At 44.2% G+C, this 72,089-nt stretch overlaps 1 long non-coding RNA gene across 1 annotated transcript; it reads left to right on the top strand.

The window, feature by feature from the left end:
• Positions 1–59,745: 59,745 nt before the first annotated feature.
• Positions 59,746–67,860, top strand: LOC123446192. Its single transcript, XR_006631264.1, has 3 exons — positions 59,746–59,814; positions 66,509–66,571; positions 67,779–67,860. It is a non-coding gene; the product is annotated as an uncharacterized LOC123446192 (long non-coding RNA).
• The last annotated feature ends 4,229 nt before the right edge of the window (positions 67,861–72,089 follow it).

Here is a 72,089-nt window from a genome sequence, read left to right as displayed (position 1 = left end):
TGTTATATTACTTGTGGTACCATATTTATGCCTTTTCTCTCTTATTTTGCAAGGTTTATTTGAAGAGGGAGAATTCAGGCACCTAGAATTCTGGACTGGAAAAGGAGCAAATCCTAGTCCACTATTCTGCACATCTCCAAATGCCCTGAAAATTTACGTGCATTTTTCTGGAACATATTAAAAATACTGGGCAAAAAAACTACCGGAGGGGGGGCCAACAGGGCCCCACAAGCCCCCACTCCGCCACCACCCCCTGGTGGCGGTGGGCAAGCTTGTGGGCTGCCTGAAGGCCCCCTAGCCCCCCCTCTTTTGCTATATGAAGCGTCCTGGTCTGGAAAAAAATCAATCGGGAGCTTTTTCGTGGTTTCGCTGCCGCCACGAGGCGGAACTTGAGCAGATCCAATCTAGGGTTCCGGCAGGACGATCCTGCCGGGGAAACTTCCCTCCCGGAGGTGGAAATCATCGCCATCGTCATCACCAACACTCCTCTCGTCGGAGGGGAGGCATCTTCATCAACATCTTCATCCGCACCATCTCCTCTCCAATCCCAAGTTCATCTCTTGTAACCAATCTTCGTCTCGCAACTCCGATTGGTACTTGTAAGGCTGCTAGTAGTGTTGATTATTCTTTGTAGTTGATGCTAGTTGGATTATTTGGTGGAAGAGTTTATGTTCAGATCCTTGATGCTATTCATTACACCTCTGGTCATGATTATGATTATGTCTTGTGAGTAGTTACTTTTGTTCCTGAGGACATGGGATAAGTCATGTTAATAATAGTCATGTGAATTTGATATTCGTTCGGTATTTTGATATGATGTATGTTGTCTTTTCCTCTAGTGGTGTTATGTGAACGTCGACTACATAACACTTCACCATATTTGGGCCTAGAGGAAGTCATTGGGGAGTAGTAAGTAGATGATGGGTTGCTGGAGTGACAGAAGCTTAAACCCCAGTCTATGCGTTGCTTCGTGAGGGGCTGATTTGGATCCACTAGTTTAATGCTATGGTTAGACTTTGTCTCAATTCTTCTTTTGTAGTTGCGGATGCTTGCGAGAGAGGTTAATCATAAGTGGGATGCTTGTCCAAGTAAGGGCAGTACCCAAGCGCCGGTCCACCCACATATCAAACTATCAAAGTAACGAACGCGAATCATATGAACATGATGAAACTAGCATGATAGAAATTCCCGTGTGTCCTCGGGAGCGCTTTTCCTCCTATAAGACTTTGTTCAGGCTTGTCCCTTGCTACAAAAGGGATTGGGCCACTTGCTACACCGTTGCTACTACTTGTTACTTGTTACTCTTTGCTTGCTACGTTTCACCTCGCTACACAATCACTTGTTACCGCTACTTTCAGTGCTTGCAGTTATTACCTTGCTGAAATCCGTTTATCAGAGCCTTCTGCTCCTCGTTGGGTTCGACACTCTTACTTATCGAAAGGACTACGATTGATCCCCTATACTTGTGGGTCATCAACACACACCTAAGGAAGTGTTGAATTGTTTCACAACTGACGCTGCCTGGCACACCGCAATGCAACGGAGTGTCTGAACATCGTAATCGCACTTTATTAGATATGGTACGATCTATGATCTCTCTTACCGACTTACCGCTGTCATTTTGGAGATACGCATTAGAAACAGCAGCATTCACTTTAAATAGGGAACCGTCTAAATCCGTTGAGATGACACCGTATGAACTATGGTTTGGCAAGAAACCTAAGTTGTCGTTTCTTAAAGTTTGGGGCTGTGATGCTTCAACCAGAAAAGCTCGAACCTAAAGCGAAGAAATGTGTATTCATAGGATACCCTAAGGAAACTATTGGGTATACCTTCTATCTTAGATCCGAAGGTAAAACCTTTGTTGCCAGCAACGGATCCTTTCTAGAGAAAGAGTTTCTCTCGAAAGAAGTAAGTGGGAGGAAAGTAGAACTTGATGACGTAATTACACCCCCTCTCGAACCAAGGAGTAGCGCATCGCGGCAAATTGTTCATGTGGCGCCTACGCCAACTGAATAGGAAGTTAATGATGATGATCATGAAGCTTCGGATCAAGTTACTACTGAACCACGAAGGTCCACAAGGGTACGATCCGCACCAGAGTGGTACGACAACCTTGTGATGGAAATCATGTTGTTAGACAACGGTGAACCTTCGAACTATGAAGAAGCAATGGCAGGCCCGGATTCCAACAAATGGCTTGAGGCTATGAAATCAGAGATAGGATCCATGTATGAGAACAAAGTATGGGCTTTGGTGGACTTGCCCGATGATCGGCAAGCCATAGAAAATAAATGGATCTTTAAGAAGAAGACTAATGCAAACGGTAATGTGATCGTTTACAAAGCTCGACTTGTCACAAAGGGTTTTCGACAAATTCAAGGAGTTGACTACGATGAGACTTTCTCTCCTGTACTGAAGTTGAAGTCAGTCCAAATCATGTTAGCAATTGTCGCTTTTCATGATTATGAAATTTGGCAAATGGACGTCAAAACAACATTCCTTAACGGGTATCTTAAGGAAGAGTTGTATATGATGCAACCAGAAGGTTTTGTCGACCCTAAGAGTGCTAACAAGGTATGCAAGCTCCAACGCTCCATCTATGGGCTGGTGCAAGCATCTCGGAGTTGGAACATTTGCTTTAATGAGGTGATTAAAGCGTTTGGGTTCATACAAGTTTATGGAAAAGCCTGTCTGTACAAGAAATGAGTGGGAGCTCTGTAGCTTTCCTCATACTATATGTGGATGACATATTATTGATGGGGAGTAATATAGAGGTGTTGGAGAGCATAAAGGCCTATTTGAACAAGAGTTTTTCAATGAAGGACCTTGGAGAAGCTGCATACATATTAGGCATCAAGATCTATAGAGATAGATCGAGACGCCTCATAGGTCTTTCGCAAAGTACATACCTTGCCAAGATATTGAAGAAGTTCACTATGGAAAACTCAAAGAAGGGGTTCATGCCAGTTTTGCAAGGTATGAGATTGAGTAAGACTCAGTCACCGACCACGGCAGCAGATAGAGAGAAGATGAGTATTGTCCCCTACGCTTCAGCCATAGGCTCTCTAATGTATGCCATGCTGTGTACCAGACCTGATATAAAACTTGCCATAAGTATGGTAGGGAGGTACCAAAGTGATCCCGGTATGGAACACTAGACAGCGGTCAAGAATATCCTTAAGTACCTGAAGAGGACTAAGGAGATGGTTCTCGTTGATGGAGGTGACAAAGAACTCGTCGTAAAGGGTTACATCGATGCTAGCTTCGACACAGATCCGGATGACTCTAAGTCACAGACTGGATACGTGCATGTTTTGAATGGTGGGGCAGTGAGCTGGTGCAGCAGCAAGCAAGAAGTCGTGGAAGCATCTACATGTGAAGCGGAGTACATAGCTGATTCAGAAGCGGCTCATGAAGGGATTTGGATGGAGGAGCTCATCACCGACCTTGGAGTGGTCCCAAGCGCGTCGGGTCCGATGACACTCTTCTGTGATAACACTGGGGCCATTGCCATAGCCAAGGAGCACAGGTTTCACCGGAAGACCAAGCACATCAAACGCCGCTACAACTCCATCCAGGACCATGTCCAGAGTGGAGTAATAGATATTTGTAAAGTGCACACGAATCTAAATATTGCAGACCCGTTGAGTAAACCTCTTCCTCGAGTAAAACATGATCAACACCACAATGCTATGGGTGTTCGATACATCACAATGTAACTAGATTATTGACTCTAGTGCAAGTGGGAGACTGTTGGAAATATGTCCTAGAGGCAATAATAAAATGGTTATTATCATATTCCCTTATTCATGATAAAACAGTAATACATGTGTGAATAAATAGATCACAATGTGTCCCTAGCAAGCCTCTAGATTTGCTAGCTCGTTGATCAATAGATGATCATGGTTTCCTGATCATGGATATTGGATGTCATTGATAACGGGATCACGTCATTAGGAGAATGATGTGATGGACAAGACCCATTCCTAAGCATAGCACTAGATCGTATTGTTCGTATGCTAAAGATTTTCTAATGTCAAGTGTCTTTTCCTTCGACTGTGAGATTGTGCAACTCCCGGATATCGTAGGAGTGCTTTGGGTGTATCAAACGTCACAACGTAACTGGGTGACTATAAAGGTGCACTACGGGTATCTCCAAAAGTGTCTGTTCGGTTGGTACAAATCGAGTTCGGGATTTGTCACTCCGTGTGACGGAGAGGTATCTCTGGGCCCACTCGGTAGAACATCATCATAACGAGCTCAGTGTGACTAAGGAGTTAGTCATGGGATGATGTGCTACGGAATGAGTAAAGAGACTTACCGGTAACGAGATTGAACAAGGTATAGGTATACCGACGATCGAATCTCAGGCAAGTTCTATACCGACACACAAAGGGAATTGTATACGGGATTGATTGAATCCTTGACATCGTGGTTCATCCGATGAGATCATCGTGGAACATGTGGGAGCCACCATGGGTATCCAGATCCCGCTGATGGTTATTGGCCGGAGAGTGTCTCGGTCATGTCTGCATGATTCCCGAACCCGTAGGGTCCACACACTTAAGGTTCGATGACGCTAGGGTTATAGGGAATTGTTATACGAGGTTACCAAAGGTTGTTCGGAGTCCCGGATGAGATCCCGGACGTCACGAGGAGCTCCGGAATGGTCTGGGGGTAAAGATTTATATATAGGATGGATGGGTTTGGACGCCGAAAATGTTTCAGGCACCACCGACAAAGTGTCGGGACCACGAGAAGGGTTCCGGAGGCCCACCGGGAGGGGCCACAAGCCCCGGAAGGCTACATGGGCCAAGTGCGGGAGGGAACCAGCCCCTAGGAGGGCTGGTGCCCCCCCCCCCCACACACTCAGCCCAGGCGCATCAGAGAGGGAGGGAGGGGAAACCCTAGGCGCTGGTGGGCCTAAGGCCCACCTAGGGGTGCGCCACCCCCCTCTCCCATCTAGGGCTGCCGCCCGGGAACCCTAAAGGGGGCGCCCCCCCCTCTCCCATATAGTGGGGTTTTTGGCCTTTAGAGATACGGTTTCCATCTCTCTCTCGGCGCAGCCCTGCTCTTCCGCTTCCTCCTCTCCCACGGTGCTTGGCGAAGCCCTGCCGAGAGACCTCGTCTCTCCATCGACACCACGCCGTCGTGCTGCCGGAGATCTTCCCCAACCTCTCCCTCCTCCTTGCTGGATCAAGGTGCAGGAGATGTCACCGGGCAGCACGTGTGTTGAACGCGTAGGTGCCGTGGTTCGGCACCAGATCGGAATCACACCGCGATCTGAATCGCCGCGAGTACGACTCCATCAACCGCGTTCTAGCAAGGATTTCGCTTAGCGATCTTCAAAGGTATGAAGATGCACTCGCCCCTCTCTCGTTGTGGGTCTCTCCATAGGAAGATCTGAATATGGCATAGGAAAATTTTGAATTTATGCTACGTTACCCAACAGTTGTCTCCTCGGTGTCCTCTCATATTCAACAACTGATAAGAATTAATGTAGGATAAGTTGTGAAAGATTACTTTATACCTTATATGCACACATGTGATTGGCATAGACATACCTATTTTTCGTTTATCATACACATTCCCGCTTTCCTGTGACATCTCTGGCTCCGATATGTTATTAAGAAAATGGCATTATTTTGAAATAAGAAAATGGTAAAACATGATCAATGATGAATGCACTCTTTTGCAATAAGAAAACTGCATTCTCCTATACTATGCAAACCTTCTTTTAGTTGAGATGATTTAAGAAGCATCATTGGGACCCCAAATTCTCTGGTTGTCACATATGGTGGTCAAATTGGCTCTATCCTTGCTTACCTTTCTTCTAGAAATATCCATTTCCTGCCTACCAGGAGGATTGATGTTGGATTATCTACTGTGGCAGTGACATCGATTTGCATATGGTTGCTCTTGCATTGGAGCTGTGTTGCACAATAATGGTTGACAGAAGATCCATTAAAAATGTCGGTTTAGCTGTGAGACGTACAGTTTTGCATCAGGCCCTTATTTTGATCAGGAGAGCTATGTTGCAAGGACAAGCACTACATGTATATATTTTCATATCTAAATGTAAATACTTGATTTCTTCTTATTCTCCTACTGACAGAGGACATTGTTTCTATTGCAAGCGCTACAATAGTAGAGATATTTCACCTAACAAATAAATCCCTGCTCTGAAGGTGCAGAGTGTGGACAATAAATTATTGGCGTAGATTACATCCGAGGAAAGAATGAGTTTGGCACGACCCACCCTTCCGGGCAGCTGTCGCTGCTGTTGTCAGGAACCCATCCGACACGACTGTGCCATGAACCACCTTTCCCCGGCCACACACTACTGCTCCACGCTCCCCCCGAACGAATAGTCGCCGCTAACCCTTCCATCCTCGCCGTCACTCATCCGTCGGCGATCCACCGCTTCATAGATGTGGATGCTGCCATGGCTGCGGTTATGCATCTCTACGAAGTATGTACTCGGGATTTATGCAGATATGGATGTGCTATCATGCTTAAACATACTTTCTTCTTCAGTTTATTGATGCAGAAAAATCAAATGATTTCATCTCTTCTCTCATAGGTATCTTGCTGCTTGATTTGACTTCATTGATTCATAGGTTTCTTGCTACCCACTTTGGTATGCTAGCTCTCCTCTCTTAAATTGATTATTTAGCATATGCACCTTTATTGTTTTCATGCCTATTGATCCCTTCATTTGGTTTCAATCCTGGCCCTCCTGGGTGGCCTTCTTAAGCCTTATGTAGGTCTATCCCCACATAGAACTTCTCTGGAATGATTCGTATTGAAGATTGAAGCAAATAATAATAACCCATAATTAAAGATTAATCTTATATACCATGATGAATTTCTTGAAACTTTAAGACGACATGATGAAATAGTATAAACTTGAGATGCCAGCATTTTAGGATTTGGACAGCTGAACTTTTCAGTTCAGTGAGGAGCTTATATACCATGATGAATTCCCTGAAACTTTAAGATGACATGATGAAATAGTATATCCTTGACATGCCATCATTTGAGGATTTGGACAGCTCAACTTTTCAGTTCAGTCATGAGTTTTTATTGTAGTAAAGAATGAAACATGTGACATCAGCTCAATTGGCTACCTTGATTAGGTTTGATGTTTTAACAAACAACCGGTGAGCGCTTCCACTCACGTGGACATAGAAGATCATGGAAATGGCACACAGAAGATGGAAATGGCACACAAAAGATGTTTTTCAGTGCACAGGTATGACACATCACCTTGCCATTCCCGCCCCCCTCCCCCACCCCTCCCGCGGCGAGATCTAATATTCTATTCTATTACTTTGTATTTGCAACTTGAATGAGAGAGATATAGAGCCAGGTGCACCTCGGAAGAGGCGGACACGAGGAGATGTGACCAACCCAGTTCGGGTTGTGGCTGCAACAATAACAGGTTGTTTGAAGTCCTCCGGTGATGGATGCGTCACAAATAGGTGGTTTGAAGGCCTCTGGCGATGGATTCCAGATGCCAGGTGGGTTGAACCGTTTAAGGCCTCTATCGATGGATGCAATAGTACCAGGTGGCGTTGGCGAGGGAGGCAGCACCAGGCAGGGCGAGGCGGTGCTCTGTAGCAGCGAGGAGGTGGTGCTCTGTAGCGGCGAAGGCGTGGCAAGTCGGTGCTCTGGCCAGCTAGCGGCGAGGGAGGCAGCACAAGTCCATCCGTAGCTGCATTAAGGGTTTGGCTTGGAAGGAATTGCTAGGTCGTGCGTGCGTGCGTTAGTAGGTTTTAGTGGGTTTGTTTTGAACCATTTTGTTTGGCTGCCCTGTTGATCGTACGAGGTGGGATGTACTAAGGGTTTTTTATTGAACTAATCACCTGGTTTATCGCGTGTTTATGGAGGGATTGAAAAAAATCGGTGAAACGGTGAAAAGGCTAGCGGTAGGAGGGGGATCGCTGGAGGTCGAACCATCACGACGACAGCAGATCCCCTTTATTTAATACTAGTTAAATGTCTGTGTGTTGCCACGGCATATGAAATATGATATGAAAAGATTACTTGAATAAATGATAGCATGGAATTTGGATATCTTAGACGCTCGTTCTTTTATTGAATATATTTCAGAAATAGAACAATTTTAAAGGTAATTAAAAATCTATGAGCATGGATAAACTTGTTTTGAAATGTAGATAATAACTAAAACATCCATAAAATTAGCACATGTGTTTCAATTGGCTCTTCAATTAGCCCATTTGTGCATACGCAAAGTCGTAAATTTTAACATCGTCGATTGCTCTTCAATTGGCTCTTCTGTCACCCTAGCCTTAAGTTTTATCATCGTCGATGGCTCTTCTATCTTCTGTTTATTTGCTTGATATTCTTCTGTCAGTTCGATGCGCTCGCGTAGCTTGTCATTGACATCTTTATACTGCTCCCATAGATGCAACACCAGCCTTTTAACCCTGTCCCCAAGAGAGGTGTCACGACGCGCGTCCTTCCTAACATATGAGACAAACATAAATAGATATATCGGGACACAATAAAACAGTTCGCTCGTAAAAAAATATGTACTCGCTAAAGAGTTACCTTCTAAATCATCGCCCGCGCCATCGAAGAATGTCAGACGGTGTTCAAATGTGAGCTGGGATGTTTCTGTTTTAATAAGGGACCCTGACATACATTCATATATAGTTAATATAGTGGCATGAAGAATCAAATGCATTATAAATCAAAGTAACCAGCCTTACTGGATGCATGGTCAACCTCCATGTTGAAGGCTTCAAGAATAGAAGTGGTGTACTCCGCTTGTTTCAGATCTTCCTCGTGTAAATCTAGTTTTTTGCCAAAAAGTCGTAGAAAAAGTATTTCATAATTGCGCGCAACTATTGCTCTTTCTCACATGCCATTGAGTGCATAATAATCTGTTTGAAGTGGCCCAACGTACATTACTACGCCAGAAACATCTAAAGAAATGAAAGTTAGTTTGATAATGATCGTTAGCCAGAGGTAGTGTTTAGACCAAGAGAAACTTAAAATAGAAATAATACCAATGATCGAGCCATTGTTTAGATCAAAAACATTCATCTGCATTAACAATGTTAACAAAAGAATTATCGAGCTGATTGCAATTATGATATATACACGTACAACTATATATCTACACTTTTCCCCTGAATAAGATGATCGTACTTCCAGTGCAACATACCTTTGAACCGTAGGCGATGTCAGCTAATCGTAGCGAAGAAGGACCCTAATGCTTGTGGTGTGTAGTATGCAAATCACCCTACCGTGGTTCATTTTATAGGCGAATACATGCTACAATGCTTGGAGCGACGTTACTTGTGCTAAAAAAAATTAAGATGGACTAAAACTACACTCCCTAACCGTGCATGTCGTCAATAGAAGATGATGACGTCCTATTTGCTAGCTAGTGTCGTAGGTGATGCATGCATGCTTAACAATTTTATTTTTTGGTTTTGTGGACCGTGTCGTAGCTGATGCATGCATGCATGAGCATCTTGCGGCAGAGCGGCCTCATAATCACACAATTACTAACTAAGGGTTATGATCAACATGCAGTCGCCAATTAAGCTGCTGGCCAAGCCAATAATCATGGGACTCCTAGAGCACGACTTCTTCATATTCCCAAAGCGAAATTCCATTGGCAATCATACCCGTGCGTTCGATCGAGTGAAATTTTTAGATTAGAAAATTAGATCAAAGGGAAAATATAAATATTATACGTGATTTAAGGAGACAAAAAGCCTAAAGTACTTCCTGAAGTCAATGATGAGATTTTATTGGCACTTCCACATCTATATAAGGAATACCATGGTATAGTCAAAAACCTCATAGTATTCAATTTTACCCGTTGCAACGCACGAGTTTACATATAATAGAGATTAATTTTTTCCCTCGTCAAAACATATTGCATCATAAACTTCATGTTATAAATATATAGCCACAACATATGACAAAATACAATAAAAATCCATGAAGATGAACAAAAACAAATCAATAAAAAATACAGTTTGAGTACAGGTGTGTAGAGATGAGTCCACTTTTATTTTCTACATTACTAACTCCCTACTTGAGGCACTTGAGAATTTGTCGTACATCATACGGGATGTTATCTTCAGCTTCATTCGCATGATAGTCGAGCAAGTATATCAAAAAATTCTTTCTCAGCTCATAACCATCCTGCATGAGCAATGTATCTCATTAACATGCGATTATGCTTCTTTTTTAATTAAATGCTCGTGCGTTGCCACGACATACGAAATATTATATGAAAAAATTACTTGATAAAATTATAGCATAAAATTTGGATATTTTAGACCCTTGTTTTTTATATTGAATATATTTCAGGAAGAGAACGATGTTAAAGGTAATTGAAAATATATGAGCATGGACAAACTTGTTTTGAAATGTAGATAATAACTAAAACATTGATAAAATTATCACGTCCGTTAAAATGCCATAGACACAAACAAACATGACGAAACAGTCATGTACATAGTGGATACAAACCAAGTTCATGATAACTAAACTTACAAATTAAAACACATAATCATATGTATAATAGACATAACCAATGTCTACTATTTGTACTACATGCGCCAAGCTTTCTTTGTATACGTCGTGGTGCGTCGGAGAACAAATAAATTCCCGTGCGTTGGCATGTTGTCTAAATACCTTGCTTAATATGCTCTAATATATACTTCAGCGTTGCAACAAAAAATAATTTTACAATCCGAAGTACTGCACTTATGACATGCCCCTTTCTGTTTTCAGAATATGAATTCGCAAGCTGAATTTTTATGATTCAGTGTCACGTAGAGACGTACAGTTAAGTGCTATAGGCAAAAACTCAGCTAAAGTAATACAAACTTGTCTTATTTTTTAGGCAAAAAAATCACCCTAGCTAAGTCTGTGTCCGACCTCACTCTATCTTCACTCACCGGTCACCACCTCATCTCGTTCCCCATCCCCTCACACTCCCGTGCTATCCACTCATCCCTCACACTCCCACCTCTATCCACTCTGAAGCTCACTTGTGCTGCCGCCGCCGCCCCTCCTCTCTGACGCGGCCGTCACCGGAGCCGCCCTCCTCACCCGCTCACGCACGCCTCCTGCTCCCATGGTTCGCAGCTCCCTCCCTGCTCCAAATCCTAAGCCCCCGTCCCCTCGCGCCACCTGCTCACCTCTCCCCCTCCATATCCTGCAGGACTCCTCCCCGGCCGCCACTACGCCGGCCGTGCCGACCGCGGCCTCCGCCCCGCCGCTCGAAGACTGTCTCCGCCTCCTGCGCGGCGAGCGCGACGAGCAGAAGCTGGCGGGCCTCTTCAGAGTCAACCTCTTCACCTCACCCAGAGTGGATGAAGCTACGTCAAGTTCAACAAAAGATGCATGGTGAGTCTTTTGAATAGTAGGCTCTACCCCATCCTTGACTGCATGTTGTGTGTTGTCCGGATTTTTATCGTGGTTAACTGTGCTAGCTCTAGCATCAGAAGCACAAGTCAGCATCTCCCTTGTTTTACAATGTTTAATTAGCATGTTCTCCCCACCTATTATTTATTTTTATTTTGAAAATATAGTAGATCCAATCAGAACAAGAATATTGCCGACAGAAACTCATCACGAATCACGAACATCTGCAGCTAAGCATAGTATCAGCAGCTGCAAGGCCATTAGAGCACACGAGAGAGAAGACGTGGTAATTAAGATTTAAGGGCCTCTTTGGAACGCAATTGTAGTTTCATATGTATTACCTCCACATTCAGTAAGAGCTCAACTGGAGGGGGATTCAGAGTTCCCAGCCACAGCAGCTCAGGTCCAGCGGAACTGGATCGTGAAAAATCCATCAAAGTAGCTGAGATCTCGCTGAGTACACCCAACTCCCCACGATCTATACCGCAAACCGCCAGCCCGTGATGTTTCAGCTGCGGCGGCTGCCCGAGGTGGCCTCCCAAGCCAATGCGTTAGCACACTGGGCACGACTGAGGGGTGACCCCATGAAGCGAAGGTCCGAAGCCAGGGGAGACGGCACGCATCACCACCAGCATCCTTCCTCATCGATGCCTCTCCCTCACAGATGAAGCTTTATAAGGACGTAGGGATGGCAAGCATCGACGGTGGAAGTTAAGTAGGACTACAATGGCAAATATGAACAGAAAATTGATAATGGATGAAAAAATAGGACCAAAAAACAAAAAAAAATGGCATCAACAAGAATCTTCTTTTAAATTGGTTCAATAAAAAGAATTCACGCCATCTCACCTTCCTAGAAGGTCCACACAAAGAACCAGAGCCGTAAGAAAGAACCAAAGCCATAGGTAACGTCAGGTTTCTTTTTCAAGCCACAGGCCCACAATGTACAAAATATATATAACTTAATTTTCACAATGAGCCCATGACCATTCGCAGTTGCCAAACGGGTATTCTTCAAATAAAGAAGAAACAAATAAAAGTTAGTAGGCAAATCAAGCTGTTTTCTGGAGTATATTCCAGGAGTACTCGCTGATCAAATTACTATAATTAAGCACTAGTTAATTGCCCGTACGTTACAGCGGGACCATACTATTTTAGATCTTCATCTCTGCCAGTGGCGCATCTGACACGCAATCCCGTCGTAACTTATCCACCAACTCTTTTCTATAGGTTGCAAATTTCTATAACACGTCACAGTCTTTATCTTCATGCTCTACAACGTTTGTAAATAGGAACAAAAGACATCACGTAGGCCACCCATACCATTAAAGAAAAATCAAAGACTGTGTACATGGCTAAGTTTCATCGTCTATAATTCAAACAAATTAAAGTAACAAGTTTAAGAGGAAATGATATAGCTATCAAGTATACTTATATTGTGATACAGTTCTTGTGCAAATGATATCACAATTGCAGTAGCGGTTAGGAATTACGAGTTACATGAAGCCCATCTCAACCTAAGTAGATTATGAGTCAACTTATTCTTCCTGAGATGGCACCTTTCTCCTCGTGCCCTCTGCTCCCTTGACCTCCTCCGTATGAATTTAATGACGTAGAGAACAACAGCGAGGGGAAGAAGGCATGGCCTACATGATCTAAGTGGTACGACGATCATATCGTCCGCATAAAGATTGATCTCGAATGTCTTTTAGAAACTGAAATCGAACAACCCTTGGCATCTTGGGACTGCAGAAGCAGAAAGTCATACCTTTAGTGCCCAGTTTCTTCAGTCATCCACCCTTTGTACAAACCATCCTATCCCTGACTGTGTAAAAATCAAGACCCGGTTCGATCTCTTCCATAGGGGCATGAAGAAATCCCCATAGCGGAGGTGCCAGCGCGATGGGTCCCTACCGAGGCCAACGTGAGAGGGGGCATGGCGGCTGGGCAAGGGAGTTGGGCGAGATGGGGACGTGGGAGGTTCGTGAGTGGGTCATGGTTGTTCGATTTTTAGTAGAAGAATTCCTTTGTAGATACATTTAGGACTGTGAGAAGATAAGATCAATTGCCAGGGAGAAAGGGTATTGCCTTTTTACTCTCTCATACAAATCTCACTAACATATTTATTTCTCAAACTTGGATGAATTCAAAATTAGCACACTTGCTGCAAGACTCACTGAGTATTCTGTTGGAAATATGCCCTAGAGGCAATGATAAATAGTTATTGTTATATTTCTTGTTTAAAGATAATCATTTATTATCCATGCTATAATTGTATTGAATGAAAACATAGATACATGTGTGGATACATGGACACAACAATGTCCTTAGTAAGCCTCTAGTTGGCTAGCCAGTTGATCAAGGATAGTCAAGGTTTTCTAGCTATGTGCAAAGTATTGTTGCTTGAAAAATGGATCACATCATTAGGAGAATCATGTGATGGACTAGACCCAAACTATGAACGTAGCATATTGATCGTGTCGTTTTATCGTATAGTTTTGTGCGTGTCAAGTATTTGTTCCTATGACCATGAGATCATATAACTCACTGGCACCAGAGGAATGCCTTGTGTGTATCAAACGTCACAACGTAACTGGGTGACTATAAAGGTGCTCCACAGGTATCTCCGAAGGTGTCCCTTGAGTTAGTATGGATCAAGACTGGGATTTGTCACTCCATGTGACGGAGAATTATCTCGGGGCCCACTCGGTAATACAACATCACACACAAAAGCAATGTGACTAAGTGTAAGTCACGGGATCTTGTATTACGGAACGAGAAAAGAAACTTGCTGGTAACGAGATTGAAATAGGTATGCGGATACCGACGATCGAATCTCGGGCAAGTAACATACCGAAGGACAAAGGGAATGACATACGGGATTATATGAATCCTTGACACTGAGGTTCAACCGATAAGATCTTCGGAGAATATGTAGGATCCAATATGCGCATTCAGGTCCCGCTATTGGATATTGACCGAGGAGTACCTCGGGGCATGTCTACATAATTCTCGAACCCGCAGGGTCTGCACACTTAAGGTTTGGCGATGTTTTAGTATAGATGAGTTATATGCGTGGTTACCGAATGTTGTTTGGAATCCAGGATGAGATCACAGAAGTCACAAGGGTTTCCGAAATGGTCCGGAGACGAAGATTGATATATAGGATGACTTCATTTGGTTACCGAAAAGTTTTTGGGCTTTACCGGGAATGTACCGGGAGTGACGAATGTATTCCGGAAGTTCACCGGGAGGGGGGCAACCCTCCCGGGGGAAGCCCAAAGGACTTATGGGTGGCGCACCAGCCCTTAGTGGGCTGGTGGGACAACCCAATAAGGTCTATGCGCCATAAGAGAAAAACCAAAGAAAAAAAAAAGGTGGGAAGGAAGAGAAGGACTCCACTTTTCAATCCTATTTTGAGTAGGAGTCCTGCTCCTCCTGTTGGCCGGCGCACCTTGGGGGCTAGGCCCTCAAGGCAAGACCCTCCCCCTCCCTCCTATATATAATTGTGATTTAGGGCTGATTTGAGACAACTTTTTCCACGTGCAACTCAGATCTAGACACCATAGTTTTACCTCTAGATCGTATTTCTACGGAGCTCGGGCGGAGCCCTGCAGGAGTACATCTGTAACGACTAAGATGCGGTCCTTTGCTATTTAGGGGCGATGCCCTCGAAGGGAAAGAAGCGCATCTAAGCATTTCGCAAGCGAGATAAACATAGCACATACATAATTTAAGATTGACAAATAGGGCATTCATTTGCCATCTCACATAGATAATATCAGAGTTACATCCACACATTTATTCAGACAAGGTAGTTCCGCTACCGACTACATAAAGCAAGGAAAAGTCTATGATATCCCGCATGCTCGCCCACGATCACGACCACGCCTCAGTCTTCTGGATAGTTCACGTACAGACGGTCGTTCTCCTCATCGCACGGCTTCTCGAAAGATTAAACCCTACAGGGGTGCTCCAAATAGTCCATCACAAACGGTCACGGGCTGCAAAGTAATCCTCTATCACGAATCTCGTGATCTCGTCAGATTCCTTAGAGGAAAACCTCAACTCTGGGGAGAACCAAAGTTTCACCGGGATTCCTATACGCAAGATATATCGCTAAGGTAAGATAAGACTAGTAGGACCTACCGTCGTGTCGATGACCCCGAGAAGAGTCGCGTATCTCAGTCTCAGGACAGGACAGATGAGCGATCGTTACCACGCCAAACACCGAGTTGCCCCGGGGAGCGTAATAAGCTGCTCTGGGTTGAACCAACACTCATGAGGAGCATTGGCCCGGGTTGTTGATTAAATCCTCGGGGTAGCTATTCCATATGCAAATTATTATTAGGTGATTAGGAAATTAAAACCAATGTTGGGTCCTGCTGGACGAGCCTTAACACTATACGATTTATCAAGGGGGTCTCCATAACAACCCCGAACGTGTTAGGAGCGATCAGTTATGGAATCAAACACCGGTAGTTGATTCCGTGACACCATACCTTCCCCTGCAACAGCACCAGAAGAATGCTGCTAGCACTCTCCGGCAATCAAAACTAGAAGAATGTTGTTGACGGCCCACCGGCGCGTGGGATAGCAATAGTTTTCGAGGGTAGAGTATTCGACCCAAATTTGTTGGTAGGCCTATAGGAGGTGAGAGGATACTCTCAAGTATTAGCAACTGAATGTGTCAGATTCAACCACACTTGAAAGATTAGTATCTGCAAGCAAAGTAGTAACAGCAAAGTAGTATGATAACAATGGTGTCAGAAACGATCTGTTGACGACATACTATTCCTAACGATTATATCAATGGCGCCAAGTTGCCTCGTTGACGGAAATTGTCTGTTCCCATCAACGAACAGCGAATCAAGATTGTAGCAGGTAGCAGCAGTGTAACGAGTAATAGCAGCGGCAAGGAACAACAGTAGTGACAGCAGTAGCAAGCGACGGTAGTAGCAACAGTAGCAGCAGAGCAATACAAGTAACAGCAGCAGAGCAAGACAAGTAACAGCAGCAGAGCAAGACAAGTAACAGCAGTAGAGCAAGACAAGTAACAACGGCAGTAGGACAAACTCGCAGGCAATGGGTCGGTGATTTGTTTGGATGACATTCATCATGCAACAGCTATAACACGGAGAGATATGTGGCAAGCTCCCGTTCGTCAATGTGATGTAGGCATGCATTCCGTGTGTCGCCATACGTGCTTAGGGAAAAAAAACTTGCATGACATCTATTGTCCATCCCTCCCGTGGCAGCGGGGTCCAAAAGGAAACTACGGGATATTAAGGTTCTCCATTTAATAAAGAACCGGACCCATGCATTAGCACTTGGTGAACACATGAACTCCTCAAACTATGGTCATCATCGGGAGTGGTTCCGGTTATTGTCACTTCGGGGTTGCCGAATCATAAAACATAGTAGGTAACTACAACTTGCAAGATCGGATCTAAAACACACATATATTGGTGACAACTTAATAATTTCTGATCTGAAATCATGGGACTCGGGCCGTAGTGACAAGCATTAAGCATGGCAAAGTAGTAGCAACATCAATCTCAGAACATAGTGGATACTAGGGATCAATCCCCGTCAAAACTAACTCGATTACATGATAGATATCATCCTACTCATCACCGCCCAGCGAGCCTACGAATAGATTACTCACGAACGACGAAGAGCTTCATGGAATTGGAGAGGGGAGAAGGTTGATGATGACGATGGCGACGATTTTCCCTCTCCGGAGCCCAAAACAGACTCCAGATCTGCCCTCCAGATGAAGAACAGGTTGTGGTGGCTCCTCCGTATCGCAAACGCGATGAAATCTTCTCTCTTGATTTTTTCTGGGACGAAAGTGAACTTATAGAGCTGAGATTGGGGGCGGCAGAGCCATGTGGGCCCCACAAGCTTGCCCACCGCCACCAGGGGGTGGTGGCGACTACAGGGCTTGTGGCCCACTGTCCCACCCCCTCAGGTGGATCTTTTCACACGTATTTTTCATATTTTCCAAACATATTCCCCATAAATTTTCAGGACGTTCTGAGAACTTTGATTTCTGCACAAAAATAAAACCAAGGCAATTCTGCTGAAAACAACGTCAGTCCAGGTTAGTTCCACTCAAATCATGCAAATTAGAGTCCAAAACAAGGGCAAAAGAGTTTGCAAAAGTAGATACGATGGAGACGTATCAACTCCCCCAAGCTTAAAACCTTGCTTGTCCTCAAGCAACTCAGTTGACAAACTGAGGGAGAAAAAAAACTTTGACAAACTCTATTTGATCTTGTTGTTGCAACTATGTCTAACTCATAACCAGAATTTCAGCGAGATCACAAGTTAACCACATAAGCAAGTCACACAAAGGTCTCACGGTAAACTAATATCAATGTCATAATCAGCTAACGAGCAAATAATAATGAGTTTCGAATACCAACACTTCAATCAAAACAAGCATGAAGCAATATGAATAGGTGGTATCTCACTAGCTCTTTCTGAGACTGCAAAACATAAATGCAGAGCACTTTCAAAGATCAAGGGCTGACTAAACATTGTAATTCATAGCAACGAAGATCCAGTCATAGTCATACTCAATATCAATTAAAAGCAAAGCATAAAAATGACAGAGGTGCTCTCTAATTGGTGCTTATATAAGAGGAGGATGACTCGGCAGGAAAATAAATAGACAGGCCCTTCACAGAGGGAAGCATTGATTTGCAGAGGTGCCAGAGCTCAAGCTTTGAAAACAGAGATAATAATTTTGGGTGGCATGCTTTCATTGTCAATGCAATGACCAAGAGTTCTCAATATCTTCCATGCTACTCATGCTATAGGTGGTTCCCAAACAGAAAAGTAAAGTTTTAACTCCCCCACCACCAATCAATCACACTCCACGGCTAGCCGAATCCTCGGGTACCGTCCATACTAACATCAAACCGGGGGGAGTCTTGTTTTACAGTTATGTTTTCGATTTAAGCGTGGAACTGGGCATTCCAATTACCGACCCCTTTCTCGTGAATGACAGTGAATAAACACATGTCGAGGATAACACTCCTAGCATGGAAGATACCAATAGCCCCCTGTCACCACATGAGCGGTTCGGGCATGCAAAACAGATTATTTCTTGAAGGTTTAGAGAGTGGCACATGCAAATTTACTTGGAACGGCAGGTAGATACCGCAAATAGGTAGGTATGGTGGACTCTCATGGAAAAACTTTTGGGTTTATGGAAGTGGATGCACAAGCAGTATTCCGCTTAGTACAAGTGAAGGCTAGCAAAAGACTGGGAAGCGACCAACTAGAGAGCGACAACAGTCATCAAGATGTAATGAGTTTGACTAACAATTAATGCAAGCATGAACAGGATATAAATCACCATGAACACGATCATCATAGAGGCTATGTTGATTTTGTTTCAACTACATGCATGAACATGCGCCAAGTCAAGCCACTTGAATCATTCAAAGGAGAATACCATCCTATCATACTACATCATAGTCATCTCAAAATCTATGTTGGCACATTATAAACTCTCAGCTAGTTAAGCATGTCATCAGAAACTATGATCTCTAAGTTGTCATTGCAAACATGGTTCTCTCACAACAAAGCTGAATGTGGGTCGACAAGCTAGTCATATTTACAAAAACAAAATAGATAGAGTTCATACCAGCTTTTCAGTCTCAGTCACTTCATCATATATCATGATTATTGCCTTTCACTTGCACGATCGAACGATGTGAACAATAATAAGAGTGCTCGTGCATTGGACTAAGCTGAATTTGCAGGAAAACACAAAGGAGAAGACAAAGTAATATGGCTCTTTGAAAGCTAAACAGGTATGCATGCAAGAACCACTAAACATTGTAACCAATATTTTCTACCTTGACCCAAAGAAAAAGAAAACTATTTACACTGGAAAGCTCCCAACAAGCAAAAGAAGAAAGAAAAATATTTTTGGGTTTTCTCAAAAGGACACAAAACAAGAAAACAAGAAAACGAAAATAAACAAGCATGGATAATACAGTGGCAAAGTGTGAACACCGGCTAACAAAGTGAAAGCATAAGCATGAATGTAAAGTCAGTGAGAACACGTACTCCCCCAAGCTTAGGCTGTTGGCCTAGCTTGGTCTACTCCCATGGATGGTCCTGGCGAAATCCAAAATCATAATGGGTGTTATACGGGAGTGCTGCAGCCACTGCCTGAATAGCTGCCTCACGAAGTCGAGCAGCCGTCGCCTCCCTCTCATACTCCTCTGCCTCTCCTATGGTTATGTAGTATCTTCGTTTTACCTAAAAGTCAAAGAAAGCAGGAGCAGGAAGGGTAATATGGAAAACACGTTGCCGGTTAAATATCAAGCGGTATAGGAGGGATCCATCATTCCTCTTAAGGAACTGGTAGCGTGTTAGAGCGACACGATCAAGGTAGGTTGTACGGAGAGGGGGGGGGGTCTTCTGAACGGATGGATACTCCAAGAAAATTTGCTAAACGTGTAGCATAAACTCCACCAAAGAAATCCCCCTCACTGGCATTATTATTCAGACTCCTTGCTATTATAGCTCCCATATTGAAGCTCATGTCACCTGTTACTGCGCTCTTAAGGATACTAAGGTCAGAAGCGCATAGGTGACAATGTGCGCCCTTGCCGTTAATGCACCTACCTATGAAGAGGGTAAAGTAGTGCAAGGCAGGGAAATTGATGCTTCCTATGGTGGCTTGCGTGATATCTCTGGTTTCTCCAACAGTTATACTGGAGACAAAGTCTCTGGCCGAAGACTTAGAAGGATCATTAATACTACCCCCATCGGGTATCTTGCAAATCCTATTGAAATCCTCCAAATCCATGGCATAAGATTTATCGTACAAATCAAATGGTATGGATGAGTCACGGCCAACTGGAAATTTAAATCTACGCACGAAAGAGGCAGTGAGCATAGCATATTGTTCACATTATCTGAGAGGAATTCTTCTAACCCGGTATTGCGGACAAGTGTATCAAACTCATCCTTAAAGCCTGCTTCGATCATGAACTCATCGGAAGGCCATTCACATGGTTGTACCGGTGCGTCCCTTAGTTGAAAAGGTTCGGGCTCCCGAAAAGAAGTCGGGGACCCTTCTTACTTGAGGAACCACCATGAAACTTCCTCCTGAACATAATTTCCTTTTGCTGAAAATTTTGAAGTTCAAGAGAAAAGTGAATGAAGACCAACCACACCTTGTAGCAACTACTCCTACTAGTGCCTAGAGACCGTATCACGCGCTAAAACTACTTGGGACCAGCTAAAATCAACATTTCTAGCTCAAGAACAGGGTCACCAAGGTAGCAAGAATACACGAAGGATAAAGCACTAGAGCAAAAACTAATTGGACCAATGGAAGAGTCACTTACCAAGGAGTAATTTCCCAAAACAGTTCGGAGAATGGTCCTTTGAGCAAGGAGATCGAAAATCACAGCCAAATGAACAAGAACACGAGTTTGAGCTGCGAAACAATTTTTTCTAGAGGTGGAAGAAGAGGATGGGAGCTGGAATGAGTGGAGGGGGTCCCTGTGGGCCCCACAAGCTTGCTAGCCGCCACCAGGGGTGGCGGTGGCAGGGCTTGTGGCGCACTGGTATGGCCCCCAGGCCAGCTCTCAGGCCCAATATTTTTCAAATATTCCAGAAAAAATCATACTAAATTTTCAGGACCATCGGAGAACTTTTATTTTCGAGGTATTTTTCTCCGGGACGCTAAAACAAAAAACAGGAAAAACTAAATTAAATCTATCATTTTTCTTCTAAGCAACAGAAAATGAAAGCTCAAAATAGAGGTATGTGACTCTTTGATTCATCCATTTCATGGTCATCGAAAGAAATCCGTCAATGGGGTTGATCAAGTCCTCATGACAAAACCTTGTCGAATCGCAAGAGAGAGAATTTTTGAGTAGCCCCTAAGTCACCTCAATGGGGATATGTATCTCCCCAACAAGAAATTCATACTTCATCTTGACACGTGGAATCGGGCATTCAAAGCTCCCAATAAGAATCGATGAAGTTTTTTCGATAGCATAGATGTAATGTACTTGATATCGTTTCTTCGGAAAGTGCAATGTGTGCTCCTTACCGTTGACATGGAAAGTGACATTGCCTTTGTTGTAATCTATAACAGCCCCTGCAGTGTTTAAAAAGGGTCTTCCGAGGATGTCAACCATGGCATCGTCCTCGGGAATATCCAAGATAACAAAGTCTGTTAAGATAGTGGTGTTAGAAACCACAACAGGCACATCCTTGCAAATGTCGATAGGGCAAGCAGTTGATTTGTCGGCCATTTGCACAGAAATTTTAGCGGGTGTCAACTTATCCAACTCAAGTCTACGATAAAGAGAGAGCGGCATAACACAAACACCGACTCCAAGGTCACATAAGGCAGTTCTTACGTAGTTTCCTTTAATGGAGCAAGGTATAGTGGGCACTCCGGGATTGATACGTCTCAAATATATCTATAATTTTTGATGGTTTCACGCTGTTATCTTGTCTTCTTTGTATGTTTTATGTACCTTTTTATATATTTTTTGGGGACTAACTTATTGATTCAGTGCCAAGTGCCAGTTCCTGTTTTTTCGTGTTTTTGACTCTTTTCAGATCTGATTTTGGAACGGAGTCCAAACAGAATAAAATCCCTGAAATGATTTTTTCCCGAACGAAAGAAGACCAGGGAGCCTTTGGGCCAAGCCAGGTGGGCCCTAGGGAGCCCACAAGCTTGCACCACGCCACGAGAGGGGAGGCGGCGGTGGGCAAGCTTGTGGCTTCCCTGGCCGCCTCCTAACCTCGGTTTTGCGCCTATATATTCCCAAATATTCCGCAAAAAATCAGGGGAGCCTCAAAAATACTTTTCCGCCGCCGCAAGCTTCCGTTTCCGCGAGATCTCATCTAGAGACCCTTCCCGGTGCCCTGTCGGAGGGGACTTTGGAGCTGGAGGGCTTCTTCATCATCATCATCGCCCCTCCAATGACTCATGAGTAGTTCACTTCAGACCTACGGGTCCGTAGTTAGTAGCTAGATGGCTTCTTCTCTCTCTTGGATCTTCAATACAAAGTTCTCCATGATCTTCATGGAGATCTATCCGATGTAATCTTCTTTGGCGGTGTGTTTGTCGAGATCCAATGAATTGTGGACTTGTGATCAGATTATCTATGATATATATTTGAGTCTTTGCTGATTTCTTATATGCATGATTTGATATCCTTGTAAGTATCTCCGAGTCTTGAGTTTTGTTTGGCCAACTAGATCTATGATTCTTGCAATGGGAGAAGTGCTTGGTTTTGGGTTCTGCCATGTGGTGACCTTTCCAAGTGACAGTAGGGGCAGCAAGGCACACATCAAGCAGTTGCCATCAAGGGTAAAAAGATGGGGTTTTATCATTGGTTTGATATTATCCCTCTACATCATGTCATCTTTCTTAAGGCATTACTCTGTTCTTATGGACTTAATACACTAGATGCATGCTGGATAGCGGTCGATGTGTGGAGTAATAGTAGTAGATGCAGAAAGTATCGGTCTACTTGTTTCGGACGTGATGCCTATAGAAATAATCATTGCATAGATATCGTCACGACTCTGCACAGTTCTATCAATTGCTCGACAGTAATTCGTTCACCCACCGTCTACTTGCTTTCATGAGAGAAGCCACTAGTAAACACTACGGCCCCGGGGTCTATTCACATCCATTCATTTTTTACACCTCCGCTTTTACTTTGCTTTGTTACTTTGTTGCTTTCAGGTCTCACTTGGCAAACAATCTATAAGGGATTGACAACCCCTTCATAGCATTAGGTGCAAGCTTTTTTGTTTGTGCAGGATCTTGAGATACTCTTCCGCCGGATTGATACCTTGGTTCTCAAACTGAGGGAAATACTTACCACCGCTACGCTACATCACCCTTTCCGCTTCGAGGGAACACCAACGCAACGCTCCAAGGCCATGGGGGAAATCCTTTGCATACTTGCCTAGGAAGTCCCTTATGGCGTAGTCGCAGCTGAAGGATTCCTCGTGCCGTTGCTGAGGAGTATCAAGCCACACTCCTATTTCTGGCGCCGTTGGAAGGTCTTTTGTTGCAGTAGCAAAAGAATTTCTGGCGCCGTTGCTGGGGAGGAGGATCACTTGCCAAGGAGATCAAGACAAGAATAATCTCCCGTCAACACGCCAATTTCTGGCGCCGTTGCCGGGGAGGAGAAATCAAGATCTAGCCAAGTAGGTCTCACAAACTCTTCTCTTGCATTTACTTTTGTTGCGAGTTGACTCTCGTTTTCCTCTCCCCCACTTCACTTTTGCCGTTTTCGTTTACCTTTTTCCATTCGCCCTTTTTCTCTCGCTTGCTTTCTGTTTGCTTGTGTGCCATGTGCCCTCAATATGCTTGCATCTTCGCTTGCTGAAAATCTAGTGATATGGATCCTCATCCACTTGCTAGTCTCTTTAAGTGACCCACTCGTGTGGAACAAATTGCTATTGAGTTGAGGGAAATTGTCTATTCCTTTGGAGTTTTGCGTAAGATGCGTGAATCTGAAAATTGTGAGGAAGAAATTCATTAAGTGATTCACGAGGGCTCCTTGGATGAAAAGCATGATTGCAATGATTTCACTACAAATCCTATTAGTGACAATCATGCAAAAAATATGCAAAACCCTAAGCTTGGGGATGCTAGTTTTGCTTTGTCCACTACTTGTTGCAATAATCATGATTGGGGTGATGATCTTTCTTATGATCTTGAAAATTTGTTCAAACCTCATGATGAATATGATATTTGCAACAATACTGAAAGTGGGATTGGAGAAATCATGACTTTATTTGATGATAATCCCACTATTTTTGAAGAGCGTCAACTTTATATGCATGTGGATAATGAAAAGAATATCCTATGGGATAGCTATATTGTTGAATTTGAATATGATCCCACATGTAATTTCTATGAGAGAGGAAAATATTGTGGTATAAACTTTCATGTTACCCAATTACCTCTCGTCATGTTGAGATTGATATTGTCTCTTTCTTCTTCCTTGCATATGGCAACTATTGGTTGTCTTGACAATTTGTTTTCCTATAAAATGCCTATGCATAGGAAGTATGTTAGACTTAGATGTGATTTTCACATGCTTTAGGATGCTCTCATTGTGCTTCAATTCTTGTCTTTTGTGTGAGCATCATTGATGCCTAGCTGAGGGCGTTAAACAAAAGCGCTTGTTGGGAGGCAACCCAACGAATCTATCCTTTTTATTTCTGTTTTGTGTTTTCCACACTTTTATAATTCTGTTATGATTGTGTTTTTTGTGTTTCTTTTTGCGTTTGTGCCAAGCAAAACCGTTATGATTAGTCTTGAGGATGATCGTTTGGTCATGCTAGGAACGACAGAAACTTTCTGCTCAAGAAAAGAATTTTCATTTTTTTTCTGTAAGAGCTTTTGAGTTGATTCTTTTTTCTGCTGATTTCTACGCAGATGCTTCAGACAGTCGCAATTGTTCAGAATTGTTTATGTACCAGAGGTGTACGAAACATACAGATTGCTACAGACTGGTCTGCTGTTAACAGATTCTGTTTTTGTTGTGTTGGTGGCTTATTTTGATGAAACTATGGATAGTATCAGGGGGTATTAGCCATGGAAGATTGAATGTACAGTAACCCAACATCAGCACAAGTAGAATTTAAGTTTGCTACAGTACCTAAGGAAGTGGTGGTTTGCTTTCTTGTACTAATGTTATCACGAGTTTCTGTTTAAGTTTCGTGTTGTGAAGTTTTCAAGTTTTGGGTGAAGTTCTTATGGACAAAGAGATAAACAGTGGCAAGAGATCAAGCTTGGGGATGCCCAAGTCACTCCAAGATATTCAAGAATGTCGTAAAAGCCTAAGCTTGGGGGTGCCCCGGGAAGGCATCCCCACTCTCGTCTTCAATCCATCGGTAACGTTACTTGGGGCTATATTTTTATTCAACACATGTTATGTTTTTTTTGCTTGGATCGTCTTGTATTGTAGGAGTCTTTTATTTTTGTTGTGACACAATCATCCTTGCTGCACACCTAGAGAGAGAGACATGCACACACCGTGATTTTGTCGAGCTTCACTTATATCTTTTGGTAGACAATTCAGCTCACATGTGCTTCACTTATATCTTTTGAGCTAGATACTTTTGCTCTATGTGCTTCACTTATATCTTTTAGAGCACAGCGGTGCGTGGCTTGGTAGTTGATATATGCTTTGAAAGTAGTCTCAAAAAGGGGTAGTTATCCAAAGGGATACTAAAACTTCCTCCTTCATGTGCATTGAATAGTTAGAGAAGTTTGATTCATCTCAATTAGTTTTGAGTTGTGGTTATGGTAATATTGAAATCATGCTAGTATGGTGTTGTGGATCTAGAAATACTTGTGTTGAAGTTAGTGATTCCCGTAGCATGCACGTATGGTGAACCGCTATGTGATGAAATCTGAGCATGATTAGTATATTGATTGTCATCCTTTGCGTGGCGGTCGAGATCGCGCGATGGTTTATACCTACCAACCCTTCCCCTAGGAGTATGCGTTGAATGCTTTGTTTCGATTACTAATAAAACTTTTGCAACAAGTATATGAGTTCTTCATGACTAATGTTGAGTCCATGGTTTAGATGCACTTTCACCTTGCACCATCACTATCTTCTTAGTGCCGTGCAACTTTCGCCGGTGCACAAAACCCACCATTAGCCTCCCTCAAAACAGCCACCATACCTACCTACTATAGCTTTTTCAAAGTCATTCCGAGATATATTGCCATGCAACTACCACCATGATATGTGCCACCACGTCTCCATTGCCTTTGCATGATCGTAAGATAGCTAGCATGATGTTTCCATTGATGTCTATGCCATGCTAGATCGTTGCCACGATACACTACCGAAGGCATTCCATATAGAGTCATAATAGATCTAAGTTTTGAGTTGAAACTGTGATGATCATCATTATTGGATCATTGTCCCATGTGAGGAAATAAAAGAGGCCAAAGAATCCCATAAAAAGAGGCCAAAGAGCCCATCAAATAAAAAAATGAGAGAAAAAGAGAGAAGGGACAATGCTACCACTTTTTCCACACTTGTACATTTTGAGCACCATGATCTTCATGATTGAGAGTCTCTCGTTTTGTCACCACCATATAGCTAGTGGGAAATTCTCATTATATAACTTGGCTTGTATATTCCAATGATAGGCTTCCTCAAAATTGCCTTAGGTCTTCGTGAACAAGCAAGTTGGATGCACACCCACTAGTTTTCTTTAAGAGCTTTCACATACTTGTAGCTCTAGTGCATCATTTGTATGGCAATCCCTACTCATTCACATTGATATCTATTCATGAGCATCTCCACAACTCATTGATATGCCTAGTTAATGTGACTATCTTCTCCTTTTTGTCTTGCAACCTCCACCACATTCCACACCATCTATAGTGTTATAACCATGGCTCACGCTCATGTATTGCGTGGGAGTTGAAAATGTTTGAGAAGGTAAAGGTGTGAAACAATTACTTGGCCAATACCGGGGTTGTGCATGATTTAAATTCGTTGTGCAATGATGATAGAGCATAGCCAGACTATATGCTTTTGTAGGGATAACTTTCTTTTGGCCTTGTTATTTTGAAAGTTCATGATTACTTTGCTAGTTTGCTTGAATTATTATTGTTTCCACGTCAATAGCAAACTATTGTTTTGAATCTAATGGATCTGAACATTCACGTCACATAAGAGGAATTACAAAGGACACCTATGTTAGGTAGCATGAAAACATCAAAAATTCATTCTTATCACTTCCCTACTCGAGGACGAACATGAGTTAAGCTTGAGGACGTCTCAAACATATCTATTATTTTTGATGGTTTCACGTTGTTATCTTGTCTTCTTTGTGTGTTTTATGTACCTTTTTATATATTTTTTGGGGACTAACTTATTGATTCAGTGACAAGTGCCAGTTCCCGTTTTTCCGTGTTTTTGACTCTTTTCAGATCTGATTTTGGAACGGAGTCCAAATGGAATAAAATTCCCAAAATGATTTTTTCGCGAACGAAAGAATACCAGGGAGCCTTTGGGCCAAGCCAGGTGGGCCCCAGGGAGCCCACAAGCTTGCACCACGCCACGACGGGGAGGCGGCGGTGGGCAAGCTTGTGGCTTCCCTGGCAGCCTCCTGACCTAGGTTTTGCGCCTATATATTCCCAAATATTCCGCAAAAAATCAGGGGAGCCTCGAAAATACTTTTCCGTCGCCGCAAGCTTCCGTTTCCGCGAGATCTCATCTGGAGACCCTTCCTGGCGCCTGATACGTCTCCAACGTATCTACTTTTCCAAACTATTTTGCCCTTGTTTTGGACTATAATTTGCATGATTTGAATGGAACTAACCTGGACTGGCGCTGTTTTCAGCAGAATTGCCTTGGTGTTATTTTTGTGCAGAAATCAAAGTTCTCCAAACATCCTGAAAATTTACGGGGAGCAGTTTTGGAAAATATCAAAAATACCTGCGCTAGAATCCACCTGCGGGGTGGGCCAGTGGGCCACAAGCCCCTGCTCCGCCACCACCCCCTGGTGGCGGAGGGCAGGCTTGTGGTACCCACATGCCTCTACCGCCCCCAACTCCAGCTCTATAAGTTGTCTTTCATCCCAGAAAAAATAAAAAGAGAAGTTTTCGTCGCGTTTTCGATATGGAGGCGCCGCCACCACCTGCTCTTCATCTGGAGGGCAGATTTGGAGTCCGTCTTGGGCTCCGGAGAGGGGAAATCGTCGCCATCGTCATCATCAACCTTCTTCCCTCTCCAATTCCATGAAGCTCTTCATCGTTCGTGAGTAATCTATTCGTTGGCTCGTTGGACGGTGATGAGTAGGATAAGATCTATCATGTAATCGAGTTATTTTTAATGGGGATTGATCCCTAGTATCCATTATGTTCTGATATTTGATGTTGCTACTACTTTGTCATGCTTAATGCTTGTCACTAGGGCCCGAGTGCCATGATTTCAGATCTGAAATTATTATGTTGTCACCAATATATGTGTGTTTTAGATCCGATCTTGCAAGTTGTAGTTACCTACTATGTGTTATGATCCGGCAACCCCGGAGTGACAATAACCGGAACCACTCCCGGTGATGAACATAGTTTGAGGAGTTCATGTGTTCACCAAGTGCTAATGCGTTGGTCCGGTTCTTTATTAAAGGAGAACCTTAATATCCCGTAGTTTCCTTTTGGACCCCGCTGCCACGGGAGGGATGGACAATAGATGTCATGCAAGTTCTTTTCCCTAAGCACGTATGACGACACACGGAATGCATGCCTACATCACATTGACGAACGGGAGCTAGCCACATATCTCCCCGTGTTATAGCTATTGCATGATGAATATCATCCAAAGAAATCACCGACACAATGCCTACGAGTTCGTCCTACTGTTGCTACTACCGTTACTTGTCTTGCTCTGTTGCTACTGCCGTTACTTGTCTTGCTCTGCTGCTACTACTGCTGCTACTGCTTGAGGACGTCTGGTTTTGGGTTCTGCCATGTGGTGACCTTTCCCAGTGACAGTAGGGCAGAAAGGCACACATCAAGCAGTTGCCATCAAGGGTAAAAAGATGGGGGTTTTATCATTGGTTTGAGATTATCCCTCTACATCATGTCATCTTGCTTAAGGCGTTACTCTGTTCTTATGGACTTAATACACTAGATGCATGCTGGATAGCGGTCGATGTGTGGAGTAATAGTAGTAGATGTAGAAAGTATCAGTCTACTTGTTTCGGACGTGATGCCTATAGAAATAATCATTGCATAGATATCGTCACGACTCTGCACAGTTCTATCAATTGCTCGACAGTAATTCATTGACCCACTGTCTACTTGCTTTCATGAGAGAAGCCACTAGTAAACACTACGGCCCCCGGGTCTATTCACATCCATTCATTTTTTACACCTCCGCTTTTACTTTGCTTTGTTACTTTGGTGCTTTCAGTTCTCACTTGGCAAACAATCTATAAGGGATTGACAACCCCTTCATAGCGTTGGGTGCAAGCTTTTGTGTTTGTGCACGATCTTGAGATACTCTTCCGCCGGATTGATACCTTGGTTCTCAAACTGAGGGAAATACTTACCACCGCTACGCTACATCACCGTTTCCGCTTTGAGGGAACACCAACGCAAAGCTCCAAGGCCACGGGGGAAATCCTTTGCATACTTGCCTAGGAAGTCCCTTAAGGCGTAGCCGCAGGTGAATGATTCCTGGTGTCGTTGCTGAGGAGTATCAAGCAACACTCCTATTTCTGGCGCCGTTGGAAGGTCTTTTGTTGCAGTAGCAGGGATCCCCAAGTTTCTTAGGAGTTCCACCTTTGAAATTGTAATTGGCAAGCATGGTGGAGATCTCAAGATCTGGTATCTTCCGTTTATTAGTCACGATATCTTTCATGTACTTGGCATACAGAGACATCTTGAGCATATCAGTTAACCGCATCTGCAGAAAGATGGGTCTTATCATCTCAACGAAGCGCTCAAAATCCTCATCATCCTTTTTCTTGGATGGTTTAGGAGGAAACGGCATAGATCTCTGAACCCAGGGCTCCCTTTCTTTACCATGCTTCCTAGAAGTGAAGTCATTCTTATCGTATCTCTTAGGTTGTGGGTTATCAGGATTAACCGTAGGTTCAATCTCCACATCCTCATCATTGCTAGGTTGAGCATTATTATGAACATCACTGTCCATAGTGTCACCAGGTTCATGTTCATCACCAGATTGTGTTTCTGCATCAGACGCAGAAATATCATTAGGTTCTTCAGGTGAGATAGTATTTGGCGAACTGGCATGTAGGTTTCTATCATCCTTCTTCTTCTCCTTAGGATGACTGGGTGTATGAGCATTGATTCCTTGAGAATCTTGATCAATTCTCTTAGGATGACCTTCAGGATACAAAGGTTCCTAAGTCATTTTGCCTCCTCTAGTGATGACTCTGACAGAGTTGTCATTTAATTCATTGAGCAGGTCATTCTGAGCTTTAAGTACTTGTTCTACCTGAGTAGTAATCATAGAGGCATGTTTACTGAAAAGCTTCAGATCATTGACATTTGTGTCTACACAAGCACTTAAATGGCTACGCATACGAGTACTTTGTTCCAAATGTCTGCTAACATAATCATTGAAACTCTGTTGTTTGGCAACAAAGTTGTCAAATTCATCAAAGCATAGGCTAGCGGGTTTATCAAAAGGAATATCACTCTCATCAAACCTACGCAGAGAATTTACTTCCACTACCTGTATCGGGTTATCGAGACCATGGATCTCTTCGATAAGTGGTAGATTTTTGACATCTTCAGATCTAATGCCTTCCTCTTGCATAGATTTCTTGGCTTCTTGCATATCTTCAGGACTGAGGAATAGAATACCTCTTTTCTTTGGAGTTGTCTTAGGAGGTGGTTCGGGAATAGTCCAAGCATTAGCGTTGATCAAGATGTTATTTAGTAGGGTCTCAGCTTGTTCTACAGTTCGTTCCCTAAAAACACAACCGGCACAACTATCTAGGTGGTCTCTAGAGGCATATGTAAGTCCGTTATAGAGGATATCAAGTGTCTCGTTCTTCTTAAGAGGGTGATCAGGCAAAGCATTATGTAGGTGGACGAGCCTCCCCCAAGCTTGTGGGAGACTCTCTTCTTAGAGTTGAGCAAAGTTGTATATTTCCTGCAAGGCAGCTTGCTTCTTATGGGCAGGGAAATATTTCTCACAGAAGTAATAGACCATATCCTGGGGACTACTCACACATCCACGAGCAAGAGAGGTGAACCAGGCTTTAGCGTCATCCTTTAGAGAGAATGGAAACAACTTAAGGATATAGTAGTGGCGGATCTTCTCCTCATTAGTGAAAAGGGTGGCTATATCGTGTAGTTTGGCAAGATGGGCTACGACCGTCTCAGACTCATAACCGTGAAAAGGATCAGATTTGACTAGAGAGATTATCTCAGGATCGACCGAGAATTCATAATCCTTATCGGTGATAAAGATAGGTGAAGTGGCAAACTTCAGGTCGTATTTCATCCTAGCTTTCAGAGATTTTTCCTTCCACTTGAGAAGTAATTTCTCAGCGTCATAGGCATCCTTACACGCAAGAAAATCCTCAGCTACCTCTCCCTCCATAACGTAATCCTGAGGTATATCAGGCAATTCATATCTAGGAGAGCTAGATCTAGCAGGAGCAAAAGCAGGTTCTATCTCAATAGTATCGGCAGTTTTAGAAGCATCACGAGCATTGTCAGTAACTCTAGCAATATGAGCATCAAGGAATACCCCTAGTGGCATATCAGGCAAACTAGCATCTCTAGCAGTATCAAGCATAGCATTATCAGGCAAAATAGCATTTCTAGCATCATCAGGCAAAGCAGTATCAAGCATAGCATCTCTAGCAGTATCAAGCATAGCATCTCTGGCAGTATCAAGCATAGTATCATCAGTCATAGCATCTCTAGCAGTATCAGGCATAGTATCAAGCATAGCATCTCTAGCAGTAGCATCATAAGCATCATCAAGCACATGCGACATATCAAGATTTCTAGCAGGAGATGATGTCGCAAACTTACTCATAACTGAAGGTGAATCGAGTGCAGAGCTAGATGGCAGTTCCTTACCTCCCCTCGTAGTTGAGGGCAATACTTTGGTTTTTGGATCCTTCGGATTCTTCATAGTGATCAGCAGATATAAATCCCAAGTGACTCAGAGAATATAGCAATACCTCCCCGGCAACGGCGCCAGAAAAATGTTGATTCCGTGACAGCAGACCTTCCCCTACAACGGCACCAGAAGAATGCTGCTAGCACTCTCCAGTAATCGAAACTAGAAGAATGTTGTTGACGACCACCAGCGCGTGGGATCGCAGCAGTTTTCGAGGGTAGAGTATTCGACCCAAATTTGTTGGTACGCCTATACAAGGTGAGAGGATACTCTCAAGTATTAGCAGTTGAATGTGTCAGATTCAACCACACTTGAAAGATTAGTATCTGCAAGCAAAGTAGTAACAGCAAAGTAGTATGATAACAACGGTGTCAGAAACGATCTGTTGACGGCAGACTATTCCTAACGATTGTATCAATGGCTCCAAGTTGCCTCGTTGACGGAAAATGTCTGTTCCCATCAACGACCAGCGAATCAAGATTGTAGCAGGTAGCAGCAGTGTAACGAGTAATAGCAGTGGCAAGGAACAGCAGTAGTGACAGCAGTAGCAAGCGACAGTAGTAGCAATAGTAGCAGCAGAGAAAGACAAGTAACAGCAGTAGAGCAAGACAAGTAACAGCAGCAGAGCAAGACAAGTAACAGCAGCAGTAGGACAAACTCGTAGGCAATGGGTCGGTGATTTGTTTGGATGATATTCGTCATGCAACAGCTATAACACGGAGAGATATGTGGCAAGCTCCCGTTCGTCAATGTGATGTAGGCATGCATTCCGTGTGTCGTCATACGTGGCTAGGGAAAAGAACTTGCATGACATCTATTGTCCATCCCTCCCGTGGCAGCGGGGTCCAAAAGGAAACTACGGGATATTAAGGTTCTCCTTTTAATAAAGAACCGGACCAACGCATTAGCACTTGGTGAACACATGAACTCCTCAAACTATGGTCATCACCGGGAGTGGTTCCGGTTATTGTCACTCCGGGGTTGCCGGATCATAACACATAGTAGGTAACTACAACTTGCAAGATCATATCTAAAACACATATATATTGGTGACAACATAATAATTTCAGATCTGAAATCATGGCACTCAGGCCCTAGTGACAAGCATTAAGCATGGCAAAGTAGTAGCAACATCAATCTCGGAACATAGTGGATACTAGGGATCAATCCCCGTCAAAACTAACTCAATTACATGATAGATCTCATCCTACTCATCACCGCCCAGCGAGCCTACGAATAGATTACTCACGAACAACGAAGAGCTTCATGGAATTGGAGAGGGAAGAAAGTTGATGATGACGATGGCGACGATTTCCCCTCCCCGGAGCCAAAACGGACTCCAGATCTGCCCTCCAGATGAACAATAGGTTGTGGCAGCGCCACCGTATCGCAAACGCGACAAAATCTTCTCTCTAGATTTTTTCTGGGACGAAAATGAACTTATAGAGCTGAGATTGGGGGCGGCAGAGCCATGTGGGCCCCACAAGCTTGCCCACCGTCACCACGGGGGTGGTGGCGGCTATAGGGCTTGTGGCCCACTGGCCCACCCCCTTAGGTGGATCTTTGCGCACGTATTTTTCATATTTTCCAAAAATATTCCCCGTAAATTTTCAGGACGTTCTGAGCACTTTGATTTCTGCACAAAAATAACACCAAGGCAATTCTGCTGAAAACAGCGTTAGTCCAGGTTAGTTCCATTCAAATCATGCAAATTAGAGTCCAAAACAAGGGCAAAAGACTTTGGAAAAGTAGATACGATGGAGACGTATCAGTAGCCGAAACTAACGCGGCAATAATGGAACAAATCACCTGGCAAAAGGCTAGGCCTTCCGTCATTTACCAAGTATGTAGGTGCATTATTTAAATAGCAGTTTTAAACATACTGATATCAAATTCTCATGTTACCACATGAGACAGCCGGCACCTGCAACTAGCAAAGCTATCGTTAGAAGCTGAGCAAGCCTATTTAGCCATACAACATTAGCTAGGAGGGGAAGGTGTTTGGGTTTCATGGCAATATCAGGAGGCAATTATATCAAGTGGTAGGTAGCGAGCATATATCGAAGGAAACGTGATTCTAAGCATAACAAAGCTAGATACGGTATCAAGGTCACGGTCATCTTGCCTGTGTTGTCTTCAGCTTGGAACTGCTCTTGTTCGTCCTGCACGTACGCTCCCGAATCCACGTACTCGCTCTCCGATCCTGGTGCTACCCAAGATAAAAATAACAGCCAATGAACACCAACACAACATGACGCAACAAACACATGATGCATGAGATGAGAATGAAGCATGCATCTCCATTCTAGTCACTTGAATAAGCATGAGAAGAGAAGATAAACTTCTAGATAGAACTTCAGACTAAGCTATCTTTACATGCATGAAGATGACATGAACAGGTGCATCATGAGAAAACGATGCAAAAGCATATAAAGAATGTTGAGAACAGAGCTACGGATCACCCGGAAACTACGAAACAAGATATGGAGTCCTACAGTTCAAATCAACCACAACCACACTCCAATGGCACTATGAAACAGACTCTGAAGCATTTTGACAGCCTCCAAAATGATTTCTACAGGAAGTGAAAATGCATGAAATTTAACAGAGAGCTAGACAAACACAAAAGCTCCAACTCTCTAGTTGATTGCAAGGGCTGATTCCCAACACATGAGCTTTTGCATCCACAACAACAAGGGAAGAAAATAAGAGCAGTTTCTCAGACTTGGTGAAAATCACAAATTTTCACCAAGGTGATAATTTCAGCCACATGTCAACTTTGACAAGGCACAACTTGCACATACAAACTCCTAAGCATAAAAAAACTACCATGCTGTAGAGGGGTTCACCCACTATTGCCACATCAAGGAATCATCCTCATAGGTCAACACACCACTTAATATAGGGACCTAAACATGGCATCAAATCAGAAAATGACATTTCCAGAAAGTGCCCCAAAGTGAAATCTGATTCCACCAATGGATTCGTTGGAAGATTCTACCCCAAAAACATATATAATATCTAGGTACTTGCATACCACATGTAGGCACAAAGTTGAAAGGAAAAACAACATAGAATCATATAGTCTCAAATAGTGCCATATCACATATGGTACTCACTATTTCATCATACACACATGCACAAGCTCACACCCACAACTCCAATGGTGACATGAAGGGTTAGCCTCATGCACATGAGCCTTAGCACATCACCACACACACACACATGCTTGACCACACACAATTGCATACACTCTCAAGCTACCAGTAACACACACTCACACATGCTAGGGGTTCAAAGGAAATCCCCATGTTCACTAAGGCTAAACTCATGCCTTGTTCATGTGTGTGTCATAGACACACATGCACCTTGCTACACTCACACACATGCACATGTGCACCTACACCCTAGGCACATAACCAAAACCACATAGAAATTATACCCATAACAAGTGACTACTTGCTGCAAAGTAAAGGGTATTAAGAGGAAAGAAAAAGAAAAATAAAAGAAAATAAAAAAACAAGTGGGGAGTCCCTGGTTCGAACCCAGGATCACCCCTGGATCGACAGGCAGCCACACCACTACGCTACAGCACTGGACTCGACAGAACAGAGGGACCTACCACGGTAAGTTTCCCTATTCGCTAATGTGCCAGAAAAACAAACAAAAAGGGGTGCGCTTGCGGGGGCTCGAACCCACGACCTGCGCGAAGCAAAATCACCCTACTGCCACTCCTCTATTCGATCGATTGTTACTACACAGGGGGAGGTAACTCTCTTAGGAACACCCCTCCTTCTCCTACCATGTGACGGCGACCGAAACAGGGGAGGGTCACCGTCGGCGCTACGCTACAAATTGGGCTACAAACACTCGCGGGGAGGAAGAGGGACTCACGGCGGATCCATTTCACCCCTAAACACGACGAGAGGCGCACTGCAGCTACGACTCCACGATCACGGCGGCGCCGGCGACAGAGAGGAACTACGGCGCGCAACTACGGCTCTAGGAGAGATCCTACTAGCAGGGGAACGGGGAGGAGATCGGCTGCTCACCCACGCGTCGAGGAGGACGGGCTGACGGAGAGGAAGAAGGCATCGAAGAGGAAGAAGCTGTTGCGGAAGAAGTCGTCAGAGCAGAGGAGGAAGGGGGTCGTCGTCGACGTCGTGGAAGCAGAGGCGATCGACGTCTCCTTGCTGCGGGAATGGACTCCCTTGGATCTCCGCTTGCTCCTGGAACGCTTGGAGAGCAATAAGGGGAACGACTTCGACGGTGGCGACCTCAACAGGGGCCGGCCAGGGCGGAGGAGGATCTCGGGTCGCCTCCTGGTGGCGCCCGGGAGAGAGAGGAGGGAGGAGAAGTTCTTAGGGCTTCGAGGGGGAGGCTCTACTGCTTATATTGACCTCGGGAGGCAAGCTAGACACCGCTGGATCGAGGAGAAGGAAGATCTATGGTGGGAGGAGTGTTCGTACACAGTGACGCTAGCGGGAGGAAGGAGACGGTCGCGGTGGTGGGCTGACTAGCAAGAGAAGGGAGGAGATGGGCCAGCGAGAGGGAGGGAGCCCACTCGGGTGGCGCCAGTTAGAAGAGAAGAAAACCCTCTGGGTTTTCTATTAAAACAAATTCACAACAGAAAATAAACTCCTGATTAAATCTAGGCTTGCAAAAAAAATGTCCCTGGTCATAAGGGGAATAAGACCTATTTAAATAAAATGAAAATAGGATTTTTGGAGCAAAGAAATATTTACAAAATATAATTATATAATCTGTTTTGTGAATAAATACCCCTCTCAAGCATAGTTTTAAAACACCTTAGACCTAGCACCACAACCACGAGAAAACACTCTAAATGATCTACATTTTTCAAACAGGGGTCAAGCAAGTAAAACTGAACTTAAGAAAAAATAAGAAGGAGAGGTTTAGTTGACACCTAGCTTTTGGCTAAATGAGCAAAGTTGGAACCCAAGCTTTTCTCATCACTTCACACACCACATACTCATCACAAACACACATAAGATCAACACCACAACAACAAACATAGTATGTATGCTATGGATGCATGAATGCAAAGGGGAAGACAAGGCATGAGCACATGAAATAACACATGAAATGATAACACCATAGAATGACATCATGGACCCACACATGGCAAGGTTCCAAATATGGCAATGTTACACTTGGGCCATTACAAACTCTCCCACACTACAAGAAGATCTCGTCCCGAGATCTAGGACTGAAAGAACTTTGGGAATTCGGAACGGAGGTGATCCTCGCGTTCCCAAGTGGCCTCTTTTTCGGAATGATGTGACCACTTCACCTTGAGAAACTTGATTGACTTGTTGCGGGTCTTGCGCTCAGTCTTCTCGAGAACTGCAACTGGATGCTCACGATAGGATAGGTCGGGTTGAAGGTCGATATCTTGAAGATCAGCTGTGCGCTCGAGAGTCTTGAAGCATCTCCGGAGCTGAGATACATGGAACACGTCATGCACATTTGCGAAGTTTGAAGGGAGCTCAAGTTGATACGCCAGGTCGCCTCTCTTGCCAACAACTCTGAAAGGACCAAAGAAACGAGGAGCAAGCTTGCCTTTGATGCCAAAACGTTGTGTGCCCTTCATAGCAGACACTTTGAGATAGACGAAGTCATCGAGCTCATAAGACATGTCATGATGCTTGCTATCATAGTATCTCTTCTGACGGGACTGTGCTGCTCTGAGATTATCCCGAATGACCCGACACATTTCTTTAGCTTCTTCGATCAAGTCATTCCCAAGAATCTGACGCTCTCCAATCTCGGACCAGTTGAGCGGGGTACGACACTTCCTGCCATAGAGAATCTCAAACGGAGCTTTGCCTGAACTAGCTTGACAACTGTTGTTATATGAGAACTCAGCGAAAGGTAGGGAGTCTTCCCACTTCATGCCAAAAGAAATGACACGGGCTCTCAGCATATCCTCAAGGACCTGATTAACTCTCTCCACTTGCCCACTAGTCTGAGGATGAAAAGTTGTGCTGAATCTTATCTTCGTACCCATCGCAGACTGAAAAGAGTCCCAGAACTTGGAAGTGAAGATACTCCCGCGATCCGAAGAAATCAACATAGGCACACTGTGCAAAGACACTATCCTGGAAATGTACAACTCTGCAAGCTAAGATGCCGAGATGCATTCCTTGACTGGAAGAAAATGAGCTACTTTGCTCAACTTGTCAATGACGACGAAGATGGCATCGTTACCCTTCTTGGACTTCGGAAACCCGGTGACGAAATCCATCTCAATATGGTCGAACTTCCACTCGGGAATGGGCAATGGATGCAAAAGACCAGTTGGACGTTGATGCTCTGCTTTCACCCTTCGACATACATCACATTCATTTAGGAACTGAGCAATCTCACGCTTCATGTGAGTCCACCAGAAGGTCTACTTTAAGTCCTGATACATCTTGGAACTTCCTGGATGTATTGAGAGCAGAGAGTTATGAGCTTCTTCCATGATAACCTTTCTGAGATCACCTTTCGGAATGACAAGACGATCCTCAAAGAATAATGTGTCTCTGGCATCAACACTGAAGCACTTATATTTAGGAACTCCCTTTGACAAGCCAATCTTAACTTTCTTCACCATTGCATCAAGAAGTTGTGTTGCTCGGACCTAGTCTTCCAAGGTAGGAGAGATCTGAAGATTTGCAAGAAATCCCTGAGGTACTAACTGAAGGTTGAGCTTTCTGAAAGATTCAGAAAGGTCAGGCTGGAGAGGCTTTAGAATGAGACTGTTGCAGTAAGCCTTCCTGCTCAAAGCATCTGCCACGACATTAGCTTTGCGTGGAATGTACTCAACGCTCGGATTAAAATCTTGGAGCATTTCCACCCAACGAGTTTGCCGAAGTTTGAGGTTAGGCTGGGTGAAGATGTACTTGAGAGTCTTGTGATCGGTGAACACTTCAACCTTTCGTTCCAACAAGAGGTGTCTCCAAGTCATCATAGCATGTACCATTGCCGCCAATTCAAGATCATAAGTGGGGTAATTCTTCTCACTTGGCTTCAACTGCCTCGAGGTATAAGCTACCACTTTCTTGTCTTGCATCAACACAGCACCAAGACCTTGAAGAGAGGCGTCGCAGAACACTTGGTAAGGCTTGGAGTCATCAGGAGGAACCAAGACTGGAGTAGAGGTGATCTTCTCTTTGAGTGTGTCGAAAGCCAACTGACACTCTGGAGACCAGACATACTTCACACCCTTCTGAAGGAGACTTGAGAGAGGCTTAGCAATCTTGGAGAAGTTCTCAACGAATCTTCTGCAATAGCTTGCAAGCCCGAGAAAGCTTTGAAGTTGCTTCATATTTTGCGGAGGCTCCCACTCAACAATGGCATGCACCTTCGATGGATCAACTTTGATGCCCTCGGCAGAGATGATGTGCCCAAGGTAGACAACTTCTTTCAACTAGAACTCACATTTCGAAAACTTAGCATAGAACCTATACTCTCTCAGCTTATCAAGCAACAGCCTGAGATGTCCTTCATGCTCTTCCTCAATTTCTGAAAAGACCAGAATATCATCAAGATATAGCAAGACGAATTAATTCTTGAATGGGGAGAACATATAATTCATCGTTCGACAGAAGGTCGGTGGAGCATTTGCCAGACCGAAAGACATCACTGTATACTCATATGAGCCAAAGCTTGTCCTGAAAGCAGTCTTTGGAATATCCTCTTCGCGAATGCGAATCTGATGATAACCCATCCTGAGATCGAGCTTGGAGAAGACTTTAGCCCCTTTCAATTGCTCGAACAACTCATTGATGTTAGGAAGTGGATACTTGTTTCTGATTGTCTTCTTGTTCAATGGACGGTAATCGACACACAATCGGTCGGTGCCATCCTTATTCTTGACAAAAAGCACTCCACAGCCCCATGGAGATGAGCTTGGTCTGATCAGACCCAGACGCTCCTGCTCATCGAGTTGTCTCTTTAGCTCCTTCAGCTCTTCTGGACCCAATTTGTATGGCCGTTTGCATACAGGCTCAGTACCCGGTTCAAACTCAACTGCAAACTCAACTTCTCGGTGCGGGGGCATTCCTGGCAGTTCTTCTGGAAAAACATCTTCATATTCACAGACCATTGGGACTTGCGAAATTGGAGAAATCTCACCCATATCATTCAAGGAAAATAGACGAATTGTGTCATCGCGCGCTGCGAAGATAATCACGTCCTCCGAAGAGTGAGTTAGCTTCACTTCTTTAGCTTCACAATCAATAGATGCCTTGTTCATGGCCAACCAGTCCATACCAAGGATCAAATCAATATCAAAATTGCCAAGGACAATAGGAGATGCCAGAAAAGCATAATTACCCATCTTGACAGAAACATCCGGAACCAACATGTGAGAACTCATACGCATTCCCAGAGAAACCACGCGGAAAGGACTCTCCAAGTGAATTGCGGGAATGTCATGCTTAGCAATGAAAGGCTTTGAGATGAATGAATGCGATGCACCAGAATAAATAAAACCTTTGCAGGAATATCATTAACGAGGAGATTACCCATAATCATGTCTGAGGAGTTCTCTGCTTTTGCTGCATTCACCATATTGACTCTAGCAGACCTGGGGTTGAACTTCACTATAGCATTGCTTGGAGGTTTGCGTGGAGCAGGAGGCGGAAGACGCAGCTGAGAGGTGCACTTGTTGGCATAGTGACCCTTCTGCCCACACTTGTGACAAGTAACATCTGTCGGCTGATGGTACTGTGTCTAAGGAGTCCCTTGCTTCTGCTGCTGAAACCTCTGCTGGAAAGCTGGGTTGGGTGGGTGGGAAGAACCACGACCACCTGATTGCTTGAACTGTTGCGTGTGCCGAGGAGGAGGAGGAGACACCCAATATTTCTGTTGCTTCTAAACCACCTGAGTTGAGGAAGACGAGCTGGAATCTCTGAAACGCTTCTTCGAATTCTCCACCCTGAGCAAAGCTACCTCAGCCCTGAGAGCCAAGTTGTAGAACTTATCAAACTCCTCAGGATCGTGCAAAGCGAGGGCTAGCTGCAAATCCTCTTTCAGACCACCTGTGAACTGATAGATCTTGCTCTTCTGATCTAGAATGTCCTGCAAGGCATATCGGGCTAGCTCGTGGAACTCGGCGTTGTACTTGTACACGGAGTTACCACCTTGCTTCAAGCGCCTGAACTTCTCACGCATTTCCTCCACAAAGCTAGACGAGATATAGTGGGACCTGAAGTCTCTGCATAACTCATCCCAAGTGATCACTCTCGCACCCCTGGAATCCTTCAACTGCTGCCACCAGATCGATGCTTGCCCCTTCAGCTGGAATGTAGCAAACTTGACGAAATCCTATGGGCGGACATTGCTGCACTCAAAGTGCTTGTTCATGTCCCAAATCCAATCCTCAGCATCAAACGGCTGATCACACGACGTGAAGGTCTTCGGCTGATTTGCCAGGAATTGACTCAGATTAGCAAACTGATTACCACCATGGTTGAAGTTGCCTTGCTGCTGATTAGTCCTTTCTTGCAACAGCTAGATTAGCATGTGAGTGTTTGCATTTGTAGCAGCCATCACCGCTTGCCAAGCCTCTGCAGGAGGAGGCGGCGGCGGAGGAGGTGGCCGAGGGGGTGGTGGCGGCATCTCAACACCCTCATGACCTGGATTCTGACGAGTTGGTGGAGCCATCCTGAAGACGGACAACACATTAGCCCACAGAATAATATTGAAGATAAAGTTGAATCAAAAAGGCAGGAATATCTGAACAGGAATATTAGCAATTGCACTCGAACAAAATAGTAAGAATGCTTCCTCAAAGTGAATGTCGACAAAATTCTGATTAAGACCACTTGCAAACAAGTATGAGCTAGAACTGCTCGGAACAAATGTATGATCGAGATTTCATCTGATATCTTCGTGGATAAGATCGCACGGGCTCGAATTTACAGTAGCCATCCTGTGCAAGGTAGTGCACACGACTTACGAAGAATCCCCGAGTCGTAGCAAGATACAAGGACTCTTTAAGACACAACGAGAACCACTGTAAGACGACCGTGAACAAACATACCCACTGAATGTCGAATCCCAACCTCACATCATGCATCTGTAGGAAGTTTGTCCTATAAGACACTACTTGATATCCCACCTATGAATTCTCGAAATATCTGGTCATGCAATCTGGTACACGGATACAAGGAGTAATATTTCACACAACTCCTATACTAACCCATCCAATGTATCACATCCGTCAACACATAACCAGAATCTCGGACCTTCATCTACTACAGACCCTCGTGATCACAACGATACAAAGTATGGCAATACTACCGAACAATATGCACCAGTACTAGGGACATCGGGGTTATCTCGCCACTACCAGTATTGAAGCAATTACGAACATCTTTCGTTCTGAGATACTAAGAAATCTGAATGATCGTGATGTGCACAAGAATCGCCTGGAGCTCAACTCCCCGGAAGAAATCAAGGCAGACAGAAGGCACCAAGACAGAACTACATCACATCGATATCATATAGATTTCTAAATATCCGCGTGATCCTAAAAAAATTTGAGCGAGAAGAGGAGTACAATTAAGATTTCCTAAGTCGAGAACCTCACTAGAGCATGGAAGAGGAGAAAAAAGAAACCTACTCTCCGATATAACTAAGACTCAAAACAATTTACTAGACTCGACTCGGCCAAGTACGATCACACAAAGGCTCCTATGGTCGTAAGGCTGTGGTTACCAACTTGTAACGACTAAGATGCGGTCCTTTCCTATTTAGGGGGCGATGCCCCAAAAGGATAAGAAGCGCATCTAAGCATTTCGCAAGCGAGATAAACATAGCACATACATAATTTAAGATTGACAAATAGGGCATTCATTTGCCATCTCACATAGATAATATCAGAGTTACATCCACACATTTATTCAGACAAGGTAGTTCCGCTACGGACTACATAAAGCAAGGAAAAGACTATGATATCCCGCATGCTCGCCCACGATCACGACCACGCCTCAGTCTTCTGGATAGTTCACGTACATGCGGTCGTTCTGCTCATCGTATTGCCATGCCAGCTGCGTGCCATCTGGATCAACTGTGTCGGGCGTACCCGTACCTGTTGGGGTGTTGAAGTAATCTGTGACCATGGGGACTCAACAATCGATGACCTTGGTACCGAAACTAGTCAAGTTATTAGGTGAGGAAGGTTCGGTGTTTAGGTTGCAGCATCCTAAGCATTTATGGTGGCTAACTTACGAAGATCAAAGTTATAAATGTGGTGGTCTACGCGAGCGGTCGAAGGCTAGGTGATCACTAAGTGATCCTGAACACCTACTTACGTCAAGCATGACCCCACCGTGTTCCCGATCGAAGAGAGGTCTTCGAAGGGGAAAGTCACGGTTACGCACACAGTTGGAAGTTTTATTAGAGTTAGTTCAAATTATCTATAACCGGATGTTAACAAATAATCCATGTTGCCACATGACCACGGGCACGGCTTCCCGAAATATTAAACTCTGCAAGGGTGCTCCAACTAGTCCATCACAAATGGTCACGGGCCGCAAAGTAATCCTCTATCACGAATCTCGTGATCTTGTCGGATTCCTTAGAGGAAAACCTCAACTCTGGGGAGAACCAAAGTTTCACCGGGATTCCTATACGCAAGATATATCGCTAAGGTAAGACAAGACTAGCAGGACCTCCCGTCGTGTCGACGACCCCGATAAGAGCCGCGTATCTCAGTCTCAGGACGTGGCGGATGAGCGATGGTTACCACGCCAAAACACCGAGTTGCCCTGGGGAGCGTAATAAGCTGCTCTGGGTTGGACCAACACTCATGAGGAGCACTGGCCCGGGTTGTTGATTAAATACTCGGGGTAGCTATTCCCTATGCAAATTATTATTGGGTGATTAGGAAATTAAAACCAATGTTGGGTCCTGCCGGACAAGCCTTAACACTATACGATTTATCAAGGGGGGCCCCATAACAACCCCGAACGTGTTAGGAGCAATCAGTTATGGAATCAAACACCGGTAGCCGAAACTAAGGTGGCAATAACGGAACAAATCACCCGGCAAAAGTCTAGGCCTTCCGTCATTTACCAAGTATATTGGTGCATTAATTAAATAGCAGCTTTAAACGTAATGATATCAAAATTCTCATGTTACCACATGAGACAGCTCGCACCTGCAACTGGCAAAGCTATCGTTAGAAGCTGAGCAAGCCTACTTAGCCATACAACATTAGCTAGGAGGGGAAGGTGTTTGGGTTTCATGGCAATATCAGGAGGAAATTATATCAAGTGGTAGGCAGCGAGCATATATCAAAGGAAACGTGATTCTAACCATAACAAAGCTAGATACGGTATCAAGGTCAGGGTCATCTTGCCTGTGTTGTCTTCAGCTTGGAACTGCTCTTGTTCGTCCCTACACGTACTCTCCCGAATCCACGTACTCACTCTCCGACCCCGGCGCTACCCAAGATAAAAATAACAGACAATGAACACCAACACAACATGATGCAACAAACACATGATGCATGAGATGAGAATGAAGCATGCATCTCTATTCTAGTCACTTGCATAAGCATGAGAAGAGAAGATAAACTTCTGGACAGAACTTCAGACTAAGCTATCTTGACATACATGAAGATGACATGAACAGGTGCATCACGAGAAAATGATGCAAAAGCATATAAAGAACGTTGAGAACGGAGCTACGGATCACCCGAAAACTACGAAACAAGATATGGAGTCCTACAGTTCAAATCAACCACAACCACACTCCAATGGCACTCCTCTGGTGTAACCAGGTTGCCACATGATTAAACAAACACATATAGGTGGGGTGGTGCAAAGAAACTCACCACACCGCCAACAATATCAACACAAGCTTCAAAACAACTAAAACATGCAATATGTCCTAAACAGCATCATAGCAGTTTGTGAGCAACATGCAAAGCACCTACAACCACCCAAATGTGCCAAACAAGATATGTGGCAAAAGCTATTCAAAAGCTCTACAAGCGTGAGCAAGAAGATAATACAAAGGAGTCACACACAGTAAGATCTACAGGTGCTAACTTGGACAAAAATAATAGATTTCAGGGACTTAGTGAAAATCTCAGATTTTCACCAGCTGCTTATGCTCTGAAGCATTTTGACAGCCTCCAAAATGATATCTACAGGAAGTGAAAGTGCATGAAATTTAACACACAGCTAGACAAACACAAAATCTCCAACTCTCTAGTTGATTGCAATGGATGATTCCCAACACATGAGCTATTGCATCCACAACAACAAGGGAAGAAAATAAGAGCAGTTTTCACCAAGCTGATAATTTCAGCCAGATGTCAACTTTGACAAGGCACAACTTGCACATACAAACTTCTAAGCATAAAACAAAACTACCATGCTGTAGAGGGGTTCACCCACTATTTCCACATCAAGGAATCATCCTCATAGGCTCAACACACCACTTAATATAGGGACCTAAACTTGGCATCAAATCAGAAAACGACATTTCCAGAAAGTGTCCCAAAGTGAAATATGATTCCACTAATGGATTCCTTGGAAGATTCTACCCCAAAAACATATATAATATCTAGATACTTGCAAACCACATGTAGGCACAAAGTTGAAAGGAAAAACAACATAGAATCATATAGTCTCAAATAGTGCCATATCACATGTGGTACTCACTATTTCATCATCCACACATGCACAAGCTCACACCCAAAACTCCAATGGTGACATGAGGGGTTAGCCTCATGCACATGATCCTTAGCACATCACCACACACACACATGCTTGACCACACACAATGTGCATCTACACTCTAGGCACATAACCCAAACCACATAGAAATTATACCCACAACAAGTGACCACTTGCTACAAAGTAAAGGGTATTAACAGGAAAGAAAAATAAAAACAAAAGAAAATAAAAAAACAAGTGGGGAGTCCCTGGTTCGAACCCAGGATCACCCCTGGATCGACAGGTAGCCACACCACTACACTACAGCACTAGACTCGACAGAACAGGGGGAGCTACCAGGGTAAGCTTCCCTGTTCGCTACCGTACTAGAAAAACAAACAAAAAGGGGTGCGCTTGCGGGGGCTCGAACCCACGACCTTCGCGAAGAAAAATCACCCTACTGCCAGTGCGCTATTCGATCGATTGTTACTACATAGGGGAAGGTAAATCTCTTAGGAATACCCCCTGCTTTTCCTACCACGCTACGGCGACCGGAACAGGGGAGGGTCACCGTCGGCGCTACGCTACAAATTGGGCTACCGGCACTCGCGAGGTGGAAGAGGGACTCGCGACGGATCCATTTCACCCCTAAACACGACGAGAGGCGCACTGCAGCTACGGCTCCACGAGCACGGCGGCGCCGGCGACAGAGAGGAACTACGGCTCTAGGAGAGATCCTACTAGGAGGGGAATGGGGAGGAGATCGGCTGCTCACCCACGCGTCGAGGAGGACGAGCTGATGCTACTGCAACAAAAGACCTTCCAACGGTGCCAGAAACATGTGCTGACGGGAGATTATTCTTGTCTTGATACTCCTCAGCAACGGCACCAGGAATCCTTCTGCTACGGCTACACCTTTAGGGACTTCCTAGGCAAATATGCAAAGGATTTCCCCCGTGGCCTTGGAGCCTTGCGTTGGTGTTCCCTCGAAGTGGAAAGGGTGATGTAGCACAGCGGCAGTAAGTATTTCCCTCAGTTTTGAGAACCAAGGTATCGATCCAGTGAAGGAGTATCACAAGTACCTGCACAAACACAAAAAGCTTGCTCCCAACGCTATGAAGGGGTTGTCAATCCCTTATAGATTGTTTGCCAAGTGAGACTGAAAGCAACAAAGTAACAAAGCAAAGTGAAAGCGAAAGTGGAAACGATAGGTGTGAATAGACCCGGGGGTCGTAGTGTTCACTAGTGGCTTCTCTCATGAAAGCAAGTAGATGGTGGGTGAATAAATTACTGTCGAGCAATTGATAGAACCGCGCAAAGTCATGACGTCATCTATGGCAATGATTATATCTATAGGCATCACGTCCAAAACAAGTAGACCAATAATTTCTGCATCTACTACTATTACTCCACACGTCGACCGCTATCCAGCATGCATCTAGTGTATTAAGTCCGAAAGGACAGAGTAACGCCTTAAGCAAGATGACATGATGTAGATGGACAATCTCATATCTATGATAAAAGCCCATCTTGTTACCCTTGATGGCAACAACATGATGCGTGCCTTGGTGCCCCTACTGTCACTTGGAAAGGTTACCACACGGTACGAACCCAAAACCAAGCACTTCTCCCATTGCAAGAATCATAGATCTAGTTGATCAAACAAAACCCAAGACTCAGAGAGACTTACAAGGATATCAAATCATGCATATAAGAAATCCGCAAAGACTCAAATATATATCATAGATAATCTGATCACAAATCCATAATTCATCGGATCTCGACAAACAGACTGCCAAAGAGGATTACATCGGATAGATCTCCATGAAGATCATGGAGAACTTTGTATTGAAGATCCAAGAGAGAGAAAAAGCCATCTAGCTATTAAGTACGGACCCGTAGGTCTAAAGTGAACTACTCATGAGTCATTGGAGGGGCGATGATGTTGATGTAGAAACCCTCCAACTCCCAAGTCCCCTGCGGCAGGGCACCGGGAAGGGTCTCCAAATGAGATCTCGCGGAAACGGAAGCTTGCGGCGACGGAAAAGTGTTTTTGTGGATTCCCTGATTTTTTTTCTGTATTTTAGGGAATATATAGGCGAAGGAGCTAGGTCAGGGGGGCGCCAGGGAGGCCACAAGACTGCTAGCCGCCGCCACGCTGGTGGCGGCTACAGGGCTTGTGGGCCCCCTGTAGCTCTCCTGCCTTGGACCTCAAGCCCCCTGATCTTCTTCCGTTGGGGTAAAATTTATTTCGGGGATTTTATTCCGTTTGGACTCCGTTCCAAAATCAGATCTGAGAAGAGCCAAAAATACAGAAAAAACAGGAGCTAGCACTTGGCACTGAATTAATAAGTTAGTCCCAAAAAAGATATAAAATGTACATAAAACATCCAAAAATGACAAGATAACAGCATGAAACCATCAAAAATTATAGATACGTTTGAGACGTATCAGCTGACGGAGAGGAAGAAGGCGTCGAAGAGAAAGAAGTCGCTGTGGAAGAAGTCGTCGGAGCAGAGGAGGAAGGGGGTCGTCGTCGATGTCGTGGAAGCAGAGGCGATCGACTCTCCTTGCTACGGGAATGGACTCCCTTGGATCTCCGCTTGCTCCTGGAACGCTTGGAGAGGAAGAAGGGGAACGACTTCGACGGCGGCGACCTCAGCAGGGGTCGGCCATGGCGGAGGAGGATCTCGGGTCGCCTCCTGACGGTGCCCGGGAGAGAGAGGAGGGAGGAGAAGGTCTTAGGGCTTCGAGGGGGAGGATCTGCTGCTTATATTGACCTTAGGAGGCGAGCTAGACACCGCTGGATCAAGGACAAGGAAGATCTGTGGTGGGAGGAATGTTCATACACAGTGACGCCAGCGGGAGGAAGGAGACGGTCGCGGTGGTGGGCTGACTAGCGAGAGAAGGGAGGAGATGGGGGCCAGCGAGGGGGAGGGAGCCCACTCGAGTGGCGCCAGTTAGAAGAGAAGAAAACCCTCTGGGTTTTCTATTAAAACAAAATCACAGCAGAAAATAAACTCCTAGTTAAATCTAGGCTTGCAAAAAAAATGTCCCTCGTCATAAGGGGAATAAGACCTATTTAAATAAAGTGAAAAGAGGATTTTTGGAGCAAAGAAATATTTACAAAATAGAATTATATAATCTGTTTTGTGAATAAATACCCCTCTCAAGCATAGTTTTAAAACACCTTAGACCTAGCACCACAACCACCAGAAAACACTCTAAATGATCTACATTTTTCAAACAGGGGTCAAGCAAGTAAAACTAAACTTAAGAAAAAATAAGGAGAGGTTTAGTTGACACCTAGCTTTTGGCTAAATGAGCAAAGTTGGAACCCAAGCTTTTCTCATCACTTCACACCCCCACATACTCATCACAAACACACATAAGATCAACACCACAACAATAAACATGGTATGTATGCTATGGATGCATGAATGCAAAGGGGAAGACAAGGCATGAGCACATGAAATAACACATGAAATGATAACACCATAGAAGGACATCATGGACCCACACATGGCAAGGTTCCAAATATGGCAATGTTACACTTGGGGCATTACAAGATCCTTCACCACCACCGGAGCGCCGTCATGCTGCCGAAGAACTCATCTACTTCTCCGTCTTGCTTGCTGGATCAAGAAGGCCGAGATCATCATCGAGCTGTACGTGTGCTAAATGCGGAGGTGCCGTTCGTTCGGCACTAGATCGGAGCGGATCGTTGGATCGAGCGCGGGACAGATCGTGGGACGGTTCGCGGGGTGGATCGAGGGACGTGAGTACGTTCCACTACATCAACCGCGTTTCTTAACACTTCCTGTTGTGCGATCTACAAGGGTATGTAGATCCAAATCTCCTCTCGTAGATGGACATCACCATGATAGGTCTTCATGCGCGTAGGAATTTTTTTGTTTCCCATGCAACGTTCCCTGATAACCCACAAGTATAGGGGATCGCAACAGTTTTTGAGGGTAGAGTATTCAACCCAAATTTATTGATTCGACTCAAGGGGAAGTGGAAGAATATTCTCAAGTATTAGCAGTTGAGTTGTCAACTCAACCAGACCTGAAAGATTTAGTGTCTGCAACAAAGTATCAGTAGCAAGGTAGTATGATAGCACCAGTTAGTAACCAGTAACAGCAAAGTAACAGCAGTAGCAACAGAGTAACCGTAGCAGCAGTAACAGCAGTAGCGGCAAAGTAACGTAGCAAGGACCAGTAGGAAAAACTCATAGGCATTGGATCGGTGATGGATGATTATGCCGGATGCTATTCATCATGTAACAGTTATAACACGGAGAGATATGTAACTAGCTCCCGTTCGTCAATCTAATGTAGGCATGTATTCCGTATGTAGTCATACGTGCTTAGGGAAAAGAACGTGCATGACATCTATTGTCCATCCCTCCCGTGGCAGTGGGGTCCTAATGGAAACTAAGGGATATTAAGGTTCTCCTTTTAATAAAGAACCGGACCAACGCATTAACGCTTGGTGAATACATGAACTCCTCATACTATGGTCATCTCCGGGAGTGGTTCCGACTATTGTCACTCCGGGGTTGCCGGGTCATAACACATAGTAGGTGACTACAACTTGCAAGATAGGATCTAAAACACACATATATTGGCGACAACATAAAAGGTTCAGATCTGAAATCATGGCACTCGGGCCCTAGTGACAAGCATTAAGCATGGAAAAGTAGTAGCAACATCAATCTAAGAACATAGTGGATACTAGGGATCAATCCCCGTCAAAACTAACTCGATTACATGATAGATCTCATGCAACTCATCACCGTCCAGCAAGCCTACGATGAGATTACTCACGAACGGTGAAGAGCATCATGGAATTGGCGATGAAGGAAGGTTGATGATGACGATAGCGACGATCTCCCCTCTTCGGAGCCCAAAACGGACTCCAGATCTTCCCTCCAGAGGAAGAACAGGAGGTGGCGGTGCCTCCGTATCGTCCTTGATTTTTTTTCCGGACGAAAGAGGTTATATAGAGCTGGAATTGGGGGCGGTGGAGCTCTGAGGGGCTCACAAGCCTGCCAGCCCTTGCCAGGGGGGCGGGCCTGGTGGGCTTGTAAGCTCCTGGCTCCGTCCCTCTAGCTGATTCTTGCACCATTATTTTTTATATATTCCACAAAAATTCCTCGTAGATTTCCAAGTCATTCCGAGAACTTTTATTTCTGCGCAAAAACAACACCATGGCAATTCTGCTAAAAACAACGTCAGTCCGGGTTAGTTCCATTCAAATCATGCAAATTAGAGTCCAAAACAAGGGCAAAAGAGTTCGTAAAAGTAGATACGACGGAGACGTATCAACTCCCCCGAGCTTAAAGCCTTGCTTGTTCTCTAGAAATTCAGTTGACAAACTGAAAGAGACAAAAGAAAAACTTTGACGAACTCTGTTTGATCTTGTTGTTGCAACTATGTCTAACTCATATCCAGAATTTCAGCAAGATCACAAGTAAACCACATAAGCATATGACATCTAGGTCTCACAGTAAACTCATATCAATGGCATAATCAACTAGCGAGCAAATAATAATAAGTCTCAAATGTCAACACTTCAGTCAAAACAATCATGAAGCAGTACAAACAGATGGTATCTCGCTAGCTATTTCTGAGACTGCAAAACATAAATGCAGAGCACCTTCAAAGACTAAGGGCTAACTAAACATTGTAATTCATGGCAAAGAAGATCCAGTCACAGTCATACTCAACATAGTTAAAAGCAAAGCATAAAAATGACACAGGTCCTCTCTAATTGGTGCTTTTATAAGAGGGGGATGACTCAACAGGAAAATAAATAGACAGGCCCTTCGCAGAGGGAAGCATTGATTTGCAGAGGTGCTAGAGCTCAGGCTTTGAAAACAGAGATAATAATTTTGGGTGGCATGCTTTCATTGTCAACGCAATGACTAAGAGTTCTCACCATCTTCCACGCTACACATGCTATAGGTGGTTCCCAAACAGAAAAGTGAAGTTTTGGCTCCCCCACCACCAATCAATCACACTCCACGACTAGCCAAATACTCGGGTGCCGTCCATACCAACATCAATCCAGGGGGAGTTTTCTTTGCAATTATCTTTTCGATTTGAGCATGGAACTGGGCATTCCAATTACCGGCCCCTTTCTCATGAATGATAGTGAATAAACACATATCAAGGATAACACGCCTAGCATGGAAGATACCGATAGCCCCATGTCACCACATGAGCGGTTTGGGCATGCAAAACAGATTATTTCTTAAAGATTTAGAGAGTGGAACATGCAAATTTACTTGGAACGGCAGGTAGATACCGCATATAGGTAGGTATGGTGGACTCATATGGAACAACTTTGGGTTTAGGGAGGTGGATGCACAAGCAGTATTCCCGCTTAGTACAAGTGAAGGCTAGCAAACGACTGGGAAGCGACCAACTAGAGAGCGACAACAGTTATCAAAATGCATTGAGATTAACCAACATTGAGTGCAAGCATGAGTAGGACATAAATCACCATGAACATGAATATCATAGATGCTATGTTGATTTTGTTTCAACTACATGCGTGAACTTGCGCCAAGTCAAGCCACTTGAATCATTCAAAGGAGGATACCATCCTATCATACTACATCATAGTCATCTCAACATTCATGTGGGCATCCAAGACAAACCATTATAAGCTCCTAGCTAAGTAAGCATGGCATAAGCAACTATGATCTCTAAGTTGTCATTGCAAACATGTTTCTCTCACAACAAAACTGAATCAGGAACGATGAGCTAGTCATATTTACAAAAACAAAATACATCGAGTTCATACCAGCTTTTCCAGGCTCAGTCACTTCATCATATATCGTCATTATTGCCTATGACTTGCACGACCGAATGAAGTGAAGAATAATAAGAGTGCCCGTGCATTGGATTACGCTGGAATCTGCAGGCAAACACAAAGGAGAAGACAAAATAATAGGGCTCTTTGAGAGATAAGCACATATGCATGCGAGAGCCACTAAACATTGTAACCATGATCTTCTACCTTGACCCAAAGAAAAAGAAAACTATTTACACGGGAAAGCTTCCAACAAGCAAAAGAAGAACAAGATTTTTTTTGGGTTTTCTCAAACTAGACAGACACACGAAAAGAAAACAAAAAAAAGAAATAAACTAGCATGGATGATACAGTGGCAAAGTGTGAACACCGATGAACAAAGTGAAAGCATAAGCAAGAATGTAAAGTCGGTGAGAAACACGTACTCCCCCAAGCTTAGGCTTTTGGCCTAAGTTGGTCTACTCCCATGGATGGTCCGGGCGATATCCCAAATCATAATGGGGGTTGTACGGGAGCGCTGCATCCACTGCCTGATTAGCTGCCTCTCGGAGACGAGCAGCCTTTGCCTCCCTTTCATACTCCTCTGCCTCTCCTCTGGTTATGTAATATCTCCGTTTTACCTGAAAGTCAAAGAAGGCAGGAGCAGGAAGGGTAATATGGAAAACACGTCGTCGGTTAAATATTAAACGGTATAGGAGGGATTCATCATCCCTCTCAAGGAACTGGTAGCATGTCAAAGCGACGCGGTCAAGGAAAGCTGTATGGAGCGGGGGATCTCCTTCGCACATGGGTACTCCAAGGAAATTTGCTATGCGAGTGGCATAGATCCCACCAAAGAAATCGCCTTCATTAGCATTATTATTCAGCCTCCTTGCTATTATAGCTCCCATGTCGAAACTTCTATCACTCGTTACTGCGCTCTTAATAATACTAAGGTTTGGTGCACAGAGATGACAATGATCAATCTTGCCATTCATGCATCTGCCTATGAAGAGGGCAAAGTAATGCAAGGCAGGAAAATGAATGCTCCCCTTGGTTGCCTGCGAAATATCTCTAGTTTCTCCCACGGTTATACTAGAGAAAAATCTCTAACCGAAGATGTAGGAGGATCATTGAGACTACCCCAAATAGGTATCTTGCAAATTCTATTGAAATCCTCTAAATCCATGGTGTACGAATTGTCACAGAGATCAAACAGTACAGATGTAACACGGCCAACTGAAAATTTGAATCTACGAATAAAAGAGGCAGTGAGCGTAACATACTATTCACATTTATCGGAGATGAATTCTTCAAGTCCGACATTGTGAACAAGTGTATCAGACTCGTCTTTGAAACCTACCTCAATCATGAATTCATCAGAAGGCCATTCACATGGTTGTACCGGTGCATTCCTCGGTTGGTAAGGATCGGGCTCCCGAATCGCAAGACGGGGACCTCTCTGGCTTGGGGAACCACCATGATAGTTTCTCCTGAACATCTTCCTTTTCTAAAAATTTTAGTGACCCAAAGGAAAAGTGAACAAGGCTCAACTAAGCTCGTAGCAACTACTCCCACAAGTGCCTAGAGGCCATATTATGCATCAAACCCACTTGGGACCAGATAAAATTAACATGCAAAGCTCAAGAACATGGTCACCAAGGCAGCAAAAATACGCGAAGTATAAGGCACTAGAGCAAAAACTAATTAGACCAATGGAAGAGTCACTTACCAAGGAGTAATTTCCCCAAAACAGTTCAGAGAATGGTGCTTTGAGCACGGAGATCGAAAATCCCAGCAAGAGGAGCAAGCACACGGGTTTGAGCTATGAAATGAATTTTTCTGGAGGTAGGAGAAGTGGATGAGAGTTAGAATGAGTGGAGGGTGTGCATGTGGGCCCCACAAGCCTGCCAGCCCCGGCCAGGGGGGTGGCCGGGCCTCGTGGGCTTGTGACCCACTGGTGCATCCCCCAGACTAGCTCATCGTCTCAGTATTTTTCAAAAATTCCAGAAAAAACATACTTGCTTTTCAGGACGTTCAGAGAACTTTTATTTTCGAGGTACTTTTCTACGAGACACTAAGACGGAAAACAGGGAAAACTAAATCTACCATTTTTCTTCTAAGCAACCGAAGGTGAAATCTCAGAACATAGGTTTGTGACTTCTCGATTCATCCATCTCATGGTCATCGAAAGAAATTCGTCAATGAGGTTGATCAAGTCTCCTCGACAAATCTTTTCGAATCGCAAAAGAGAATGGAGAATTTTCGAATAGTCACTAGGTCACCTCAATGGGGATGTGTATCTCCCCAATAAGCAAATCATACTTCATCTTAACAGGAGGTATAGGGCATTCAAAGCTCCCAATAAGAATCGATGAAGTTTTTTCGATAGTTGATGCAATGTACTCGATATTGTTTCTTCGGAAAGTGCATCGTATGCTCATTACCCTTGACATGGAAAGTGACATTGCCTTTGTTGCAATCTATAACAGCCCCTGCAGTGTTTAAAAAGGGTCTTCCAAGGATGACCGCCATGGCATCGTCCTCGGGAATATCCAAGATAACAAAGTCTGTTAAGATAGTGACATTGGCAACCACGATAGGCACATCCTCGCAAATGCCGATAGGGAAAGCAGTTGATTTGTCGGTCATTTGCAGAGAGATTTCAGTGGGTGTCAACTTATCCAGTTCAAGTCTACGATAAAAAGAGAGAGGCATAACACTGACACCGGCTCCAAGGTCGCATAAAGCAGTTCTAACGTAGTTGCCTTTAATGGAGCAAGGTATAGTGGGCACACCGGGATCACCTAGTTTCTTGGGAGTTCCACCCTTGAAAGTGTAATTAGCAAGCATGCTGGAAATATCAACCTCATGTATCCTCCTTTTATTAGTCACAATATCCTTCATGTACTTAGCATACGGAGACATTTTGAGCATATCTGTCAAAAGCATTTGCAGAAAGACAGGTCTAATCATTTCAACGAATCGCTCAAAATCCTCATCATCCTTTTTCTTGGATGGTTTGGGAGGAAAGGGCATGGGTTTTTGAACCCATGGTTCCCTTTCTTTACCATGCTTCCTAGCAGCGAAGTCATTCTTATCGTATCGTCTATTCTTACGTTGTGGGTTATCAAGATCAACAGGTTCAATCTCCACATCCTTATCATTGCTAGGTTGAGCATCAACATGAACATCACTATTGATATTATCATTAGGCTCATGTTCATCACCAGATTGTGTTTCAGCATCACAAACAGAGTTGCTAGCGTGCAGGGTTGCTAGTGTGCAGGTTCCTATCATCTTTCTTCTTCTTTCTAGGATGACTAGGTGCATCAGTGCTAACTCCTTGAGAATTTTGTTCGATTCTCTTTGGATGACCCTCAGGATACAAAGGTTCCTGGGTCATTCTACCGCCTCTAGTAACGACTCTGACAAAATTTTCATTCAACTCATTGAGCAAGTCATTCTAAGCCTTAAGTACTTGTTCTACCTGAGTAGTAACCATAGAGGCATGTTTACTCAGGAGCTTAAGATCATTGACATTTCTTCCCACACAAGCACTTAAATGACTAAGCATACGAGCATTCTGTTCCAATTGTGTGCTAACATAATCATTGAAACTTTGTTGTTTGGCAACAAAGTTATCAAATTCATCCAGGCATAAGCTAGCAGGTTTATCGAAAGGAATATCACTCTCATCAAACCTACGCAGAGAATTTACTTCTACTACCTGTATCGGGTTATCAAGACCATGGATCTCTTTGATAGGTGGTAGATTTTTGACATCTTCAGATCTAATGCCTTTCTCTCGCATAGATTTCTTAGCTGCTTGCATATCTTCGGGACTGAGGAATAGAATATCTCTTTTCTTCGGAGTTGGCTTAGGAGGTGGTTTGGGAATAGTCCAAGCATTCTCATTGCACAAGATGTTATTCAATAGGATCTCAGCTTGTTCTACAGTTCGTTCCCTAAAAACACAACCGGCACAACTATCTAGGTGGTCTTTAGAAGCATCGGTAAGTCCATTATAGAAGATATCAAGTATTTCATTCTTCTCAAGAGGGTGATCAGGCAAAGCATTCAGTGGCTGGATGAGCCTCCCCCAAGCTTGTGGGAGACTCTCTTCTTCATCTTGAGCAAAGTTGTATATTTCCTGCAAGGCAACTTGCTTCTTATGGGCAGGGAAATATTTTTCAGAGAAGTAATAGACCATATCCTGGGGGCTACGCACACAACCAAGAGCAAGAGAAGTGAACCAAGTCTTAGCATCATCCTTTAGCGAGAAAGGAAACAGCTTGAGGATATAGTAGTGGCGGATCTTTTCCTCACTAGTGAATAGGGTGGCTATATCGTGAAGTTTGGTACGATGGGCTACAACTATTTCAAACTCATAACCGTGAAAAGGATCAGATTCGACCCGAGTGATTAACTCAGGGTCGACAGAGAATTCATAATCCTTATCGGTCACAAAGATAGGAGAAGTAGCAAACTTCGGGTCGTATTTCATCCTAGCGTTCATAGAATTTTCTTTCCACTTGAGCAATAATTTCTCAACATCATGGCTATCCTTACACGCAAGAAAATACTCAGCTATCTCTCCCTCCATAACATAACACTCAGGCGTATCAGGCAATTCAGGCATAGGAGAGCTAGTTCGAGCAGGCAAAATAGCAGGTTCTACTTCAATGGTATCAACAGTTTCAGAAGTATCGTCACATCTAGCAGCAACTCTAGCAATTTTTGCATCAAGGAATGCACCTAGTGACAAAGCAGTATCAAGCATAGCATCATCAGGCAAAGCAGTATCAAGCATAGCATCATCAGGCAAAGCAGTATCAAGCATAGCATCATCATAAGCATCATGGGCAGCAGAAGTAGCATCATCAAGCACAGGCGACATATCAAGATTTCTAGCAGGAGGTGATGTCGCAAACTTACTCATAACTGAAGGTGAATCAAGTGCAGAGCTAGATGGCAGTTCCTTACCTGTCCTCGTAGTTGAGGGCAAGACTTTAGTTCTTGGATCTATCGGATTCCCCATAGTGATCAGCAGACGTAAATCCCAAGTAACTCAGAGAATATAGTTGTGCCTCCCCGGCAATAGCGCCAGAAAAAGGTCTTGATAACACACAAGTATAGGGGATCGCAACAGTTTTTGAGGGTAGAGTATTCAACCCAAATTTATTGATTCGACTCAAGGGGAAGCGAAAGAATATTCTCAAGTATTAGCAGTTGAGTTGTCAATTCAACCACACCTGAAAGATTTAGTGTCTGCAGCAAAGTATCAGTAGCAAGGTAGTATGATAGCAGCAGTAGCAACAGTAACCAGTAACAGAAAAGTAACAGCAGTAGCAACAGAGTAACAATAGCAGCAGTGACAGCAGTAGCGGCAAAGTAATATAGCAAGGACCAATAGGAAAAACTCGTAGGCATTGGATCGGTGATGGATGATTATGCCGGATGCTATTCATCATGTAACAGTTATAACATAGAGAGATATGTAACTAGCTCCCGTTTGTCAATCTAATGTAGGCATGTATTCTGTATGTAGTCATATGTGCTTAGGCAAAATAACTTGCATCACATCTATTGTCCATCCCTCCCGTGGCAGCGGGGTCCTAATGGAAACTAAGGGATATTAAGGTTCACCTTTTAATAAAGAACCGAACCAATGCATTAACACTTGGTGAATACATGAACTCCTCATACTATGGTCATCTCCGGGTGTGGTTCCGGCTATTGTCACTCCGGGGTTGCCGGGTCATAACACATACTAGGGGACTACAATTTGCAAGATAGGATCTAAAACACACATATATTGGCAACAACATAATAGGTTCAGATCTGAAATCATGGCACTCGGGCCCTAGTGACAAGCATTAAGCATGGCAAAGTAGTAGCAACATCAATCTCAGAACATACTGGATACTAGGGATCAATCCCCGTCAAAACTAACTCGATTACATGATAGATCTCATCCAACTCATCACCATCCAGCAAGCCTACGATGAGATTACTCATGAACGGTGAAGAGCATCATGGAATTGGCGATGAACGAAGGTTGATGATGAAGATGTCGATGATCTCCCCTCTCCGGAGCCCAAAACGGACTCCAAATCTGCCCTCCAGAGGAAAAACAGGAGCTGGCGGCGCCTCCGTATCGTAAAACGCGATGAACTCTTCTCCTTGATTTTTTTTCAGACGAAAGAGGTTATATAGAGCTGGAATTGGGGCGGCGGAGCTCTGAGGGGCTCACAAGCCTGCCAGCCCCGGCCAGGGGGGCGGGCCTGATGGGCTTGTGAGCTCCTGGCTCCGTCCCTCGAGTTGATTGTTGCGCCAGTATTTTTTATATATTCCACAAAAATTCCTCGTATATTTCCAGGTCATTCCGAGAACTTTTATTTCTGCGCAAAAACAACACCATGTCAATTCTGCTGAAAACAACGTCAGTCCGGGTTAGTTCCATTCAAATCATGCAAATTTGAGTCCAAAACAAGGGCAAAAGAGTTCGGAAAAGTAGATACGACGGAGACGTATCATTCCCCAACATATTCAAACTTGCAGGAACATGTCCTTTGGTTTTCTGTAATAATGCATGTAAGCACCGCAGGTGGAGACTCCAAAACTTTGATGTTTGTTCAATTTATCCCCAATGAGAATGACGTGGGCGAAACTCTCTGCTCGCTGAACTTTGCGAGCAGGGTCAGGGGATAGAGCTTGGGAAAGCAAGGAAACAAGTTGATGTTTGAGAAATGTCAAGATATAAGCTTATGGTACTTACTCTATTGCCCTCCCTGTTAGTTCATGTTTTAGTACGAGTTTGGCATCCATATGTTTAGTCTGAATGCATGCTTATTATTGGTTCTGCTGTTAGGTTGGGAGAGACCCATGTCAGAGAGGAACCTCAACGCCACCATGGAGATACTGAGCATTTTTAATAGAGATCCACACGATTCATATTGATAATATCACACTCACAAATAAGTGGTTGTGTAATAACAAAACAACCTAAATTTTGGCAACAAGACAATAGTTAGTATTTTTGTTCTTCTTTATCAAGTCACTATCAATGCATCTTCCTCCTGTATTTGGTCGAACCTTCATGCCGTCTCTTGTTATTTCCAGCTTGAATAGGTGCAGCTTTGACAAAGTATAGGATGGGCAGATGTCGTGAAAGGAATAATCATGGTTTTTGAAGACTGACAATGCTCCCTCGAGTACTACACAGCAAAAAAACTCAGGTTAGTGTGCATTAAGATCTATAGTTATGTGGTTGTAGTGCAGATCTGAACATACTTTACCTTCAGTTGGTATAATTTGATCCGGCTACTTTATGTGCTAAGGACTTCCTTGTATACTATGTTCTTCATGGTCGTTAATAAGGGCTCGGATCTTTTTCGCTTCTTTGAATTCTTGCTTTGTTCCTTGCCCTTGCCTTTACCCTTGCCATCGTCATTATGGCGAGAATCTTAATGTTCCTCTTTGCGATGGCTCTAGACAATGCAACGTAGAGCTAACGTGAGAGAAAATCAGGTCCGGTAGGTACACCGCGACAATCGATATGGTCTGTCCTTGCGCCTTGTTGATCGTCATGGCAAAGCTGAGCCTAATAGGGAACTGCTTCCTCTTGAACTTGAAAGGGAAGATATCATCATCGGATGGACACAGAGGTGTCCAAGGAAGGAACACCCTCCTACCAGCATGTTGTCCTAGCATGATTTCTGCATCGATGGCGTTCCTTTGGAAACCACGGACCACAAGCCTTGTGCCGTTACATAACCCATTAGCTGGATCAATGTTTCTCAATAGTATAATGGGGCAATTTATTTTAGTTTGAGGGCATGCGGTGGCAGCCCGTTGGGTGTCAGGTTGTTGAGGAACTCGGGGGCATAGTAGCCGTGTGGGTCATCCTCTGCACTATCAAAACTATGGTAGATCTTCTCTTCGCCCTGGAAGCGTTCTATCATGCATGTGTTTATCTTATCAATGTTCTCGTTCTTGGTGGAGAGGATCGCTCGAGATGTCATGTAATTTGGATCAGACATGTTGTGGTCTAGAGCAGGAAATACATGGTCGATTAGCTTCTCTAGGTCAACATTGTCTCCTGTTGGCGGCACACAAATGTCTTGAGAGAGCCTTATGTTGCCTTCCTCGTCGGTTTCTTCGGTGTCGTTGCCTACCCTTAGCAAGTAATCTGCGAACCACGGGTCGTTATGCGCCCTCATGTTTGTGACGAGCCTTAGTTGACGCATACCCTTCCAAAGGTACAAACTTCATAGGGTCACATCGATTATCTGACCCCGTGACCCTTTCCTCATGACTGGAAGCACCTGCCTGAAGTCCCCACCGAACACGACAGTTTTCCCCCTGAACGGTTGGTGTCGTCGTCCCATAATGTCCCGCATGCTATTATCTAGTGCCTCAACAACTTGCCGCTTTGTCATGTTGGCCTCGTACCATAGGATGAGGGAAGCCATGTGCAGGAGCGTGGCCGCTCCACTTTGCTTGGTGAAGCTGCACGACGCGCCATTTTCAATATTGAGTGGGATCTTGAACCTCGAGTGGGTTGTCCTGCCTCCAGGCATGATGGTAGCCGCGACACCCGATGTCGCCGTAGCCACCGCTATCTTGCCCTCCCCCCGAACCTTTGCAAGTAGTGCCCTGTATAGGAAGGTCTTCCCGGTGCCTCCCGGGCCATCGACAAAGAATACACCCCCATCACCAGCATCTACTGCTGGATCTCATCGTATGCAAGCCTTTCCTTAGGGTTTAGCGAGGACGCTAAAGCAGCGTCGTGTGCGTCAACCTCGATGGTGGACTCCTCTGTGACTTCTGTGGCCTCGCCTCCAGTAGTGTCATAGGTCTCGTCGATGCTCGGAAGAGGAAACAACGCTATGTCTTTGCCCATTGACTGTAGCATGCCCCTGATGTCTAGCAACACCATCTGCTCCACTACCTTTGAGCAGGTGTGTGATCGGCGGTAGTCATCAGACATCGCCTCTAGGTGCCTATCCCGTAGACCGCGCATGTCACCTGGCTCACAGAATACCAAGATTGTTGCAAAGAGCCTCCTGAGCGAGGTTGGCATCACGAATTGTGTTGACTCTGTAAGAGACTCGTCAAGCGTGTTGTCGGCCTCGATGAGGCCCAATCTCTCGGCAGCCTCACGGAAGCTATCACATAGCACACCGTCCACAGTTCTCAGGTCCTCGTAGGATGTCTTTCCTGGTACGTGGTTGAGAAGCACTCGCAGAAAGTATCGCTCCCCCTCGGCTGGATGTGCTGACATGATTCGACCTACTTGGTGTTGCTTTTTCCTCGGCCTCTAGTACTTTTCTCTCTGCCATGTGAAATTTCTCGAGAAGTCCTTGTACAGGATATCTCGAGCCCAAACATGTTGCTGATTAGCGAGGAAATACTCCGTCAACATTGACTTAGATGCTTTATCACGGGCGACGACATCGGTCAGGTCCTCTCCTGCTTTGAACGTGACACTATGCATATTTGGGAGATGAAGCGGCAACTGTAGGACCAACGGGAAACTCTCGGAAAGATTGAATCCGAATATCCTCCACATCGCCTCCGGTGGAGTAACCCATCTCGCATCGGTGTACCTTATAATCTCGACTACAAACCCCTTGTCATCGGGCTGGTTGATGCTGATTGAAGCTCGATCGTGGCCCTTGTATACGTATTTGAAAAGTACTTGACAGCCTTGATGTTGGAGCACACCTCGACATTTATGTGGCAGTTGAACATCCGCAACCGATAAGGGTTGTAAGGCACCACCCATCTGTTATCCAACATCTGATGGCGGACCTTAGCCTGACAACCATCGCCCCGCCGTCGATAGACAAGGTATGGATCCTTCCCCTATAAGGTGTTCTGGTAGAATGGTCATGGGTATTGGCTCTTGCACTTCAATTCTTGCATACACACATTTTTGGGATTTAGATTACCACATGGGTCGTGCATCATATGCTTCACGACCATGGCATAGAGCTCTGGATACTTATGCTTGTCCAGGAGCTCTGCGGATATGATGCAGTCATACTGCTCTAGCACCACAAGTTTATATTCTCTATTCATGATCAACAGGAAGTGCGCATGGGGGAGGCCCCTCTTCTGGAACTCGACGACATACACATGCGCTACCACAACAACCAGGATGTGCTTCTTGAACAACATCTCTTTCATGGTCTCCAACTTGGCCCTAAACACGCGTGCGACAAGATCTGGTCGGTCCTGGGGTGTTTGGCCAGGAAGCAGCTCATTCAGTATCTCCTCCCAGCTAGGATTGCACGTCATAGTCAAAAAGATGTTAGGCTTCCCATAGGTCTGCACCAGTGCCATAGCGTCCATATGCCTCCCCTTCATGTCTCGGTTGCTCCCTTGATGCGTCCCTGGGAGCACGATCCTCTTATCAACAGCGCTCGCTCGCACCTCCCCAACCGCGATGCTATCCACAAGGCCTTGATATAGATCGGCACGTATCTGTGTTTGGTGGTCCCTGATCCACTTCAGCCTACAACCCTCAATCTTGATGAACATCTACACACCCCACTGCTGGAACAGGCGTGCTCCATGAAGTATGGGGTTGAATTTCGCAGGGCGTGTCTGTAGCCGGTAACAGTAGTAGTCCCTGACAGAGACGCAAAAATGGTTGTTCCCCTCTGTGCAAAGACGTGAAAGAAGAAGGTTAGGTATCATATGGGAAGGATAGACAATGTTTTTTTTGCATATAAGCATACCAAACGGGCGAACCTGAATATTATCGTGGTTCCGTCTTGGTTGTTGTGCAAGCTCCCAAGGGACATTGCACTTCGGGATATTTGGATGCCAACCAAGCTCCCCCTTGGCAAAAATAGGGGATACGAGAACGGGTCATAACAGCCATTTGTGGCATGTATACTATGCTTCTCGTTGTTGTCTCCATAGAGTGTAATGTTGCAGTTGAACCTGTTTGCTAGATCACTTCCCTCGACCCAAATCGCAGCCACCTCGGATGACACAGGTCTATTATATCTCTGTTGATCTAGCTTCTGGTCAGTGTTGAGGTCTATGCGGTACTCCTCGAGTTTTTCCTTGTGGGCAGCCAAACTTCTAAACTATTGGGAGTAGGGGTTGCCCCTGAGGATGTCCACTAACTTGCTGATAACGCGTTGGTCCAATTTCTCAGAAGCCTCCTTGCGATGGCTTAAGCTGGGGTCGTCGTCATAGAAGTACAACTGCAGATGTCCAGGATGAGCTATTGGACCGAACGAATGCACTTTGTGGTAAATAGTGCCCTGCGCCCGAAACGTGTATACCCCAGACTTCATGTTCGTATAGTTGTTGTCTATGCTGACGCCAAGCATAGTGAAGGAGAAGTGACCGTTGAAGAACCGAATGCTCTCCCGGAAGTGCCGAGAGTCTGCATCTGCGCCAGACCATAACCTCATCAGCTCTAGAATAGGCTCTGGTTGGGCCAAATCTATTTCCCCGTTTTGACAGCAGAAGCCATCCATCTCGTACTGGAACTTCCTGGCCTTGCAATGGTCACAGTTCGCCACGTGCTTCAGGATGTGTGTGCTGTCTGGGATGTTTGAATAGACATAGTCAAAAGGATAAAGGTTGATAGGTCCCGTGTTGGAGGAGTCCACGGGCTGATCGATGTCCGTGCCATCAGTGTCGCATCCTACAAGCATCGTCGAGACGTAACATGTCATGATAGGATTCACATCATAAAAGAATAGTATACATGGATGAGAAGCGAAAGGTGCCTCAGAGTACCTTCATCGGCAAATAGGTAGTACTCATCATCCATGAGGCCATCGGAGAGTGCACCATCGTCCATTATGCCGATGAGGAAGGCTTCCATATCATCTGCAACATTGTTGAGCCGGTAAGACGGCGTGCTTTATGAAGGGGGAGGAAGGTTTAGTGTGACTGGTGATATGGTGGAGAGTAAAGATGAGAGGGTTACCATCGGTCCCTATGGTGTAAGACGGTGTGCTCGATGAAGGGGGGAAGCCAGTGAAGCAGCTCCTGTGGGTGGTGAAGATGAGCTTGTTGCTGATTTGTTCACATCTAAGGTACTTGCCTCTTGGCGGGGAGTCCTCCGTTTAGCTTCAAAGCTTGCATTACAACGATCTAGCAATGCTGACTTCTTACCTTCTGGTATGTTCTTCCCGCGTGCCCTTCGTTTTACGGCATTCCCTTGAATCTTCCTTATGACCATACCTTCTTTCTCAGCTTGCTGCTTAGACCTACGCTGTGATCTGGTCTCATGCCTCTACTCATGGGCTTGATTCTGGTTGTCGTATATTCGCTGATAATTGCCTTGTTGCGATGCATTAATGGGCTCTTCCTATTGATCACCATCACCCAGGGTACGACTAAGGTACTCGCCTGCACCGTTAGTGAGCCGGTAAATACTGGTTGAACACACATGGACATATGAAGTAGTGTAAAGATGGGGGGATTACCGTATGATTCCAAGCCGAGACCAGCCTTACTTGCTGACCAGGGGGCTTGAGATGAAGCGGCAGGTTCTCGAACTGCCAACGCATGAGTGGTCGACATCTGGTTTGGGGAAGCTAAGGTAGATGCATCTGGTCGCGGCATTGTTATGGATTCAATGCAAGGGGCGTTGCGCCTAGCCACGAGTTTTGCATTTCTCTCAGCTAGCATATTCTGCTCCTCTTCGGGTGACATGTTTTGCACACGTGCTCTTCGACGGGAGTTTTTCTCTTGCTTATCGTCGTCGGTCATATTTTGATAGGCAACCCTTCTACAACTATTCCTATCTTGCTTGTCCTCGACCGACATGTTTTGGTAGGCTGCCCTTCTAAGGGCGCTTCTCTGTTCCTCCTCCTCTGATGTCATATGTTGTCTGGCTTCTCTTTGACGGGAATTTCTCTCCTCGTTTGTTCCTGTTTTCCTAGCTTCTCTATGACGGGCATTGATTTTCGCCTTCTGTTGAGGTGTTAACCTATTTCGCCGTGCTATATATTGGTCTCGCCTTTTTTGTTTTTTGTCTAATGTAATGGTTGCGCTTGAAGCAAGTTGTTCAGGACCAGTGTGTGAGGTGTTGATCCTCGGCACTATACATGAAACAATATCATGCTTAGTGCTGCTATGTGTTCCTCCAAGTGATGCACGATGAACATTGTAGGCCTCTTCACGAGAATGATTTCCTGATGAACCATTTTATGGACCACTTTCGTTAAAAAATGTACAAATGCTAACAGAAAATATGTTAGTGGGTTAAATCTCTACCACTTGGAGTTTTGACATGCGGCACTGGCTGAAAGGCCATGAGATTGCCAGCTATGGGAACCATCATACGGAGTTACGTGGGCAGATTGTCATCATCGTCGGAAGAGGAAACACTGTTGTTAGTAGTGTCCGTTTGGTCGCGTATGAAAAAACCAGACAGTGGTTGGTGGGTAAGGGTGGATTGACTCCTCGGTGTCCTCTCATATTCAACAACTGATATGAATTATGTAGGATAAGTTGTGAAAGATTAATGTATACCTTATATGCAGACATGTGATTGGCATAGACATACCTCTTTTTTCCTTTATCATACACATTCCCGCTTTCCTGTGACATCTCTGGCTCCTATATGTTATTCATTAAAATTGCATTCTTTTGAAATAAGAAAATGATAAAACATGATGAATGATGAATGCACTCTTTTGCAATAAGAAAACTGCATTCTCCTATACTGTGTAAACCTTCTTTTAGTTGAGCTGATTTAATAAGCATCATATTCTAGTTTGCAAGCCTTGCTCCATTTTATGTAGTGGGACGAGTTGCCCAATATAGAAGAGCTTACTGGTCTAAATAAGACTTGGGTTTCCACTTTGATGGCTCGGCATTTGCTTGCAGCTGGTGACCGGTATGCATTGGAGAGACTAACGTTGTTTTCTGAACTCAATCAATGTAAAGACGTTGCGAGTAAACAAAGTTCCAAATACTTTGGCGCTGGCTGAACAACACCATTTCCAGCAGGTAAAAACTGTTTGCTTGAAATTTGTCGCCTTGCCGAAATATTTGAAAGATAGCTAGCAATCTTCTGAATTTAAGCCTAAGAATATGTTTTGCTGTAGAATTTGGCGATATCCGATGTGGGTTTTCTTGTGGCTATAGAATTTGTTACAATATGATGAAATTATGCTTTATGCTTCTTTAGTTAACGAAATTATGTTGTATGCTTCTTTAGGTTAACATATTTTAGGTCCCAGAATGAGATTAATCATGCTGTTACATTGGCAAATATAGTGTGTATTTCATATCATTTGTTTTCATGCAAAATAAAAAAAATGGTAGACGGCTTAAATATTTGGAAATTCGTAGGTTATGTGCCAGCTGCCAAGTATTCAATCTGTTGCTACATACTTGCTGCTATAAATGCCAGTTTGGAACCTAAAAACTTTGGTTATTCTTGGTTTGTTGTTTGGAAATTAAAGGTATTATTGTAGCATTAAATGTATTCACCTGAATCTAACTCTTCTCTATCTTCTCAAGGATTTGAGCTCAGATGTGTGGCAACAGTATTTCTTGACCATTGAATTGGATAATTTTCGTGATTATAATTTTCAACTAAATCATGCATAAGGAGTTCAAGATTGGGTTTTCTTTTATTTTTTGAAAAATAAGATTGTCCATATAAAAAAAGTACATATTAAGGAATCTTTTGTGTGTGGTGCAATGCCTTTTGATAGTACGCAAAAAATGTATGCCTATATTGTTCCATTTTCCTTACCTAACATGTTGTTTCTTGATAGAGTGGGAGTATAGGTCAACGGTACTTGTGGAGTGGTGCAGTTTAACTGTTTTAAGTGAGACTTGGTTTGATGCCTCTATGCTAGATGAATACATTCTTAATCCGGCTATCAAATAATTGCATCGTACTTGGAGGTAGCAGGGACGTGACATATGTCTTTCAAATATAGGTAGTACTTAGCTTACCTGGTAGACAACATTACTTTCAAAATATTTACCTATTATGATAGGAATATCCTATTTGTATTGATGGAGCTAGCACTTCATTACTTTCAAAATATTTACCTATTATGATGGAAAATCCTATCTGTATTGATGGAGCTAGCACTGCATTCTAGATTGAACATGTCTAACTCTAAACCCTCATCCTCGCATTCCATGTATGTGTGCTTTTGTTTTTGAAGTTTTCATCAACTTCGCTTTGTTTATTCAGATCAAGACGGTGGTATATACATCCGAATTCGAACCAAAGAGTGCCTTAAAAGGAGGGAATTAGAAGGGCAAGGAAAGAATAATGGAAGGTAATTTTGATTATCTCTACTATTAAAAGGACCATAATAGTTTTCAGATTCCGATTCTCTTGACAAATATTTGTTTCTGGTTCTCTTGTGATTGTGGTTGTGGTTAACACCTGCAAAACATTACCTGAGCATGTGATTGAGGGAGGGAGGCAGGGAGAGAACTTGATTTTTTTGGAGCCTATAGAGATTCTTAGTAACCACTATAAAAAGAGATAGAGCCTTAAACAGAGTATTATGAGAGCCTCAAGTCATGCACGCCTTAAAAGAATTGTCTTAGTAACCACGTTCAAGTTCAGGGAGGGAGGCAGGGAGAGAACTAACTTCTAGAACTATTTTATTCAAAACATTCTGGAGTCATTACCTGAACAACTGTAAATTGTTGCTAACGATGGATTCATGAATATATTACTCTGCAGAAATTGTTCTTAAGTCATGAATAAATACGTGTACTTAAAAGAGCACTTGCGCTATTCCATGACGGGAGTGTGCCTCCTCCTTAACCACTTCGAAGAGCAACAACGTGTGGAGCGACATGAGGTTGCAGGGCTCGGGATGGTCATGTTGTGGCAGCCCATGACTTACTCCAGCATGTGCAGCGGTAGCGTATTCTCCACCAGCATGAGTTATACAATTTTTAGTGGAATCCCACTTATTCGCAGCTAATCCACCTAAAATTGTAGTGGGTTGTTAGTTATCCTTCATGAAGCTAACAAGTGGTAGTGGTGGATGTCATCGGTATGTATTTACTAAGAGATCCCTTACCAATGAATGTAATTTCCCTAGCTAATTTACCGCACCCTGATACTTATGGATGTAGTATCCCTAGCATTAGCATGCAACATTGGTAAATTGATGCTAACAAAAAGAACAAGGTACAGAACAAGAGTGCTCATATAGCAAAAAACTGTTGGGCAACGTTGCATGGGAAACAAAAAAATTCCTACGCACACGAACACCTATCATGGTGATGTCCATCTACGAGAGGAGATTTGGATCTATGTACCCTTGTAGATCGCACAGCAGGAAGCGTTAAGAAATGTGGTTGATGTAGTGGAATGTCTTCACGTCCCTCGATCAGCCCCATGAACCGTCTCGCGATCCGTTCCGATCTAGTGCCGAACGGACGGCACCTCCGCGTTCAGCACACGTACAGCTCGACGATGATCTCGGCCTTCTTGATCCAGCAAGAAAGATGGAGAAGTAGATGAGTTCTCCGGCAGCGTGACGGCGCTCCGGTGGTGGTGAGGATCTACTCCTGCACGGCTCCGCCCGAGCTCCGCAGAAATACAATCTAGAGGTAAAACTATGGTGTCTAGATCTGAGTTGCACGTGGAAAAAGTTGTCTCAAATCAGCCCTAGACCACCACTATATATAGGAGGGAGGGGGAGGAGGCTTGCCTTGAGGGCCAAGCCCTCAAGGGTGCGCCGTCTAGGGAGGAGAGGAGGAATCCTACTCCAACTAGGATTGGAAAGTGGAGTCCTTCTCTTCCTTCCCACCTCCCCTTTTTTCTTTGGTTTTCTTCTCTTGGCGCATAGGCCCTCTTGGGCTGTCCCAACAGCCCACTAAGGGCTGGTGCGCCACCCCTAAGGCCAATGGGCGTCCCCCGGGTGGGTTGCCCCCTCTCGGTGAACTTTTGGAACCCATTTGTTACTCCCGGTACAATCCCGGTAATGCCCGAAAACCATCCGGTAACCAAATGAAGTCATCCTATATATCAATCTTCGTCTCCCGACCATTCCAGAAACCCTCATGACATCCATGATCTCATCCGGGACTCCAAACAACATTCGGTAACCACACATATAACTCAACTATACTAAAACATCATCGAACCTAAAGTGTGTAGACCCTGCGGATTCGAGAACTATGTAAACATGCCCCGAGCCACTCCTCGGTCAATATCCAATAGCGAGACCTGGATGCCCATATTGGATCCTACATATTCTCCGCAGATCTTATCGGTTGAACCTCAGTGTGAAGGATTCATATAATCTCGTATGTCATTCCCTTTGTCCTTCGGTATGTTACTTGCCCGATATTCGATCGTCGGTATCCGCATACCTATTTCAATCTCGTTACCGGAAAATATCTTTACTCGTTCTGTAATACAAGATCTCATGAGTTACACTTAGTCACATTGCTTGCAAGGCTTGTGTGTGATGTTGTATTACCGAGCGGGGCCCGAGATACCTCTCCGTCACACGGAGTGACAAATCCCAGTCTTGATCCATACTAACTCAACGGACACCTTCGGAGATACCTGTAGAGCACCTTTATAGCAACCCAGTTACGTTGTGACGTTTGATGCACACAAGGTATTCCTCCGGTGCCAGTGAGTTATATGATCTCATGGTCATAGGAACAAATACTTGACACGCAGAAAACAATAGCAATAAAACGACAAGATCAATATGCTACGTTCATAGTTTGGGTCTAGTCCATCACATGATTCTCCTAATGATGTGATCCAGTTATCAAGTCACAACACTTGCACACAGTCAGAAAACCTTGACTATCATTGATCAACTGGCTAGCCAACTAGAGGCTTGATAGGGACATTTTTTGTCTATCTATCCACACATGTATCTATGTTTTCATTCAATACAATTATAGCATGGATAATAAATGATTATCTTTAAACAAGAAGTATAATAATAACTATTTATCATTGCCTCTAGGGCATATTTCCAACAATCTCCCACTTGCACTAGAGTCAATAATCTAGTCCTCACATCGCCATGCGATTTACATTTAATAAATCGAACACCCATACAGTTCTGGTGTTGATCATGTTTTGCCCGTGGAAGAGGTTTAGTTAGCGGGTCTTCTACATTCAGATACGTGTGCACTTTGCAAATATTCACGTCCTCTCCTTCGACGTAGTCGTGGATGAGGTTGAAGCGTCGTTTGATGTGTCTGATCTTCTTGTGAAACCTTGGTTCCTTTGCTAAGGCAATGGCACCAGTGTTGTCACATAACAGAGTTAATGGTTCTAGTGCGCTCGGCACAACTCCAAGATCTGTCATGAACTGCTTCATCCAGACATCCTCCTTTGCTGCCTCCGAGGCAGCCATGTACTCCGCTTCACATGTAGAATCTGCTACGATGCTCTTCTTGGAACTGCACCAGCTTACCGCACCCCCATTAAGAATAAATACATATCCGGTTTGTGTCTTAGAGTCATCTGGATCGGTGTCAAAATTTGCGTCGACGTAACCTTTTACGACGAGCTCTTTGTCACCTCCATAAACGAGAAACATTTCCTTAGTCCTTTTCAGGTAGTTCAGAATATTCTTGACTACCATCCAGTGATCCACTCCTGGATTACTCTGAAACCTGCCTGCCATACTTATGGCCAAGCTGACGTCTGGTCTAGTGCACAACATTGCATACATGATAGAACCTATGGCTGAAGCGTAGGGGACGAAACTCATTTGTTCTCTATCTTCCGCAGTTGCTGGGCACTAAGTCTTACTCAATTTTATACCTTGTAATACTGGCAAGAACCCTTTCTTGGAATGATCCATTTTGAACTTCTTCAAAACTTTATCAAGGTATGTGCTTTGTGAAAGTCCTATCAGGCATCTCGATATATCCCTATAGATCTTAATGCCTAGAATGTAAGCAGCTTCTCCTAGGTCCTTCATAGAGAGACTTTTATTCAAGTAATCCTTTATGCTCTCCAAAACATCCACGTTGTTTCCAATCAGCAATATGTCATCCACATATAATATTAGAAACGCCACAGAGCTCCCACTCACTTTCTTGTAAATACAAGATTCTCCAACCACTTGTATAAACCCAAATTCTTTGATCACCTCATCAAAGCGCTTATTCCAACTCCGAGATGCTTGCACCAGTCCATAAATGGAGCTGGAGCTTGCATACTTTGTTAGCATTCATTGGATCGACAAAACCTTCGGGTTGCATCATATACAACTCTTCCTTAAGAAAACCGTTAAGGAACGCCGTTTTGACATCCATCTGCCAGATTTCATAATCGTAAAAGGCAGCTATTGCTAACATGATTCAGACGAACTTAAGCATCGCTACCAGTGAGAAAGTCTCATCGTAGTCAACTCCTTGAACTTGTGAAAAACCCTTTGCCACAAGTCGAGCTTTATAAACAGTCACATTACTGTCTGCGTCTGTCTTTTTCTTATAGATCCATTTGTTCTGAATAGCCTTGCGACCTTCAGGTAGTACTTCCAAAGTCCACACT

The sequence above is a fragment of the Hordeum vulgare genome, chromosome 4H (assembly GCF_904849725.1).
Source record: "Hordeum vulgare subsp. vulgare chromosome 4H, MorexV3_pseudomolecules_assembly, whole genome shotgun sequence".
NCBI lineage: Eukaryota > Viridiplantae > Streptophyta > Magnoliopsida > Poales > Poaceae > Hordeum > Hordeum vulgare.
Note: the sequence above shows the minus strand (reverse complement) of the source record. Positions and strands in the feature narration are given on the sequence as shown.